The sequence below is a fragment of the Dasypus novemcinctus genome, chromosome 30 (assembly GCF_030445035.2).
Source record: "Dasypus novemcinctus isolate mDasNov1 chromosome 30, mDasNov1.1.hap2, whole genome shotgun sequence".
NCBI lineage: Eukaryota > Metazoa > Chordata > Mammalia > Cingulata > Dasypodidae > Dasypus > Dasypus novemcinctus.
In genome coordinates this window covers 39,226,821-39,291,263 of record NC_080702.1, presented here as the reverse complement: position 1 = coordinate 39,291,263, position 64,443 = coordinate 39,226,821, and the positions used below count along the sequence as shown (strand labels likewise).

The following is a 64,443-nucleotide window of genomic DNA, read 5'->3' as shown; positions in this document are numbered from 1 at the left end:
ATATGACAACATAGAGGAAACAAGGGAACATAAAGCTGAGTAATGCAAGTCAGACACAAAAGTTGAAACATTGTATGATTTTGATATTATGAACTGAGTCTAATGAGCAATCTCATGGAGTTAAAAGATAGAATATATGTCATTAGAAAATACAATGAGTTTATAGATTTGAGAGGTGAGTTTTAATATGTGCGGAATTGGTAAAAGTGTATTTGTAAACATTTGGAAATGCACAGAAATAGTGAAAGCACATCAGAGTGTTTGTAATTAGCAGCCCTAGTATATGAGTAAAGCAGTGATTGAAAGGGAAGTCCAAGGTCAATTATGTCACTAGAAGAAAAAAATATAACTTAGAACTTGATAGCATAGTGAACCCTCTTTTGAAAAATGAATATTGTTAATAGTGCTTATATATAAGAATGTTTTCTATGAAATGGAAAAATATATATGTTGATGTTATGAGATGTTTGTATCAGGATGATGTTGGGCAAAAATACAATCAAAACAAACTTTGGACAGTAGTGCATAATAATATATTTTATATTACTAATAATTAATGGTAAGTGAAAGAATGTAGGCAGCAATTACTACCTATTGTTAGATTTGGTCTATACAAAATGAAAATTCAAATAAATTCTAGTGACAAAAATAGAATAGCAATTATGTATTGCAAGGGATGGATAACGTGATTGAGAGGTGACTTACACGGGGTAGGATTTTGTGTTCTTTTGCTTGATTGCTTTCTGTTTTTTGTTGTTGTAGTTTATAGATATTTTCTTTTTGGAGAAATGAAAAATCACTAAAATTGATTGAAGTGATGAATGCACAACTCTGTAATTATACCAAAGTCCATTGTATATTTTAGAGGGATTTTATGTTTGATGGATATGTTTCATTAAAATTGATTTAGCAGAGCCATGTGTTAATTTTGTCCACTGCCAACCATTAGTTTTCCCAGATATTAGGAAATAATACCAGAGTTTTTATATAACCTACTGTGTTCTCTGTGAACTAGAAAAAGGCCAATACCTCCTTCATCACCTGACTCCAGAGCCATCCATTCCTTTGACTTGAAAACCAGAGTGGCATTTTGGGAATAATAATCGCTGTGAGCTAGTGTCTAATCTTGAAAAAAATGTGATCTGGCCATTATTCATTATTCACTTCACCTTTTTTGGCAAAGTTTGAATTCATCTTATTTTTTAATTTATCATGCCATATGATCAGGCTCTGATTTTGAGTCATTCTCACAGTGAACTATAATTTTCAGCGATTTTACTTAGGAAAATTTTGGACTTCAACCCTTTATGAACCCACTTCACTAATATAGAATCTTAAGGACTTCAGTGTTGACAGTCTGCTAGTACCTCACCTGGCATTTAAACACCTCTACACATCACATCAAGATCCTTATTATTATTTATTTTTCAGGTGATGAATTCCTTATGTCACATCATTCTAGGGATGAATTTAAAAGTTGAAAGGAAATTAGTAGCTATCAATATCTACATTTAAAAATAGGAAACACCAATCAGTAGTCTTTCTACAGATGTGGAGGAACTATAAAAAGAAGGGAATACAGAATTTAAAGCTTGTAAAAGAATGGAAATAAAAATTATTTGAGTGAAGACATATGACATAGAAAATGGAAAAAAAATTGAGAGATCAAATGAAATAAAAAGTTGCTTCTTGGGAGAGATCAATAAAATTTCAAAGCTTAAGATACATTGAAAAAGAAAAAAGGGAGGAGACAAATTAATAAAACCTAAATTGAAACTGAGGACATTGCTAGAAATTGCAGATATTAAAGGATTATAAGTGAATACTGTGAAAATGGTATGGAAACAATCTAGATAAGTTTGAAGAAATGTATAAATTTTTAGCAACATTCAAGTTTTATAAACATACTCAAAAAGATGTAGGTCTCCACAGATTTCTAACAAGTTAAGGGATTGCATCAGTAAGTAAAAACCTCCCATAAAAGTCCAGGATCAGTCAGCTTCAAAGATTAATTCTATCATATGTTCAAAGAAGAATTATTTCCAATAGTTCTCACATGCTTCTAAATTGAAGACAAGAGGTCCTTTCAAAATTCATTCTAGAAGGCTGAAGTTATTGTCAACCCAGAGCTACTTTAAGATCTAACAAGTAAAGAAAACCAAGGGACAATTTCACATTTGAATATAGATGCAAAACCCTCAACAAAGGCTAGCATATTAAATTCAACAGATGCGGGAAAACGGACTTTGGCCCAGTGGTTAGGGCGTCCATCTACCATATGGGAGGTCCGCGGTTCAAACCCCGGGCCTCCTTGACCCGTATGGAACTGGCCATGTGCAGTGCTGATGCACGCAAGGAGTGCCGTGCCACACAAGGGTGTCCCCCGCGTGGGGGAGCCCCACGAGCAAGGAGTGCGCCCGTGAGGAGAGCCGCCCAGCGTGAAAAGAAAGAGCAGCCTGCCCAGGAATGGCGCCGCCCACACTTCCCGTGCCGCTGACGACAACAGAAGCGGACAAAGAAACAAGACGCAGCAAATAGACACCAAGAACAGACAACCAGGGGAGGGGGGGGGGAATAAATAAATAAATCTTTAAAAAATAAATAAATAAATAAATTCAACATATGATAAAAAAGAGTTATCCTTCATGAGCATGTGGTATTTATTCCAGGTTTCACGGGCGCTTAACATGAGAAAATTATTCAGACTTGCAACTCCTACCCTCTAGTTTACTGGACTTACCCTGGGTAGCTAACAGGGAGGTGAAGAAAGTCAACCACCACACCAGGGAGACAAGAGTGCCTACAACTGCAAGCAGGAGAAGTGCTTCCATCATCCATGTGGAATCTAAGCCCCCTCTTGAAATAGAAGTGGAATGGACATAACCATCCCAGGGTCCACAGGATGGAGGAATAGAGTATGGGCTAGAGCGGACTTACTGATATTGTACTATGGAAATATTGTGATTAGTAATGGAAGAAAATTTAGCATTAATGTGGAGAAAGTGGCCACAGTAGCTGCTGAGGTTAGGGAGAGGAAGAAGAGATAAGATGTGATGCCATTTTCAGTACCTGGAGTTGTTCTGGGTGGTACTACATGGACAGCTGCTGGACACTGTATGTCTTTTCTTGGCCCACTGGGTGGACTGGGGGAGAGTGTAAACATGATATAAACCATTATCTATGTGGTGCAGCAGTGCTCCCAAATGTATTCACCAAATGCAATGAAGGTCCCACGATGATGAAAGAGGTTGCTGAAGTTGGTGGAGTGGGGTGAGGGAGCTGGGGTTATATGCAGTCTTGTATTTTTTAATGTAACATGTTAAAAAAAAATAAAGAAAGAAAAAATAGATCAAATCAACAGAGTGTGTGAAGTTTCAGAAAATGCATTTGACAGAATTCAATCCCCTTTCATTAAAAAAAACATCCAAAAAAATAAGAATAAAAATTCTTTTTCTATCTTTCTTTCTTTCTTCTCAAACACACACACACACAGATACACACACACACACACATTGGCAATGAAATACCCAATGCTGAAAAAGTAAACAAGAGTGAAATGGTCTGGAACAAGAAAGACGTCTGATTCGCTATGGTTATAGAGTATTGTACGGGAAGTCCTTTCTTCTTCTTTCACTGCAATTTTTGGAAGAGTATGGTCAACTACATCTATTATTTATTTTTGTCATTCAGCAAATATTTATTTATCAAATACCTCATGTTAGGCATTACAAATTATTTAGGAATAAAGAAATGAGTAGGACAATATTCCTCATTTCTAAGATATTACATGCAAAAATAAGTAGATGTGATGACATGCAATATGGCACTGACAACCTGGTGAAGTGGGTCTAAAACTGGGCTCATCTTGCAGAGGTTAGAGAAGGCTTCACAAAACAAGGGAGGTAATAACTTTACTGAGCCTTGATGGAGGAAGTGGAGTAGTTCCCATCTATGAAGGGGGTAGCACAACAAGAAGAGATGACAGGGACACAAATATGTGATTGATATAACCATAAGATATGGTGAGATTTAAAAATAGTTCTTTATATCTAATGAACAATGAAGGGAAAAACTTGGAATGTGGAAGATGAGGCTTACCAGCCTGGAATAAGCCAGATTACAGGCAGCCTTTGTTTTGTACACAAAATGGGTGTTTATTGGAAGTTATTGGACAGTCAGTGCTGGTTTTATAGAAGATGATGTTCATGAAAAGGCTTGCTCTTTGGAAAACTCATTATGGGTCAAAGTGACTCTTCCTGCTGCCAAAATCCTGGAGAGATGATGAGTGCTGGAAATAGTACAGTGGAACAAGGAAGGAGGTATGGGAAATTGAATCATAATGTATAAAACATTCACTATTAATACCAGACACAATGCTGGCCACTTAATATTCATGCTTTTATTTGCATCATTTCATTTTTATATGAAATTAGGTTTTACTATTCTGATTTAATGAATGAAGAATGGGACTTAATTTTGTCCAATGCATGTAATCACATTTGGAATGAAGCTCAGAATGTGTTGTTTCATAGACTTTTGCAGTTCACAATTCATTTTACTTCATTTTATGATTATGTTTGTTTTTCTTTTTTAAACACTTAGGTTACATAAATTTACATGAAAAATATAGGGGATTCAAATAGGCCCTGCTCCAAATCCCTCCCACAATTTCTCACATTAACAACATGCTTCATTTGTGTAGTACTTTGTTAAAATTGATGAACACATTTTGGAGCACTGCTACTAAGCATTAATAGGTGTATGTACAAGAGACCTAAATCTTTCAGTAGTCCATGTGTGAGTTGGGCCCTGAGCCTAAACAGAGGGACAACACCTACATGATGACAAGCAATGACCATCCCAAGGAAAAGAGCCCGCAACTTTGAGCAAGATATTCCCATTCATCTGCCCCATGAGATTTAACGCCACTCTAAATTAGGGCAGGGTGGGCATAACCATCCGATAACACTCAGGATTTCTGAGTGAGTGATGGACTAGAGTAGACCTTCTATTGTTCACTTATTGCCCTCCACAGTTCATGAAGTTTTTTCCCTTTATTATTATTATGTCAATTTTTGTTTGTTTTAGTATATTTTGAATTTTTAAATTTTATTGTGTAATATAAATAAAACATATAATTTCCACATTTCAATTTCAAATGTGCAATGCAGCAATGTTAATTATATTCATAAGTTTGTGGAATCATCACTACCAAATATTAATAAAGCTTTTCCATTTTTCACTTCATTTAACTAAGATAATTAATTTAAATAAACAATTTAATCACTGACATTGTTCTAAACCAGAGAAATTAGGCAAAGCAAAAATAAAGATAAACAAATTGGAAACGATGATATACACCTTTTCTTATTTGCAGATAATACAATCTTTTACAGTGAAAATCATGAAAACTCCACCATAACTACACAAAAGACAGGAATTTAGCAAAACGGTGTACTCCAATTTTGACACTTAAAAATAAGTATTGTTTTATAAACTAATAATCAAACACCTGAAAGGAAATAAAGGAAAGCCTTACATTTCCAACAGCAACTATAAGAATGAAATCTCTAGGAATAAATTTGAAGCAGATGTAAAGGACATTACACAAAAAACAAAACAAAACAAAATGTTGAAAGAGGTTAAAGAAGAACAAAATGCGTGGAAAGATATTCCATATTCTTGGAGTGGAAAACTAATTATTGTTAAATGGAAATTTTACTCCAATCTATTTCCAGATTCAACTCAATCCCAATTGAACTCTCAACAACTTTTGCAAAAGGATATCCCATTGTCATATTCCCATTTTTTTAAAAGATCATACACTCCAAACTGGATGGTATTGGCACCTTTTTTAAAATCCAACTGGCAATAGGTGCATGGCTTTATTTCTGAACTCTCATTAATCTATATATCTATCCTTCTGCCAGTTCTAAGTTGTTTTGAATAGTATAATTTCGTAAAATATTTTCAAATTAGGAATTGTGTGTCATCCAAGTTTATTATTCCTGTTTAAGATTGCTTTAGCAATTAGAGAATATTTGAATTCCATATGAAATTGAAGATCATCTTTCCATTTCTGAAAAATAATAAAAGTATTTATTGGGATTGATTTGAGTCAGTAGTTTCCTTTCACTGTACTGATGATTTTCCTATATTGCATCTTCTAAATGTAAGGCAGAATATGTCACACAATAATTTCCGTAAAAGAGAATAATAGTAGCTAACTGCTCTTTTAATGAGTCATATAAAGACTGTGGAAAATTTAATCTTGGATACAAAGGCTTGCCATGAATTACCTAGGTGAGAAGGGAAAAAAATACTTAATGGTGATGGGAAGCATATACAAAAAATCTTATTGGGAAATGTCTTGTGAATGGAAAACTTAAATAGGACCCATCAATTGGAAATGCAGTAATGAGGTGGGAGATGGATTTAATCAAGATTGCATTGATCGGCAGGGTCTTGATGATTATTAAATTTAACCAAGAGAAATAGGGAGGCACTGAAATTTATTTAGTAGGAGAACCATTTGATGTAATTCACATTTCAGAAAGATTATTCTAGATTTTGTGTGATGATGGAGAATAAACAAGAGTAGATTAAGTGGAACATAAAAAGAAGTCAGGCTATGGAAAGAAATGTATAAATGATTGCTGAATCAATAAGAAATTAGATGAGATGTTGTAGCAGAGAGAAGTCAGGTGTATGCGGTATTGAAGGCCAGCACATGAGAATTCTGTGAAGGAAGATTTATTACAACTGGCCAGACTTGGAGACTTGGTGGACTCTTGTCCTAATAAAAACTGAGACCTGAATAAGATTTGTGGGTCCCTTTTATATAGAGGATGTAGGTGTGGGGAGTCAAATGGTGCATATATGCAAATGCACTTTTTGTTAGTTTCTTCAAGTGTTTTATCTGAGTATAGGGTAGGTTATAGCCTCCAGGTGAGCTTGAATTAACACGTATCCCCCATATTCCAGGTAAGCTTTTAACATGAACCCCCCCCATTCCAGGTAAACTTTTAACATGAAACCCCCCCATTCCAGGTAAGCTTTTAACATGAACCCCCCAATTCCAGGTAAGCTTTTAACATGAACCCCCCAATTCCAGGTAAGCTTTTTACATGAACCCCCACATTCCAGGTAAGCTTTTAATATGAACCCCCCACATTCCAGGTAAGCTTTTAGCATGAACCTTCCACATCCCAGTGAAGATCTTAGCATGAACCCACCACATTCCAGGTAAGCTTTAATTAACACCTCCCTGAATATCCAAAACCTATGGAGTTTATACTTCTCAATTGGCTTTCCAGGGAACTAGGCATACTTGGATACAGAATAAGATTTAAATTATTCACAGGCTGTATTACTCCCCCATTTTGATTACTGCTTAAGTTTATTAAGCTTTGGCATCACTATTGTCAGAGTCTCTCTTGACCAACTGGTATGTATATAGAGCCATGAGATGGGCAGCTCTTCAAGTTTTTACTATATCATTTATTAGGGTGCATATTCTGCTTATGATGAAAGGAAAGATGCAAGAAAGGAAGGCAATTATTCCCAGTAGAAGCTCGGAATTGTTTGCAACTGACTGCCAGCTTCCAAAGGTATTACTTAAATTCCAGTCACTCCAGATCTGCACTGAAACATGCACAATTTTTTACCATTTTGCTTGTAATTTCATTCATAACTTTTCCAGTGCTGTCTAGTTCAAGGCAGCAGTTAGAGAGATTGAATTTTCCACAAACTCCCCCTTCAGCTGCCAGGAGATAGTCTAGGGTGAGACAATTTTGATAGATAGAGTTTCTGAATTTAATTTGCTGTTGGACTAGTAAGTTTAGAGCATTGGAAGTTTCATTAGTTATTATTTTTAACATGGCTTGTAAGCAGATGATTCAGTTTAGCAAATAGACAGGGGTTCAATATCCCCACATGCCATTCTCTGCCTAGCTTGCTGGCCCATAGTACTGGAATATACACTCAGGGGCCCATTATTCACCTCCCCAGTTAACAATAGCCCTTTTTTCTCTTATGTTTTGATATACTGACTGGTTTAGTTCTTTTCCTTCTGCTAAGGGAATGAGGAAAAACAAGGGTTTTATTGTACTGAATATACAAGTACCACATCTGTTTTGGGGAAGTTCTCAGAATGTGACTTTTCCAAAAATCCAATACAGACAAATTGAATAAGTAAAGGGGACCTTTGCAGTGGAGTTCCACACTGTGATTAATTTGGGGATAGTATAATTTATGAGAATGAGGTCAGATTAATTTTGTGTTCCCCAAGGCTCCATTGTATTGGTCTACTTTGGAATTTCCCCCGTACATGTTAGGTTTCCAACAGATATAGAGGAGTTTAGGCAAGTCCTTGAAGCACAATATTGTCCTTTGACAGAATTGCACAAGGGCCCAATACTGTCTCCAGGAATGGCCAGGAGAACAGTTTCCTTATATGGTTTGCTGTAATTGTATTCTCTAGTTTCCCAGGGCCATTTATCTCCCTTATTAGTACCTCCACATACATAATATGAGGAGACATTTAAGGCTGCCCTTACTATTTCAGATAGTTTTTGAAGAAGTTTCTTTTACTGCTTGTGGAATGGAAAAGGGCTTTTTCATTTCTTCATAGAAGGAGTGGAACACAGAGTGGGTTTTAATTATGAGTGGGTGTTCCCAATACCCAACCCAGTTATAGGCTCCGGGTCTATTTCTCTTCCATTAATGTGAAGGCCCATTTGGAATGCCTGAGTCTGCCAGGATTCAGGGTTAAGGATGGTGAGGTTTAAGGGGTTACACTGATCGTGTGGACAATTAGCTGGGGCCATGTCTTTGGTGAGGATGGCTGTCTTTTTTCTAGGTGGCCCAGGTGACAAAGGACCAGTAGGGTCAGTAGTATGCACCTATATATTTGCACCAGAAGACCCCTCTCAGCTATACTTTTCATTTCTGGAATATGCATATACTTATTGTAATGAGCATATTTCTGCTCCCAGCTGAACCCTCCACATTTGAGTTCCATGGTATCCTTGAGTTCGTAACTCGACATGCATCAAATAGGAGGGACATTCTTTGGTTCCTGCTAGTGACAAGGATGGAGTTAAGTAGCTCTCTGTTTTGATTACACACTCTTATTACCCATTTATGGGAGCCTGTTGCGAGCTTGGGGTCACAGCAGGTTTATTGGCAAGATATGTTACAGACACTACAGGAGATTTCCTGAAACTGGCAGAGGGTTAAAAGGTCCTTGCATGTGTAATGGGTATGATATATTAATGTAATATTGATATGGGACCCCATTCGCACTTCTTGGATATATGGCTTACACCCTGTGGTGCCTACCTGGGACCAGGGGAGGGTCAGGGCAAGGAGTAGGAAAATTAACCAAAGGGTCATTGTAACTGGGATTAAACTGGATTCTTATTCTTCAGCTATGTGTAGACCAACCAGATTCTGGGGTGTGATTGGAGAAGAGCTCAGTGTTCCATCCTCAACCTTCAGCCATATGTGTCCCAGTCAGTTTCCAGGGTGTGCCTGGAGCAGGTGTTAGTGTTCCATCCTCAATCTTCATCGGGTTGTGGACCAGTCAGATTCTGGGGTGTGACTGGAGCAGGGATTGGTGTTTTGTTCTTTCACAAGATGAGATTGGTTGAATTGTGGGTATCTGGAATACAGGTCCAGGACTCTGGGGCAGCTTGCTTGACCTGGCTATGGTGTATCCATGCGTGATTCCAGCTACCTTAAATGCACTGTGGGTGGATAAAATGACAAGATAGTGCCCTCACCATTGAGGGGTTAGTGGAGCTGATTTCCAGTCTTTAACCCAGAATGCATCTCCCAGCTTGTACAGGTGTATGGAGCTGCTTTAGCTAATGGGGGCCTTTTCTTGCACCCAGTGATGCAGGTTTTGTAGGGTTTATCCTAAACTGATCATTTTCTGAGCTATTGATAAGTTTTCTCTTTCTCTGAGAGCCCGTTTTATATTTTGGATTAATGGGCAGGGGGCTCCCAAAGAGGAATTCATAAGGGGTTAGGTTAGCTTTTGCCTTGGGCTGGCCTGAACTTGAAGGAGAGCACTCCATGGTACTTGCACCCATGTTAGCCCAGTTTCTTGGAAAATCTTGGCAATATAAGCATTTATTGTACAGTTCATTTGCTCTACTTTCCCTAAGTTGTGAGTACTGTAAGCAGTGTGCAGTTTCCATAGAATGTGCAGTGCTTTGGCAATCTTTTGAGTGATTTCAGAGATGAAGGCGGGTCTGTTGTTAGAGCCAGTTGAGAGGGTTAGCCCATATCAAGGAATGATTTCCTTGAGGATAACTTTGGCTACTTCTTCAGCTTTTTCTGTTTGAGTAGGGAAGGGTTCCACCCAGCCAGAGAAGGCAAAAACGAGGACTAGGAGATATTTATAGCTTCCAGATCATGGCATTTCAGTGAAATCAACTACTAGATCTTTGAGAGGCATAGTGCTGATTCTTTGGGCTACTGGGTCTCCTGTGAGTCCCTGGCAGGGGTTATTTTCTGCACATGTCATACACCACTGGCATACAGCATGGGTGTTGGTGGCTAGGTTTGGGATGTAGAAGAATCTTTCTAACAATTCTTTAAGATGGGTTTTTCCCAAGTGTTTTTTTTCATGGTAGTCTTGAACTACAGTCATGGTTAATATTTAGGCATGGCTATTCTGTGATTGGGCAATGTCCACCACCCATTTGTTCCTTCTGTCCCACTTTCAGAGAGTATTCACTCTCTCTCAGCTTGAGTTTATTGCAGTTCCTGGTGATTCAGAGGCTGCAGGACAAGAGCAAGCAGTGTATAATGGAGTTTCTGATAATTAAGAAGTTGAGGAATGAGGGCAGTGGCCAGGTTTTTGGAAGGGATCATCCTTCCCATGCCACTCTTTCTGTTTCACCATCTGCCCTCTGACTTCCTTGAACAAGGGGGCTTTGGCTTGTCTGGTGTCCCTTACAGTGCAGCACAGCCACTTTGATAGTTTCCAAACTGCTTCTAGTAGTTCCAGAATCTGTGTGCCATATTTAATGCTCTTTCCTCCTGAGTTAATGAGTCCTTATTGTTTATATCAGGCTCCATGTACAAGCAGAGTAAGGAAGGCATATTTGGAATCTGCATAGATGCTAACCTTGGCCACAGCCAGAAGTTGTATGGCTCAGGTAAGGGCAATTATTTTGTTTTTTTGTGCTGATGTGTTACCCGGGAGGAGCTGGGCCTCTACTGTGGTCTCAGCTGTTATTACAGCATATCCCGCTTGCTCATAACTGCCCAAATAAAGCTACTCCCATCCATGCAGAACTCCATGTTGGGATTTGGTAGTGGCAGGTCTTGGATGTCCAGCTGGCTGAAATGAACTTCTTGCAATGTTTGCAGAGAGTTTTCGATTGGAATTCCTGGATTGATGTGTAGACAGAATAGCAGGGTTCAAGGTTTTTACAAGTTCCATTTGGATGGATAGATTTTCACAAAATAGGGTTTGATATTTAATCACGCCACTGTTAGTCAGCCAGTGTGTTCCTTTGGCTTATAAGATTGTGATTACTGTATGTGGAACCTAAAAAAAAAAATTATAGATTGCCCAAGAGTTAATTTTATGACTTCTAGTGTTAGTATTGCTTCAGCTGCTTTAGCATCCAGGCATGAGGGTCATCTCTGGGGTACAGTGTCCAGTTGTTTGGATAGATAAGCTGCAGGTCTTTGCCAGGAACCCAAGTATTGAGTGAGTACTAGTGCAATACTTTGCTGATCATGAACATATATGTAGAAAGGTTTTCTGAGATCTGGAATTCCAAAGCTCGGTGCTTCCATCAAAGCTTGTTTAAGAGTATTGAAAACATCCTTCTGTGGGATTTCTGAGAGCGGGGGGTCATGATCTCCCCCCTTTGTGGCTTCCTATAAAGGGCATGTGAGGAACCCCAAATTGGGGGTCCAAATGTGGCAGAATCCAGCTTCTCCAAGGAATTCTTACAATTTTGGTGGGTGTTGGGTTCAGGGAAGCCACAGATTGATTCCCTTCTTTCAAGTCCCCATTCATGGAGCCCCTGCACTCTTTTATAACCTAGATATTTGACCTGAGGTAGGCAGATTTGGGCTTTTTTCTTGGACACCTGATAGGCCTTTTGTTGCAGAAGTTTTAAAAAGACATGGGTTCCACTAACACAGCCTTGGTAGTTGGCACTTCCAAGGATGAGGTCATCTACACATTGGAGGAGAAAACAGTTATGGCTTTCTGGTTTAAAGGATTTGAAATCACTGGCCAGCTTGTCCAAATTAGTGGGTGCATTTTTAAATCCCTGAGGGAGTTGTGTCCAACTTAGCTGCTGCTTTTCACTGGAGGTCAGATTGTCCCAGGTAAAGGTGAAAATCATTTGACTCTGGAGTACTATCTGAATGCAGAAGAAGGCATCTTCATGACCCAGTCATGAAAAGTAGATTACCAATGTGCATATCAAGCTGAGGAGTGTACAGATTACGGACTGCAAGATATAGAGTTATTACTGCTGAGCTGACTGTTCACAAGTCCTGGACTGGGCAGTAATCCCCATTAGCCTTTTTAACAGGGAAGAGTGGAGTATTCCATGGAGATTGGCATGGCTTTATATGCCTTCATTTAGCAATCTCTAAATATGTAGCCAGACTTTTTCTTGCCCTTCAGGTGAAACTGGATATTGCTTCAAGCTAACTTGGCCGGGTGTTAGCTTTGTTTCAATAATACTTGGAGGAATGTCATGTACCATCCAATTTGGGTTGCCCATCTGCCCATATTTTGGGCACATCTTTGAAGGGGAGCTGTGTGGCCACAGATTGGCAAGTTTCCCTGAGGCCAAACAGTCTCCATTCCTTCAGCAGAGAGAGGGTTAGCACTATTTTTGGAGGGTTTGGTGGCTCCTGTTACTGTGGATTGCCCCGTGGCATTCAAGATAATTTGAGCCTGTAGTTTAGACAGCAAGTCTCAATCCAGGAGGGGGCACTCCGGGAGATATAAGAATTCATGAATGACGTCCTAACGCCCAATGTTACAGGTCCTGGTGTGGAGAAATGGCCACTGGGGACTTTTACCAGTTGCCCCTACGATAGTGGCTTCTTTTTTTTATATTTTTGTAATGACTGGTTTGGTCATTACAGAGAGCTTAGCCCCAAGGTTGACTATCATATGTATGGAGAAACCCCCAATTTGGACTCCAACCATAGGCTCTTTGGGGCAGAGAAAATAGGAGCCTGGTTTGTCCTAATAATCACAATCAGAGTCTTCTATTCCTGCAAGTCCAATGAAGTGATTTGCAGGTCTTCCTACTGAATTTCTGCTAACTCAGTGTTTAGTTTGTGACACTCGACTAGCTCTCCTGGCTAATGTTTTGGTTGCTTTTTTTTCCAGCAATGGGGTAGAGTGGCCTGCTGGTACCTTCCTGCTTCAAGTATCCCTCCTCCCCACAATATGTACACTGATTTCACCCTAGGGGTGGGTCCGTCTCTCTTCTTGGGGCAGGGCTTTCCCAGTTTACTTCCCTTGACACAGGATTGCTTCTTTTAATGATTGTTGCTGGGAGAATGTCTACTTTTTTTAATCTTCTGGTTCCCTTCCCTCCTTATCTTTACATCGCGGTTGATGTAAACCTTGGTGGCTATTTCCAAGAACTGAGAAATATTCATTCCAGTGAAGCCATCAAACTTTTGTAGCTTTCTGAGATGTCAGCCTGTGATTTGGCAACAAATGCTGCATTGACCATTGTTTAGCTTTTGGGAGAATCTGGGTTAAAGCATGTGTATACACAAAATGCCTACCACAGTCTCTCATAGAATTGAGCCAGACTTTCATTGAGAGTTTGTAGGACTTGTGTGGTTTTTGCCATGTTTACTGCTTTTTGGCTCCCAGCTCTGAAACCTTCAACTATGGCCCTGTGGAAAGTTTCTAGTCAGTTGAACCCAGTCACATTACTGTGATCCCATTGGTGGTCCTTGTCTGGGAACTGCGTGTGGGCATTTTGGTCACTGCCCAAGGTTTCCCCAGGTGGGTGCTCTTTGAGGCAAGTTATAGCCCCTTGTGTGGCCCACATTCTTTCTTAAAAGTTATGTAAGGTCAAAACGAGTTGTTTACAAACAGCACTGGTGGTTTTGATGGACTGGAAGAGGTCAGCCCTGAACTGAGGCTTCTCCAAGTATGGTGGGGTATGGCTTTTCCAGTTAAATTAGTCAATTGTAGTCAAGGGCTATACACACATGTATGTTTTCCCCTTGAATCTGGCCATCTCCATCATAATAAATTTGAGCTTGGGCTTCACAGAGTAGGGATGCCCTTCTCCCTGCTCCCCCTGCCTCTGAGGCTCCCCATGATCTGAGTTTTGTTTTCAGGCATTCCTTCTTCACTGATGGTCAGCACTGGGCTGCTAGGGGCAAATGGCTGTGCTGCATTTCTCAGTGCACATGGTGACAAAGAGAGCTGAGGAGACGGTGTAGGTGGACTTCCTGGTGCAGATTGCAATAGAGGCAGCTGTGGGGATGGTGCAGGTGCAATCCCTGGTGTGGACGGTGATAAAGACAGCTGTGGGGATGGTGTGGGTGGTGCACTTCCCAGCACAGATAACAACAGGGGAGTGCTGCTTAGGGAAATTGGCTCATCACCATTCCTTAGCACGACCACTGTAGGAGCAATTGCATAGGGTGGTAGGAGGTAATTTTCATTTGGTCCTTCTAGAATGGGTGGGTTGCCACTGCATTTGGAGCTCACTTCCTCTGGACACTTTGTACAGTGCTTGTTTGGCCTGGTTCCTGGAACAGCTCTCCTGGGTTTTTGTATTAGGCAAATTCTGGTTTCTTTAGTTGTAACCATCCCTAATCAGGGTGGATTTTGACTTATAACATCTTGCAAGGCATCAATGTAGGGGAACAGGTCAAGGTGTCCTGGTTTTCTGGTTACTATGTTGTGGACTTTATGGATGATCTGGGGGTCAAAGGTGCCCTCCTGGGGCCAGCCCATGCCAAAAGTTGGCCATTCTAATTCAGAAAGAATTGTAAACTTCCCTGCCTGGAACTTCATGATAAATACATCTCTACAGAATGCTCAGGGAAAGTTTTTTAGCATACAACCTAATGTGGTCCTACTTTGTGTGTTTCCCATGTTTCCACCCTGTGCCAATGCTGCACAACACTCACTCAGCCTTAAGTTTCATCCATTTCCAACCACCTCCCTTGCAGGAGTTTATGACACCTCTTAGCCTTAGCAAATCGGTATAAACCTCCAACTCGGAAGAGGGTCCCTTTGCAGGGAGGCCATCCAAACCACCCTTGACCAGATAAGCTCACCAGAGAACCATGGATCAGGACTCTGTGATGGCCCTGCAGAAGTGTGTTTCTGCATCTCACTCAGTCTCCACAATCACACACACACACACCACTCCTTTTCTTTTCTCGGACCTAGAGAAGACAGCTTCTTCTCTTTTCCTCAGGAGTACTGTGGTCTCCTCTCAAGAGCTGATCAGGATCCCCTCCCATTTTTTTCAGAATTATGCTTTTCCTGTGCTTTGCCCCTGGGTGTCTTACATTTATGGCATGCAGCACTCATTGACTCATTCTCAGGGTCTCTTGAACCCTCCAGTGACTCTCGGTTCTGCAGGAGGGCTCTTGTGGAGTCCACGACCTCTTTCTAAACTAAAGGAGAGTCAGGGGCACCCTGGGCAAGGGTTCACCTGGGCCCTCCCAGACTCCCTAGAGATGTCCTGGAGGGGCAATCAACTGTTGCTGCCTCTGACCATCCCAGATGAGCCCCCAGAGATGTTGTAGCAGAGGGAAGTCAGATATACATGATATTGAAGTCCAGCACGTGATAATTCTGAGAAGAAAGATATATTACAACTTACCAAACTTGGAAGACTCTTGTTCTAATAAAAACTTAGACCTGACTAAGAATTTTGGGTCCTTTTTATACAGAGGTTGTAGGAGTGGGGAGTCAAATGGTGCTTATATGCAAAAGGTATGTTTGTTAGTTTCTTCAAGTGTTTTATCTGTGTATCAGATATGCTATATCCTCTAGGTGAACTTCAATTAACACATATTCTCCACATTCCAGGTAAGCTTTTAGCATGAATCCTCCACATTCCAGTTAATCTTTAAGTAACACCTCCCTGAATATCCAAAGCCTATAGAGTCTATTCTTCTCAGTTGACTTTCCAGGGAACTAGGCATACTTGGATATAGAATAAGTTTGAATTTATGCACAGGCCATATTAACGTGAGGTTGAGTGTGTAGGAAATGAAGCCCAGGGTTGGATCTAGATCTGGCTTAAGTACAAGGGGTAGTGACAACATTTCTATTAAGACTTGGGTTCCATGTGGGGGAAAAGAGGCACTAGGCTGGACCAGATCTTGAAGGTCTTTTAATGCTGGCCTAGGAGGCAATTATTATCTCTGGAAGTTTTTAAGTCATACCTTCATCTGGTAACCATATGTAGTTTAAAGCAGAATGATCACAGACCCTAGCAGAAAAGGTAAAAGGAAAGAGAATTGATCAGAATTATTGGAAGTCTTGTATAGAGGAAAACTGCCTGGTGTTTGGCAGCTACTTCAGGGTTTTATCTTAACTAGAAGGCAAAAACAAACTATATTGAAGCAGCATATGTGGGATCCAGTGGGGGGGTGAAAGGGAAAAGAATTAAGGTAAAGCAAAATAGGATGCTGAATTGACCCCCATTTCAAGGGCAAAAAGGATTATTGCCAGAAAAGTGACCAAGCTCGGGAATGTGTCACTTCTAACATTTAAGATGAACACCTTCACATGATTATTTTCTTATATAGTACCTTCATAAGTGTTTCTGGAAATTCAATAAATCCTGAATTCAATGCTAATATTTCTTCCTTGTTTTATTGTGTTATAATTTGGCACTTTGTCAGTAATCTGACCATTGTGGTTCCTGGAAAAACTAATAAATCCTTCATAGCCTGCAAATTCACCACAATGTATTTATGGGTGGCTTGATTTTTATTCACTCTACCTATCATATATTGGCTATCTTTTAAATGCAAAAAAAAACCTATCATATGTTTTGGAAATTTCTCTTACATTATTTCTTCAAATTTGGATTTTCAGTTATTCACGCTGCTTTTTCTGTCTCAAACATTTTTAGTGCTGGAATTACTCTAGAGAAACTCTGTCAGTCTTATTTTCTTAAAAATTTTCATCTCTTTCACACTTTATTTTGAGGTCTTGATAATTTCCACAGAATTATGTCTCAATTGTCAAACTTCTGATGAGAATGTTCAGCTCCGGTAAAGAATTTGCTCTTCATATTTTAATTTGATAATTTATTTTGACTAGTATATTCATTGTTTTCATGCTCTCTATTTTTCTTTATCATATCTGTTCATGATTTGTATATGCCTTTTTAAATTTATTTTTAATTGTATTTCTTGAATAAACATGCAACCCAAAAAATGTTGCCTTTCTACACATGCCTCTTCTGTCACTTTTATGTAACCTGTGGTTAGCACTAGGGTTGGTGTATACTCAGGAGACTTGAATCTCTGGACTGTCCATGTACAAGCTGGGCCCTGAGCCTCTGCAGTCTTGCAAATCCTACCCTCTGGTTCACTGGACTTACACAGGCCAGCTAACAGGGAGGTGAAGATGGTCAACCACCAAACCAGGGAACTGAGAGTGCTTACAACTGCCTGCAGGAAAAATGCATCCAACATCCATGTGGAATCTAAGCCCCCTCTTGATATAGATGTAGAGTGGACATCATCATCCCAGGGTCCACAGGATGGAGGAATATATATGGATTAGAGGAGACTTAATGATATTCTACTATGGAAATATTGTGACCAGTAATGGAAGAAATTATAGCACCAATCTGGGGAAAGAGGTCACTGTAGTTGCTGGGAGCACGTTGAGGGAAGAAATCATGTGATATGGGGACATTTTCAGGACTTGGAGTTACCATGAATGATGTTGCAGGAACAGCTGCTGGACATTATACATCCTGCTACAACACAGTGGATAGACTGTGGGAGAGTGTAAACTACGATGCGGACTGTTATCCACATGGCGTGGTGATGCTCCAGGGTGTTTTTGCAAATGCAATGAGTGTGCAGTGGTGGTTGAGGGGGGTTGTTGATGTCAAAGGTTTAGGGTGGGGGTGGGGGTATATGGGAACCACTTATATTTTTATGTAACATTAATAAATAAAAATAAATATAAAAGAGAAAGAAGTATATGAGGTGCCCATATAACACACACCCCACCTTACCCTACTCCCCCCACATCAACAATCTCTTTTATAATTGTGGCACATTCATTGCATTTGGTGAATACATTTCATAGCATTGCTGCATTGCATGGAAAGGAATTTACATTTCTGGTTTACACTCTCTCCCAGTCCAATTAGTGGGTTATGGCAGTATGCATAATGTCCAGCACCTGCCTATGCAATATCATTTAGGACAACTCCAAGAGCCATAAATGTCCCCAATCATATTTCAAAGAAGCAACGAATGTTATGTATAAAAAGAAACAAATCATATGAAACCTGAAATAAGAACAAGGCCTAGAACTGCAGGGTGCCTAAGAGTTACCTCTTGAGAGCCTCCATGTTGCTAAAATGTGGCCAGTCTCGAAGCCAAACTCAGCATGTAAAAGTGTTGCCTTCCTCCCGGGCATGGGACATGACTCCCAGGGATGAACCTCCCTGGCACCAAGGAATAACTACCAAGTACCAGCTGATGATGTAACTTGAAAATGATCTTAAATAAAGGGTCAACTCAGACCAGCAGAATATCTCAATCTGCATGTAATACCAGGAGTTAAAAGTGCTTTCTGACCTGAATAAAAGGGGGAAATGGAAAGGACAAATGAGTTTATATGGCTATGAGTCTCCAAAAAGAGCTGGGAGGTTATCAGATGGATTGCCCTTATGCAAACCTCAGCGCAGCCCCAGGGATAGATAAAGTATATTTGAGCTCAGCTATTGGTTTTTCTGAGGGCTGCAGAGACCCATAGGTTCTATGGGCATGGTAGATGGAATTCAGTGCCATGTCAGTTGGCCCTACTTTGGAGTTTGAGTTTCTGTGTCATGGAGCTGGACTCAGATGTGATCTTTGTTCACAAGCCTCTCCTGTTACTTTTATCGGATCTGTAGTTGGCTTGGGGTTTAGTGTATATCCAGGGGACCTGAATCTCTGGACTGACCATGTGATAGCCAGGCCCTGAGCCTCAACAGACTTGCAACTCCTACACTCTGGTTTATTGGACTTACCTCACTCAGCTAACATGGAGGTGAAGAAGGTCAACCACCACACCAGGGAGCCAAGAGTGCCTACACCTGAAAGCAGGAGAATTGTATCCAGCATCCATGTGGAATCTAAGCCCTCTCTTGATATAGATGTTGACTGGACATACCCATTCCATGACCACAGGGTGGAGGAATAGAGTAAGGATTAGAGTGGACTTACTGATATTCTATTCATGAACTATTATGATTAGTAATCGAAGAAAATGTGGCATTGGTGTGGAGAAAGTGGCCATGGTGGCTGCTGGGGGAAGGGAGTGCGAGGAAGAGATGCAATCTTGGGGGGTTTTCGGGACTTGGAGTTGTCCTGGGTCATGCTGCGGGGACAGTTACAAGACATTGTTTGTTCTCCCATGGCCCACTGGCTGGAATGTGGGAGATTGTGGGCTTTGGTGTGGACCATTGAACATGAGGTACAGTGGTGCTCAGAGATGTATTCACCAAGTGCGATGAATGTCTCATGATGATGGAGGAGGTTGTTGTTATGGGGGAGGAGTGGGGTGAGGGGGTTGGGGGGTATATGGGGACTTCATATTTTTTTAATGTAACATTAAACAAAGACAAGAAAAGAAAAAAAAGCACACATGTATATCACATGCTTCCTTGAGGATCTTACTTACATTTCATTTAAATTCATGTTTAAATTCACATTAGATATATTTTTCCTAAGTGAATCAATCTCCCATTTGTTGACTGCTGAACTAAGTTTATTACTAATAATTTTCCTCATGTGCACTGCAATATTAATATGCTATCTTAAGTAGTAAACATTTTTCTCTCTCCGTTCAGGATTCACTCCTGTGTGCGTCAATGAACTCTCATGAACATTTAACACAGAAGTAGGATTTCCATAAATATTCAATTATAGTTTTTAAAATTACAAGCTCAGTCCTCTGTGATCTGTTATGTTTTTAAATCAATTTTATTGTCACATATCAATAAAATATAAATTCATTGAAAGTGTACAATCAATGCTATTTGATGTAGTCACATATTTGAGCATTCATTACTTCATTCTTAGAGCATTCTCATTATTCCAATAATAAAAAATAAAAAAAATCATGACCTCTCAATCTCTCTATGCTTCCCATCATACACAACAGCTCTTCTTTTTTCTCTCTATTTTATTTGTATTTATGTTTTTCAAAACTGTCCTATAAACACAATAAACTGTTATCCTTTATGTATGTTTATATTTTGTTCTGTAAGTTCCCCCAGTGTCTTATTTTTTTCACTCTATTTTCAATGAACTTTTAGGTTACAGAAAAGTCTCTTTGAACGTATAGGAAATTCCCATTTCTTCCAATCCTTCCCTTTCTCATATTTTCCCTTATTAAGAACATCTTGTAACACTGATATAAAGAGAGTTGTCACCAGAGGTTCTGAAGGGAGGGAGAGGGAAGAATAGGTACAACATTGGTCATCTTGGGGACATTGGAATTGTTCTGCATGAATTTTCAATGAAAGATACAAGCCATTATAAATGACCAAACCCATAAAATTGCATGGTGCAAAGTGTGAGCCATAATGCTGACTATAGTCTATGGTTTATAGCAATTCTTCAATATACATTCACCAATTGACACAAGTGTTTCACACTAATGAAAGATGTTATTCATAGGGGAAAATATGAATGGGGGAGTTAGAAGAGCCATTGATATTCCCTATGTTTTTGCTCTAACATTTCTATAATCTAAAACTACCTTAAAAATAAAGTTAAAAAGCTCCAAGCTCACACTCTGAAAACTCTATTTATACCTGATTCAGAAGATTTCAAGGCTTTAATCTTCCTCTCAGATTCTAGAATTATCTCCTTTCTGAGCAAATGCATTGCTCAGTACCATGTCAAAAGTTGGAATCTCAATTCCTGACCCCACACTATTCCACATTAGCCTCCTTATCATATCTAGAACCAAGCAACAAATTCTTGGAAAAGTAGTATCATTGAAATTTCAGTCACAAAGTCAGGAATTAAGAAGAGAAAAATTCTATTACTTGGTACGTCTTCTTTAGTCCATCATGTATTGGAAAAGGAGATATTTTACCTCATTATCACCAGGGAAGTAAATGCGATATGATTGCATTTACATTTTGATACCTCTTTCTGCTAATTTTGAACCCATGGACCACAAACATCACATTAAGCTTTGGAAAAATATCCATCTCTATATATCCTCAAATATGAAAGGAACTTGCCAGCATCTATGACAGCTAAATAGCCACAGTGGAGCACAGTGATATGTGACCTTCACTCCTACCTGGAAGGGAAATAATAAGTTCTTGTTTTCTGTTTAGGTTGTCTGTTTCTGGGGTTACATGAGCTCTACTGTCCATAGCTTAAGGGATCATTAACTATCTCTAGTCAGAGAAGGAAAACTTGAGTGTGGTAGACCTTAAATATATGTGGCATTCCCACAACTTAGAACTACTTGCCTTTGAGCATTGATTCACTTGTAAGTGGATGTGCCCGCCTAATGGGCACATATTTAAATTCCCTTCAAAGTCAGTTGCCATACGTCCCCCCTCTTTTTTTAATACCAGGGTAATAGAAATCCATACTTGTTGCATGTGCCATAGATGTTCAATGTGGTAGAGAGTGTGGGGAGCTGTCCAGCTAATTTTCTCTGTCTTATGTTGAGAAAAGATAAGAATTTCCAGGATAAGGCCATGCTCCCACGAAAGTGCAAATATTAGAGGAAAGCAATCTGGAGGTGGAGGAATGGATCAGTATAACTTGTTGATCTATGGGTTTAAGATGGTTTATAAGGACTGAGGTGTAGATACATGTGTCAATTTCAGTAATTCATAATGCACATTTATTTCTACATTGTTCTTAAGTTATTGATTTGTAAGTTTTTTACTTTAGCATGATTGTTTCTTATCCAGGCACAGACACATTGACTTGTGGGTGACTCTGATCAAATGAAAGTCATGCAGACTTGGGTCTGCCATATTGTATATATTGTGTACTACAGTGGGACCTATGTGTTTTAGGATGCCCATCTCTATGGACTCTGGAGTCCATGATCCCAGAATGCTCTTCCGAATTCTTGACCAGCATAAGTCCTTCCTAACACAACATTCTTTTGATGCAATGGGCACTAGTTCATTGAATACACCTATTGTACTGACTAGGCTTAGGCTAAAACTTCCTGGAGAGAAGGAGGTCCCTGGAGCTTTATTATCCGTGGACTTGATGAAATCATAGCACCTATGGGTGAAGAGGATAATCCAAACATGTTTTCAACCATTGGTTTTCACCTGGGCACAGGACCTCAGATGCAGAGCCCAAGGGCAAAATATGTTCAATTCCCCCTATTGCCTTTGAGGATTTGGAAAAGCTTAGCAGAAAGAGGTCATTGAAGAAATTAGGTCCCCTTTCCAGGTCATAATATCCTTCACAAACACACATACACACACACAAACACACGCACACATATATAGGTATATTTACATATATATTTGTTTGTGGCCACAGGAACCATTTCAGCTGTCTGATGAATAATTTGCACACACTTAAAGATTTGGCTGTGATTCATGGAGACACTTCTGTGATGTACCCACTGATTTTTATTTTCCTGCTCCTTCAGCTTCCCCTCTCTGCGTGGCGATTAACTGATCCTAACTGCTTCCACAGAATGAAACCCAGTGTATTTAAGGATGGAGATCTGATTATAGGTGGCTTTTTCCCCCTTTATACATTTCTAACAAATGATGGGATCACCCAGCCTATGAAGGAAGTCTATTTACAGCAGTAAGTGCTTTTTCATTCATTTTCTGCATTATTATTAGGTTGAATGCTGCCTAGGCAATTTGCAGATGGCTCGATCAACATTCTTCACATTACCTGCCCTCCCATTCGCACCTGCTACCCACATCCCAGAATGTGAGTAATTTATTTTGTTTCTTCCCACTGCTATTTTTTCTTTCAAAGGGGAATGAGAATATTCTATTTTTCTTCCTCTTAGTTCCCATGTCTTTCCCTTTTCTGTGCTGGGATACAAGTGGGACAGTCCTCTCCAAAATGCTCCACTCTTCTTGCCTTTCCTCCTGACTCTGCTGCCACAAGCAGTGGATCAAGTAATATGTCTTAGAAAACCTGTCCTTTGGCATTAGAGTTTGGCTAAAAGGTTTCAGGTAAATGTCTGTTCCCCAAACAAGGGTTTGCTAATTATTCTTTCCCCATGGGGATAGTGGCTAATATTCTTACCAAGATGCCCAGGTATCTATATCCCCCATGCATGGTCAGACTTCTTACCGTAGGCAACTGGCTACTGTTTGAAATATTCTGTATCATCACCTCTCAGGCTTCATTCATGCCTCCTCGAACAGCCTGCCTGACCAGGTGTAAGAGATGAATCATTTGTGAGATATTTTCAACTCCAGCTTGATTCTGATTCATGTAGGCATTTAAACAACCTCCGTTTTTAGATTTCTGTGACTGCCAGTTCTATATCTGATGGTGTAATTAATGAATTGATGAAGTGACACTTCAAGGGATCATGTTTCAAAAAAATTGATTAAAAAAATTTCAGGAGATTCCAGCAGATAGCTTCTGCTCATGTGAGAAGAGGGGATTTCACTCAGTAAAATGATGTGTTAATGCTTTTCTGAATGTTCCTGAAGCATATAATTTGCAAGCAGTTCTGCAAAATTTTGACAGGTGATGGAAAGGTTAGAAATTTGGGACCTTTCTCCTTCGAAGGAGTTTGCAGCTAAATTTTCTGTCTTTCCATTTCTGGATATTTGTCTGCCTATCTCTTCCATTCTTTAATACTCCTCCAATGCTTCCCTGCTTATTTCCTCTCCACAATTTTCCAAAATATATTTGTCCCTTTGTCATCCATGACTGATGCGCACACCTCATTCTGAAGGATGCTGCTGGTTGCTGCCATTTAATTCAGGAGTAGAGCTTGGCTCATTCAGGGACATTTTGAGCTGAATTTCCTGGGGTAGAAGGCCAGATTTTCTCATCTGTCCCAACTTGCTTTAAGAACCCTATAAGGCTGAGGGAAAGAGTGGTGTAATGCCTGACAGAAGAGGAGGCACTAACTGCTTTTCTTCTTACACTCTGCTATCCACTCAAACCACCTCAGGGGTGGCAATTTGCCTTTCAGGGCTTTGGCCATTTTTCTATTCACATCTAGGGCTTTTCACTTTTTAAGAATATTGTTGTTAGTGGAATTAACAAGAACATTTTCATTAAAAATTCATTTCATCATTATGTTGTTGCTAGCTTTAAATATTTTTCCGTTAGATATCTTTAAATAAAAAAACAACATGAAATTTCAGTTAAAGTAAATTAGGTATATTTTCTTTTATTTTGAGTGCCTTTCTGGCCATGTCTCCCTAATCTGCAGGTTGATAAATAGATGTGCTTATTCTACTACTTGTGTTTCCTTTGAGAACTGAAAAGATTTTGCCTCAAGTATGTAGTAGATTACCTCATTTTATATTCCAAAATTATTTACTTTCACCACTAATGAAACAGTTCATTATTCCAAGACCAGCTTGATAATGCGTGAAACAGTCACTTAAACACAGATTGGTTCTCCATTTTCTGTTCTGTCCTGTTGATATATCCATATCTTCCAATGCCATTCCCATTCTGTTTAAAATACTGTGCCTAATTAAATATTGCAATTATTGGTTTTTCTGTTATATTCTCCCCTTAGTGTTCTCAATTATGTCAATAATTTCCTGAACTTACCATATTTCCAGAAACCTCAAGCTGTATTAACATTAACTTTTTAAATGTCTCAATGATTTTAAAAAATAGTATATAGTAACATATATACCACCCAGATTTTCCAAATGATATTCACATTATTGTGCTGCCATCACCAACATCCATTACCCAAATGTGTACATCATCTCTAAGAATATATCCATACCCACTAAAAAATAATTCTACCTTCTCCTTCACCTCCTCCTCTGTGCCCTGGTAACTGGTAATCTACTAATTGTGTTACCTTTTTTTTAAAAAATCAATTTTATTGATACATATTCATAAAGCATACAATTCATCAAAAGTGTACAATCAATGATATTTGGTATTATCACATATTTCTGCATTCATTACTTCAATCATTATTAGAAAACTTCATTAATTCAATAATAATACTACTAAACTTTTATAGAACATTTGTAGATTATTGATGTAGTTGTAATATTTTTGGGGATGTACGAGGGATTGAGTGTGGACATCTTACATGGGAAGCGTGTGCTCAACCACTGAATTAGACCCACTTCCCTGTTTGTTATGCATTTACATTCCTCCGTAGAGCTTTGTGGTCTTGTTCACACGTAACAGACAAATTGATTTATAGGTAAATTTACAGTGAATTTATTGTTAAAATATGTCTTAATAATATCAATTATTAATTATATTAATTATTACTTGTATTAAAATATATAAATGAAATTGCCCAATATTATAACATTATTAATATTAAGAATTTATTATTAGTCTATTACTATCATATCTATTTCCCATAAAGCTTAATAAATTATTGATATTATATTTAAACATTGTTAAGAGTTGTATATATTTGATTGACTACTTCCTTATCAATTACAAATATTTTTCACATTTTTTCTTGGGTTTCCTATGTGAACCATCTTGCTTCCAGCAAGATTGTGGTTTGCTTCTTTCTTTCCATTCTTTTTTGCCTGTTATTTTACTGCATTTTGTAATAGGCTAGCAATGCCAGTAAGGTACAAAGCAATCCTGGAATTAACAGACCTGATGCTCCCCTTGATTTTAAAGAGAATGCTTTTTGTTCAGGGATTCTTCAAGCACAGGACATACCGCAATACATGAAGCATATGACATTCTGCATCAGCAAACTTGGCTAATGGTTTTGGATCATTCAGATCATGAATGGGGAGAGTATTAGACGTGCAGATCAGCCCCTGTGTGGGGGTAATCCTTCCATGCCTGACCTTCAGCCACCTCCAATTTTGATTCACTATCTTTGCATTAAGGAAAGTCTAATTTCTCAGTTTATGTGCATTTTTGTTTTTGTGTTTAATCATATTAAGAAATTCTCTTCTCCTAAACAAATATATTCAGTTAGATGCTCAATGTTCTTTAATGCTTCATCTACTTATTTGAGTGTGTACTTTTTTGTCATTGCAGAAAAGTGAAGACTGATAAACTATTAACTAATTCGCTAATAGTATTTTTTATGATTATTCCGTATTATTTTCTGCTTGGTGTTTGTCATGGCTACGGTGCTCCTTCTTTTTCTATATTGTGGAAGAGATTCCTACTAGATAATTCATTTTTTTCCATAGGGACTATACCATCCTACTTCCTTGTAAAATGTGTTTATAAGACACATGTAAAGAAAAATGAAAACTTGAAAGCCAAAGTGTGTAGCTATAAAGATACCCTAGTTTACTAAAGTTAATAACCATAATTAACCAGAGGTAAGTATATTTATATATGGATGAGGATAAAATGCATCCTTAGGAATTGAGCAGTACATTTGTAATTAAAAAAAGTTCATATCTTCAAAAATGAATAGCAATTATTATAAATATATAAATATATAATATCCTCAAACAAATAAATAATGAAACAAGGTATAAACAAGGCAACATAGTGAGAAATTTCAATATTTCTCTCTAAAATGACAAGATATATCTACTAAACATAAATTATATTTGAAAAATTTGACAAGTTTGATTGATTGAGCACATGTGGAAACCTGTGTCCAACTGTTGAAATATACAGTAAGCGATAGCTATTAGTGTGTTAATCAAGCCTGTGAAAAAGGATGTTTGAAATGGATGCAGGAGACTTTTGTTCTTGGAAATTCAGTTGCCAGGTAAAAATATGAAAGAAATTTCATTTGTCCTGCAAAAGGAGTTATTAATAAAGGAAGTGGAACTGTGCACAAATCAACAATGAAGATGAAAAGAGTAAGGGTCATATGAAGGGAGTACAAAGGAAGATCTTGGATTAATTGTTAGTATTATTAGGAATGTAATATTTTGATTAAGAAATGGTTAAGAGACTTTCTAGGCACCATGACACCTTTCCCTTTAGTACACTACAGTGTTTCCAGTCCTGTTAGGTACAGGTAGGGATCACCTTGCACTTCATCAGTTTTCTTCTCCCAAATATTCCTGCCTTGCATGATTCTTCCTATTCTGTGCTCTGACATTCTTCCCAGTATGTCACCGTTGGAAGAGGGCATGTCCACAACTTGATGGGGTAGAACCTAAGGCTAATTGATTATCAGTCTTCTTGTGGACACTTCTCACCAAACAGATGTTACGCCCCTCTGCCTCTCTCATCCAATTCTGCTTATGCTGTGGAACTGAACTTTTGAAGAGATATACCCTTCAGTTGGAATTACTCTAAACTCATAACAATAATCCTGCTATTATATAAACCATTTAATAATGTGATAATGTGAAAAAATAATTCTTGTTTCCTGATATAAAGAATAAATTAAAAATTCTTTATGAATTTTTTCACTCATTACACTTTCTTTTGTATATAGTATCATCTTCCTCCAACGATTCAAAATTCAGTCATAGCCTTCAAATGTCTTTTAGCCCTTTTAGGATTAGCTGATTTCCAAGGCTTCAGAAGAACTAATCTAGAATGAGTCCATTTGTGCGTTCATCCTTAATTTGGTCATTTTATTGACTTTGAATAGAATCATGATTTGAGTCTTCTGCCTAAATATAACTTTGCATTCCATACAGGTTTCAGACCAAGAACTACCAGTATGTTCTGGCCTTGGTTTTTGCTATTGAAGAGATCAACAGGAACCCCCATCTTTTGCCCAACATTACTTTGGGATTTGATCTGTACAATTCACTACACAGTGAACAGAGGACGTTGGAGAATCCCATTATTTGGCAATCAGGGCTGGGCAAGGACATTCCTAATTACACCTGTAGGAAAGAGAGCAAGTCTGTAGCAGCCCTGACAGGAACAACATGGGCAGTTTCTGCCCAGATTGGGACACTGCTGGAACTCTACAAAATTCCACAGGTGAGCCTCAATAGATGGGAGGGAAGATAAATTAATTTTTCCTTTGCTAATTTCAGGGACCTTAAAAGAAAAGGTCAAATGAAGAAATTGTGTTTACTCATATCTCAAAGGGTACAGCCAGTACACAGTGACATGGTGGGATGTTCACATGTCATTTTCTAGAACATATGTGAAACCAAGTGAGTAAGAACCAAAGGAGTTTCCTAGACTGTTGAGACTGATCAAGTAGTTTCCAATATGCTCTCAGGGATTGGGAGATTATTAGAAAGTAAGAAGAGCAAATCTTTCCTTTTTACTTTTTAAAACATTTTTTAATGAACGAGTGAGTAGGATTTACAACTCTTCTGAGGCTCTAGGCCCAGCTGCAATATGGTCATTCTTGACGTTCAAGTCTCCTGGATATGCACCAACCCCAGTGCCAACCACAGGTCCAGTAATAGTGACAGAAGAGGCATGTGTAGAAAGGTCACATCTGAGTCCACCTCTATCACATTGAGGAACACAAATTCCAAAATAGGGTCCACTGACAAGGCACTGAACTCCAGAGTCAGCTGTCATGATTGTAGACCTGTGTGTCTCTGTAGCCCTCAGGAGCACCAGTACCTGGAGTAGTATCTACTTCCCAGGTCAGCTAACAGGGCGGTTGAAGATGGTCAACCACCACAACTAGGAATTGAGAGTGCCTACAACTCAAAGTAGGAGAATCACATCCATCAACCATGTGGGATCTGAGTGCCCTCTTGATATAGAGGTGGAGTGGATTTCACCAATCTAGGGTCCACAGGATGGAGAGGTAAAATATGGATTAGAGTGAAATTACTGGTATTCTACTAAAGAAATATTCTTACTAGTGATGGAAGAAACTGTAGCATTGATCTGGAAAAAGTGGGCACTATAGTTGCTGAGGTCAGGGAGAGTGGAAGAGAGATGGGATGTAGGGGCATTTTGGGGACTTGGAGTTGCCCAAAATTATATTGCAGGGACAGATGCTGGACATTAATATCCTGCCATAACCACTGAATGTACTGGTGGGAGAGTGTAAACTAAAATGTAGACTCTAATCCACATGGTGCAGCAGTACTCCAAAATGTATTCACCAAATGCAGTGAATGTGCTACACTGATGAAAGAGGTTGTTGACGTAGGAGGAATGGTGGATTGGGGTGTTGGGTATGTGGGACTCTCATATTTTTTAAGGTAACATTCTATGTGATCTATGTATCTTAAAAACAAAAGACAATTTAATAAAAAAATAAAATAAAAAAATAATACATTGTTTAATATTCATCAGGGCTGATTTTGTGCTTCTGACCAATCTTCTTTCTCATACCGGCTCTTTCACGCCTACCTTTAGCTTGCTTTTGGCCTCTATGACCCACAACTGAGTGATGATGGCAAGCGGTCATCTCTTTATCAGATGGCCCCCAAGGACACAACTCTGGCCCTTGCAATGGTCTCAGTGATGCTCCATTTCAGCTGGAACTGGGTGGGACTAGTCATCTCAGAAGACAAGAGAGGTGTGAAGTTTCTTTGGGACTTGAGGGCAGAGATGGACAAAAATGGAGTCTGTGCAGCCTTCTTGGAAATGATCCCTGTCACTGAGAGGACAATTAGCTCAAAAGACTGGCAATATCATTTACGCATCAGAGAATCATCAGTGAATGTGACTGTCATTTACGGTGATTCCGACTCCCTAATGGGATTGAGCTTTTGGAGATGGAGACTCTTAGTTTTAGGGAAAGTTTGGGTTACAACCTCACAGTGGGATTTTACCACCAGTGAGAGAAACTTTTTACTTGACTCACTCCATGGGGCTCTCATTTTTTCACACCACCTTGCTGATATGCCTGGTTTCAAAACTTTCATCCAGACAGTTAAACCTTCAAAATACCCAGAAGACTTTTACCTCACTAAATTGTGGTATGTCTCTTTTAATTGCTTGGTTTCTGAATCTGACTGTAACACTCTGGAGAATTGTCCTCCCAATGCCTCCTTGGAGTTGTTGCCTTGGTGGCTATTTGACAACGACATGAATGAAGGAAGTTATAATGTTTATAATGCAGTGTATGCTGTGGCTCAGAGCCTTCATGAAATTCTTCTTCAACGAGTAGAAATACAGTCAGTGGAAAATGAAGATGGACTGGTGGTTTACCCTTGGCAGGTAATACCTCTTCCATTGAACAGCATGTGTATTTCACTACATGTCATAATCATAAATTTCTTGGAATGCAGCATATGCTCAAGTCAGGAAGTTTAGGGTTGTTTCTAGATAAGTGCAAGAGATGACTTGCTTGTTCACTGTCTAGGAGGTAAATCTAGCCCTATGCAGAAATGGTAATGAACAGGAAGGTGCCAATGGCAGGGAGGGAAGGAGTTATTAGTCAATGGCAATGCTTCTTGTTACTAAGGCCCTCAACATTCTGCCCACTTAAAGTTTTAATATAAAATACCTAGACCACTTCCATTGAACAATTGCATGACAGCAGGGACAAACTAGTTTTTGAATTAGCTTTAGGCACTTTGTTAGATACTGTATATAAATTATATCATTTAATTCTGCAAGCTCTTCAGATATTGATGGCCTTGCTTGGGGAGAATTCAGTTAGCAATTGAGAGTGTTTAGATTTGATTCTTCTAATAATGTTTGTCTGTATCCCACACTCACAGATTGTTTTCATCTCGTTGTATTTGGAGTTTTCCCCTGAAACTTAATATTTTATGCTATGACATTTTAGTCCTCCTTAAGGTTTCTTTTTTTTTACTTAATTGAATGTTAATAATAAAATTGCCTTAGGAAGCAGGGATTACAGAGGATCAGGGATATTCTGACCTTGGTGATCTGTCCTTGATCAGAGGACACACTTCCTCACAGGCGTGTCTCTTTTAGCTGCACCCATTTCTGAAGAACATCAAATTTAACAATCCTGCTGGTGACCCAGTGTATTTTGATGATGAAAGGAAATTGGAAGCCAGTTATGACATTCTCAACTTTTGGAATTTTCCAGAAGGTTTTGGATTTAAAGTTAAAGTAGGACATTTTGACTCAGCTGTGCCACGAGATCAACAATTGTCTATATCTGAGGAGGTGATAGAATGGGCCACAGGATTTTCAGAGGTGGGTAGGAACCAATTACCATGCATAGTATTACAACAAAATATCAAAATTCTTGTCATGGAGATTATAATAGGCAAGTTTCTCTAAGGAAACAGAATCAACAGGAGATATCTGTGAATAGTATGAGATTCAGTAAAAATTCTCTCATGTGCCATGGGGATAGCCAAGTCCAGATTCTGCAGGCAGGCTGAAAACAGGGGCTCCAATGAAGGTACCATGAAGGCCCTTGATCAGTTCCCAGGAGATGTTGCCTGTCCAAACAGGAGCTGGGAAATTCTCTCCAAATCTTGAAATCAATTCCTGTTTTAAGGTAGTCTGATTGTAAAAAACCTTATTCATTGTTGACAGAAATCTCCCTGGTGGATTTTACATGTAATCAGCCTCATTTATGCAGTTTATTACATGATGATTAACATCCATAAATATCCTTTATAACAATTAGCCCAGAGTTTACTTGACCAAACAGTGACCGTGTTAATACATTAACCTAACCAACACAGAGGCTTTATACGCTCCTTCCAGCTAAGTACATGACCAGATTATTAGTTTAACCACTTACCATTCCACGTGATAAATTTTCTCACCTACTATCAAAGCATGGAAAAAGAAAACATTTATTTAAAGATACATATCTAAGTTATTATATTTCATATCATGTAATAAACCTGATATCTTATCAATTAATTTGACTTAGGTATTTGAAATTTAAATTTGTTGGTGCTCCAATACTTCAACCTTCTAAATACTGGTGAATTATATGTTCACTGTTAAGAGCATGTATCTGATTTCTTCCCAGACTCCCAAATCTGTATGCAGAGAGAAGTGATCTCCTGGATTCAGGAAATCCTTTCAGGAGGGAAAGGCTGCCTGTTTTTTTCTTTGCACCCCCTGCCCAGAGAATGAGATTTCCAATGAGACAGGTAAGTTTATACCCACAAAAAGTCCCCAAATCTCCTTTATATCCCCAATTCATACAAGGTATTAGAAAGAATCTGGAGGACAACTACAGAGACAAAATTCTTCCTTCCTTTGTATAGTAATTTCATTTTTACAATAAAAAATATTTCCCTTTGAAAATATTTCCCAATTCTCTGCCCAGAACTAGCTTATTTGAGTCATTGTTCAGACACATGTAAGGCCAAATAGTCTCTAGGAATCCCTTTTGTTGATGCCACCAAATTAATACACCTTTCCTCCCTCTCTTGGAATTTAGTACATGGTGTTACAAGTATCTGATTTCCATATTGAGTGAAAGCTTGTTTAGATTATATTTAAGTAATGTGTTTAGACCTTCCTCAGTTTCTGTGCCTAAAACTGTTCATGACACAGAGCAGCTGCTCAGAATGTTTGGGAATGATTTTAGAAATATTTATTTCTATTGTGTACAAAATGAGGATGATCTAATGTACCCTTAATGAGGAGTTTTAGTTTCCACTCTCCTCAAGTTCCCAGGTAATTGGGGAGAAAAACATAGACTTTTTTGGTCCATGCTTAAAGCACACAGTGAATGTTTGAACAGGAACCTATTGACCCGTACCTGCATTGAGAGGACGGGTCTCATGGGTTCTTCAGAGAGGTAGGAACTTAGTATTATATAAAATGAGTGAAGGGAGGAATAAAATCTTGGCCAAATTATTATAAATGAAGAAAAGGAAACCACCACTGCATATAATATTCAGAGATTCAGAGTACCCGAAAAGAGTTTCAATGTGACAGGATCACACAGAATATTGAGGATGGGGTTTGAGATATGATGTAGAATAGTCTTTATTATTCTTTTCGTAATATAATTAACGTCTTGAAATTATTCATATTCATGATATTAAGTTATAGAATCACTTCTATGGTGGTAAATTTCTAAGTTTCTTTTGGTGATTAGTATGCAATTTAATTCCCTGAAATGGTTACTGTTGTTTCAGCTTTTTGAAACATGTTGTTCTAATGATATAACCTGGATTTAGTCAACTTGGGAAAATGATTCATGTACACATTGGTTATAAGCAAGTTTGAGTAAATGCTCCATGTGCACATGTAAAAGAATAGTATATCTACAAAGTCAATTCCCACACATTTGGAGATTAAGAAATACACTATTAAATAACCCATGGTTTAAAGTAAATAGTATGATGGGATTTATGAAATGTTTAAAATTGAAATTGCCACATTTCATGTCTTATATGATAAGGCTAAAGGTATCCTCAGAGAATGATGTTTAATGTTAAATTTTATATACCTATGTATGTATTATTAGTATGCATATTTAAATGTAAAAAAATCTGATGTTTAAGTATCACGAGCTAAAATAATAACATTAGAGTAAACATAAAGATAGTGGAAGACTGAAAATAATAAGTATAAAAAGAAAATGTAATAAAAGACAAATATGAAAGAATAAAACTCAAAGCTAAATCTAATGAAAGACAAATTGTTAGATAATGATAAATTGATAGATAATGATAAAAAAGTTGCATAATAAATAGTGAAAAGACTTAAAAGTGGGATGTATGTACAGAAATATTAAATCATAAAGGATAGTAAAAATAACTTCATTTCAATATATTTGAAAATTTAAATGAAATTCTCAAATTTCCCCAAAAATAAAGGTTAAGTGTCCCAAGAAAAATGGAAAATCTGAAAATATTCGTATCTACTTAGGATATTAAACCATAGTTTAAAATGACATATCTACTAAAAAAATTGGGGGACCAATGACTTCACTGAAAAATGCATCCAAACTTTCAAGGAAAAAAGAATCCTTATCTACTCAAACTTTTCCAGATATTAGGAAAATGTGGAAAAATGCACATTTAATTATACTAGAAGAGCTTAACATTGGTACCAAAATCTGATAACATTGCTGTAAGAAATAAAATATTTAGGTCAATTTTTCTCTTGACACTAAACTCACATTTGCCGTTAAGAAAAGCTGCAATCCAAATCCAGCTATATAACATAAAGAACTTATTGTGATGAAGTTTATTTTATGCAAAATAAATCGGTACATGAGCACCTCGAAAAGGAGAAACCATCATTTCAAAAAAATTTCAGGAAAACATTGAATAAAAGTGAGCATCCATTCAATATTTAAAAATAAATAGCAAAACCATTGTTTACCAAATTAGAAATAGAAAGGAACAACTTAAGTTGGATAAAATCTGTAAAATAGATCTAGCCAGTGAGAAATCATTCCTAGCATATATAGAGTGCTTTTACTAAAGCACAAGAGAGACAGAAAATATAGCAATAAAAAGGGCATGGCTTGAGCACAAGCTCTTTCCTCAAAAACATCTTGAAATGTCCAATGAACATATGAGCTCGTGTTCAGATTAATTACTCTCCAAGAAATTCCAAACAAAAGTCATAGTGAAAAAGCTCCAAGCATCCCCCATAATAGCAAAAATTAAACAACATCCACATCAAGGGTCTAAGAGAACATGGTAGAACTGGAAAGAATGTTGATTGCTGGAGTTTAAACTAGTGTAACTAGTTGGAAAAGTGGATGGCATTATTTACAAAGATGAATGTTTAAGTAGCTTATGGCCCAGTAATGGAACATCATATTTGTACTGGATGTCTAAAGATGCCCTTATGAGTATATGTTATCCACCAGTGTACAAGTTTTAAGAAGAACTGAACGAAAACTCAACATTGAATGAAAAGAGCAACTCCTATCCAATTGAAGGTCTGAATGTCGAAAGAAGGTCAGAGCTCTAAGAGAAAGTTTGAGGGAAGAAAAATAAACAGATTATAACACACACTTTCTTGAAGTCAATGCAAGTTGACAAAAATGGATAAAATTACCCAATGTGTTTCTTTTAGGGACTTATAAATAAGTTAAAATTACTGAACATGAGCTGATGACACATTGCTTTTCTCACCAGATATGGATGAGTGTGTGAAGTGTGCAGGTCATGAGCATGCAAACAGTGAGAGAAATCACTGCCTCCAAAAAGCTGTGACCTTCCTGGCTTATGGAGACCCTTTGGGGAAGGCTCTGGTCTGCACTTCTCTTTTCTTCTCATTCCTCACTGCTGTTATTCTTGGGGTCTTTGTGAAGCACAGAGACTCTCCTATAGTCAAGGCCAATAACAGGATCCTCAGCTACATCCTGCTCATCTCCCTCAAGCTCTGCTTCCTCTGCTCCTTACTCTTCATTGGTTGCCCAAACACAGCCATCTGCATCCTCCAACAAATCACATTTGGAATTGTGTTTACTGTGGCTGTGTCCACTGTTTTGACCAAAACAATCACTGTGGTTCTGGCATTCAAAGTCACTGCTCCAGGGAGAAGAATGAGGCAGTGGCTGGTTTCAGGGGCACCTAACGTTGTTATTCCCATTTGCTCCCTGATCCAGATGACACTCTGTGGCATCTGGCTGGGAACCTCTCCCCCATTTGTTGATAAAGATGCACACTCTGAGCCTGGTTATATCATCATCGAGTGCAATAAGGGCTCACCCACTGCCTTCTACTGTGTCCTGGGATACCTGGGCTGCCTGGCTTTTGTGAGCTTCATTGTAGCTTTCCTGGCCAGGAACCTGCCTGACACCTTTAATGAAGCCAAGTTCTTGACCTTCAGCATGTTGGTGTTCTGCAGTGTTTGGGTCACTTTCCTCCCTGTCTACCACAGCACCAAGGGGAAGGTCATGGCAGCTGTGGAGATCTTCTCCATCTTGGCCTCCAGTGCTGGATTACTAGGCTGCATCTTTGCCCCAAAGTGCTATATTATTTTCTTAAGGCCAGATAGGAACACTCACCATGGGTTATGGAATAAAACACATTCTGGGGGAAATAAGTCTTCTTAAGTTTTATCTCATTTGGTTCCTAAAACAAATAGGGGGACTGATGAAAATCTATTCCATGCTTGCATTCAGGTATTAGATAAAAATATAATGTAATTTATCCTCAATTAACACATGAATTTCCTACATTCTCTCAAAGTGTTCAGGAACACCTCTTTCAGCCATCTACATTTTTAACTTTAAATTATATTTTTGTTTCCTCATATCAAATACACTCATGAAGATGGGTACTTTGCATTCATTTTGCGTGTAATTACTTAATTTACACATATTCTCCCACTTTGTTTTGCACTTCTGTTTTCCTAATTTCCCTTATAAACACTATCAACATTTCCTTTCTTTCATCTCTTTATGGTAGTCTTAGTGATCCAATACCATTTATGGACTATTCCTTATTATCTCCCAGTTTTCCATGACCAGATTTTAAGAATAATAGATTCTTATATATAAACAACTCATTTTTCTGAACTTCCTAATGTATTTATTTGACTTTTCCCCTCTTGAACAAATACCACAATATTTTACTATGCTCAGTATGATTACCACTTGTATTTTATAATTGATAGTACATTTCCTTCATAATTACTGCACCATTTCTGGATTTGTTGGAGAGAATAACCTCAATATGTCTAAGCGACTCAAAAGCGTGTCTGGCAGAAATGCTGATTGTAGGGAGGAATGATCTAAAAAAAATGGGATTTGTGTTCTCCTTTCTAGCTTCTGTAGATTCCAGGTTTGATCGTATAGAGAATGCAGAAAGCTTTATGGGCTGAGCATTAGGTTCTGAAATGCAGTGTGTTTAATGGTTTACTCTGATTTCAAGAAATAATCATGGCATATTATTCCATTTTATTAGTTGTAAAACTTATGATTCACTTTGCAATTCAGAATCTTACTTAAATTAGAGGTCCTAATTGAGAACATATTTTAGAGATGATTTCTAAGAATATTTGACATTTTTTTCTGAGAAAATAACATATTCTTCTTTTCCAATTATTGAGAATTGAATTACTTACTAGTATCAATTAACTCAGAATCAAATTTTATTCTCAGCCTTAGCAAGTAGATCAAAGGATTTGAATCATTTTCCACCCCATTGTGTTGAATATCTCTTTCTCTTTTATTAGCCAAGTATGTAAATATTGAGGAAAGAAATTGAGAGAGAAGGAGGAAAGAGAAAGTCAGAAAGAAAGTGAGAAAAGAAGGGAGAGAGGGAGGGTGGGAGGGAGGGAGGAAGGAAGGAGGGAAGGAAGGAAGAAAGGAAGGAAGGAGGGAAGTAAGGAAGGAAGGAGGGAAGGAAGGAGGGAAGGAAGGAAGGAAGGAGGGAAGGAATGAATGAGGGAAGGAAGGAAGGAAGGAAGGAAGGAAGGAAGGAAGGAAGGAAGGAAGGAAGAAAAGAGGTAATGTAGGGTAAGAACTCTTGTAAATAAAATCAAATTCATTTTTGGAGATGCAACTTTCTGCCCAATGGAAATACAGTGGTAATGATGATGTTCAAGATCCTTTCTTCTTACTCACATTGTTCATTTTCAAATAGCCTTTTTCAAGATCTATATCTCTGAGATTTCACATAAATGTAATGGGCCTGTTTTATAAGCCTAGACCCTATTTGGTCTTTGAAAATTCTCTTAATCTCCTAAACTTCAATATAATACCACCTGTCATGCTTATCTAATATAAAGTGCTATGTGGATCCAACAAATTGATGACTGCCTTTTGAAGTGAGGTTCTTTGAAAAAGTCTTATGGATTAATTTTTAAAATTTACATAAATACTGCTTTATGAGAAAAAATGCAACTGGAAGAGGAAGGACAAGCACTAAAATTAATTAAGTACTGTGCTGTATACTTTCTGTTTGCCCATCTGCATCCATTCTCCAGCCTTCTCCTCCAGGAAATCATGATGGAAAAAACAACTCCTTAAGTAAGGAGGAATGGTGTTGGTACCTAAGACTGTTTTTGTTTATTTTCTTTCATTTGACCTTTGGAAATGGCTTGTCAGAAGCTATATTAAAATACTATTAGATTTGGGTTGGAAATATATTTAAGTTATTGATTAATTTTGGGAAAGCTCATATATTTGCAACTGGCAAGTTTTCTCTCTCAGGGTTTGGCTATCTCTTTCCATTCTCTCCTCTACTCATCACCATTCATTGATAATTTAGGTATATATGTGTATTTTGTATATATATATTAATACATATAAGGGTAATAAATTCTCCTTTTTGTTGTACGTAATATGAAGGTCTTTTTTATCTCTGCTACATTTTCAAAGGTTATTCATATTGTATACAAAAAGCATTATTTCTCTTACTTCTTGGTTCACATATTTCTTTAGGCAAATTCTCCTTTCCTTTTCTTTCCAATTCTTTATCTCTATTATTCCTTTATTTGTTTAATATGATGTGTAGTCTTAGAGTTGCTCATGGAACTCCATCTATTTCTCATGTCTTAAGTGGAAAATTTGTCAAAGATTTCATGATCACCTACGGTGACTATGGCAAATTGTTTTATCATAACCATTTAAGATAAAAAAAACTATTTCTTTCATTCTAGATTGTTCAGACGTTTATAATGATTTGGACAATATATTTTTGACTTTCCTCACAGTGTATATTTTTTCCTTTACCTGTTAACTTAAAAAATTTCATTAATAAGACTTAATATGAATTGTTGAGAAAAACTTTAATGGGCCATTCTGTGATGTTCTTCTATTAGACTGGAGTAAATTTGCATGAAGTGTTATTGTATTTGTTTAAATTTACATTAGCCTATAATTTTTCTTTCTAGTGTTATCCTTATTGGATTTTTAAGCATACAAATGAGAATAAAAATGTTTGTTAAATGAATGGATGGAAGAAATGACTGGATAGAGGGATGGATGAATGGAGAGAGAGAGTCAAAGGGAAAAAGTTGGAATGATTTGATGGATGAATGAATGGAGGAAAAGATGGAAAGAGAGAGGAATGGACAAAGGACTACATAGAGGAATAGAAGGAGATTAGTACAACTGATAAATAGAGAAACTGAATGAAGGTAGAGTGAGATGATAACACTGAACGGGTGAGCAAATAGAGGATGAAGATACAGAATATCTAAAATAAAATCAGTCTAACTGTTGACTGTCTTTATAAAGATAGACCCTGTGATGCTCTTATGCATGCTGTCATAATTATATAAGGTCACTGCATAACTTGGATCTCTTTTGGTTTCAAACAATAGAAAACAGAACTTAAATTTGCTTTAGCAGAAGAATGAAGTTGATTGCATATATAAATTATATCTTCTCCATCAATCTTGAAATGTACTTACTCCCATTGCTAAAATTGGGTCACATGCTCATTTTTGACCCATGGACTGCTCTAGGTAGAAAGGAATATTCTAATAGTTTAAGACAAAAGAGCTGATGCCAGGTGTGTAGGTCAGTTTGATAGCACCCAATCACCTATTTTCTGCACAATGAGAAAGGAACAATTCCCTCAAAATCTGTGGTTTTAGAATTGGAATAAGACTCACCTAGATATTGGGAGCTAGTCAACGATTTTTAAAAGCATATACATTATTTCATTTTAAAATTCCAACCATGGTGTTAATACCAATATGTTAATTGTACTGAAATGTTGTTAAAGAGCATGTCTGCATGTATCATATTATATCACACCCACAAATTAAATAACGTCTGTTTTATTAAGAACAAATCCTTATGGCAATAAGAGCTAAAAACAAAGCAAAGAGCACTGTATAAAATAAAGTGTCCACAGTCTAGGAGAAAATATTCTTAATACATATACCTGGAAAACTCCCTGATGCATTAATATATGCTGAATACCTCCAAACAGCCCACATCAGAAATGGACAAAACTTGAAAAAAATTTGCAATTTATCATATAAAATGACCAACAGTACTTATAAATTAGCTTAATGTATTAAAAGCCTTGATGACCACAATATATTCTAACCCACTAGAATGGCTAAAAGTGAAATCTTTTCCTTTTCAAAATGAAGAAAAGAACCAGGTGATGACAATAAACAGCTTATAATTTTTAGACTGATCTATTACTTCTTTTTTCAAATGAATTGGCTATTTTATCCATCTCCATATGTGTGCTTCTGGGAAGAGAATAAAGAGAATTAAAAATGAAAGAGTAGAATGATATCTGAAATCATCTGGTAAACTTCTAAGATTCTCAGGAATTATTGAGTCCAGGGAATATTTTAGTATATTTCCTCCTATATTTTATGTATTTAATTTACTTCCAGCAAGTATCAGGAACACTGGTCTGAATCTGAGCAAAAGGATGCTGTAATCTGTACCCTTTGTCTTACAGATGAGGTAACTGGTCCCCAAATCACAGCAAATTAGTTGTGGGAACAGTAAGCAATATCTACTCTTAAGTGAAATTTATTTATTAATCCCTTCATTTTTCCTTCATCATCATCATCAGTAAGAAGAGGTGGTTCAAAAGGTCTTATCACTTTCTTCATGTACTATTTTGCCTATACCAAAATGATAAGCTATATTCTTTTGAGCACTCTTGTACAACGTGTGCCACAATGTGCAAAATGTTTTCTATGGGGGGAAAAATACAGAACTTTAAAAAAAAATAGGGCTTTTATTAAAGTCACAAATCATAAGCAAATATGTTCAAGGTCACCGTAATTTTAGAGCAAAGCCTCCTGTCTGACACCTTTGGGGAACTTGTGAACCACTTATCAAAGGTATTCATCTCTGTTTCTATAACTGCAGGATTTGGACTCAGATAGAAACTAATAATCCCAGAAATGAAAAATCATTCCTAGTATAGATAGTGCATGGATAAGCACTCCAACACTCCTAGCACTGGAGGTTCTCACAGTTGAGATATAGACTAAGCTAATAAATAAACATTAATTATTTTCTGCACCAAGAACCAGAGCAAGATCCCATCACTACAAGTAGGGTGATCAACTGCAGGCAGAAATCAGTAGCTCATCAACCCAGCATGGACTGGGTGAGTAAGTTGTCTTTCCACATGAGTGTGGGTGGTGGAGGTGGCCAGTGTAAAGATCTCAGATTTATTCATTTTAGGTATCATCTTAATCCACTTTTGCACACCTCTCTCACCTGAAACATTTTTAAATGAATACATTTGCTTAGTAAAAATTACTAAAATGGAAGTTGCGATCAGATTTCTTTTGAGTCTAATTTAAGTGAACATGATTATATTCCCAATACAGTATTATTGAATCATAAGGCATCACTCTCAAAAGTGAAATTATGAGTATAAATCCCCAAATCTTCAGAGGAAATGTTTTCTGCACACATGGCCTGGTGAATAATAGACATCAATATATTAGTTGAATAAATTTGTAATGTGTAATAATTTTGTTATGTATTCATTTCGAGTGCATACATTCCTTCATTTACTCAACATATATGATATTAGTATCTTTAAAGTATTGTGTCTTGTGTATATACATAAGTGAACACAATAGATCCTCAAGCTGTCCTCATGTATGTAGTTGAAAAGATGATGTATGGCATTGGACTGTGAAGGGAAATTGAGGGTGCAATGAGAGAATGGAGGGGAATGTATACACCTAGTTACAGCAAATAAAGGAAAAAGACAAACAAGAGAAGGTACCTGGAGAATGAGCTGGAGTAGGGCAGAAACTGGCACTTAGGAGTAGGCAGGGGAAAGGGGAAGACACGTAGAAAAGATAATTATAAACATCAGGATATCCTAAGCATAGGCCATGAGATTGTCATGTACAGGATGAAAATAAAATCGCTGGAAATTAATGAGGAGGGAGAAGAGGTGAGTTGAGATAGCCCCTGGTCAGATTGTACTGATGGTGTAGTTCATTTAAGGCTTTGATCTTTATGCTAAGAACAAGGAAGGCCATTGGAAAATTGACAAGAGGAGTGGGAGCTGTTTGTTAAAAAGGCTGTCATTTTGGTAGCAAATAATGATTTAGAGTATACTTAACAACAGTGAATTATATAGGTAAAAGGCAAAACTTTAGGTTGCATAGGCTATTCGAAAAAAAAAAGTAAAAGTTTTTATGATAAAACATGGAACACAGTGAGCCTTTTTGTAGACAAAAGACTACAATTAATAGTGCAAGTATAAGAATGTTCTTTCATGAATTATAACTAATATATGGCATGTTTAATAAAAGGAAATTATAGGCTGCTAATAATAATAACCATGGGAAATATTTCACAGGCATGTTTTATTGGGTGGTTTTTTTTTTTAAGATTTATTTATTTATCTCCCCTCCACCCCCACCCCAGTTGTCTGTTCTCTGTGTCTATTTGCTACGCCTTCTTTGCCCACTTTTGTTGTTGTCAATGGCAAGGGAATCTGTGTTTCTTTTTGTTGCATCATCTTGTTGTGTCAGCTTTCTGCATGTGCGGCACCATTCCTGGGCAGGCTGCACTTTCTTTCACGCTGGGTGGCTCTCCTTAGAGGGCGCACTCCTTGAGCGTGGTGCTCCCCTATGCAGGGACACCCTGCGTGGCATGGCACTCCTTGTTCATATCAGCACTGCACATGGGCCAGCTCCACACGGGTCAAGGAGGCCCGCGGTTTGAACCATGGACCTCCCATGTGGTAGACGGATGTCCTAACCACTGGGCCAAGTCTGCCTCCCTATTGGGTGTTTTAAACGAAGTAATTCATGTCATTTTTTTTAGGTGTCTAGAACATAGACTCCCTCATTACTACTGTTAAAATACAGGACATTATAAAACGGTGCTATCTTCAGTTGTAATCAATGTTTCACACCAATGGGAGAGACTGGAGGTGGGTTGCTGTAGGGAAGTCCTATATTTTCTGCATGAATGCTCTGAAAAATCACAATTTATTTATGAATTATTAAAAATCATCTTATATATTCCCCAAATGAAATGGATCTGCCACAATGATGAAGAAGGTTGTTGATATGGGAGGATTGGTGGTGATGAGGTGTGGGGTACGTGGGAACCTCTTACATTTTTTTTTTTTTTTAATTTTTTATTTTTTATTGACTTTGTAATAATATTACATTAAAAATATATATGTGAGGTCCCATTCAACCCCACCCCCCCACCCCCCCTCTCCCCCCCCCCAACAACACTCGTTCCCATCATCATGACACATCCATTGGATTTGGTAAGTACATCTTTGGGCACCTCTGCACCTCATATACATTGGTTCACATCATGGCCCATACTCTCCTCTATTCCATCATGTAGGCCCTGTGAGGATTTACAATGTCCGGTGATTACCTCTGAAGCACCATCCAGGGCAGTTCCATGTCCCGAAGACGCCTCCACCTCTCATCTCTTCCTGCCTTTCCCCATACCCTTTGTCCATTATGTCCACTTTTCCCAATCCAATGCCACCTCTTCTATGTGGACACTGGATTGGTTGTGTCCATTGCACCTTTATGTTGTAACTTTTTTTGTGGTATATGTATTTTCAAAAAATACAATAAAAATACATGCATTTGCAAAATTTATCTTATTTGTTATATTTGGATTTTCATAGAATGTGAAGTCATATAATGCAGGGTTAGATATAAAATATCTCTTGAAATAAACCCTTGGTAACTCTTTAAAATTTTGTTAAAATATGGCAATATGAAATGTTATTATTTACAAGCAGCACCGTATACCATTTTGCCAGACTTTTACATACATATTCAAGGAGTGAGTAGAAAATACTGCATCCAATTTTTCTAGATTCTTAATGCAGATTTAAATGAGAAACCAGAAAACTAAAAATGGTAAAACTAAACAAGAATTAAGGTTTCTGAATAAATTACATAAACAAACAAGTATATTTTGAGGAACGGTATGGTCAAAAGCATTTAATAGTGGCTGCAAATGTGTGAAAAGCCCAGAGCAAGGCTTTAAAAAAATACAAGGCCAGGAAAGGAAGTAGGGTCAAAAGTGCACCTTCATGTAAAATAATTTTCATAGGTTTGATTGAATTGCTTACACTTTTATGTTTCCATTGTATGATTATATAAATATTTTCATTCTGTTATATTACTAGGAAGTCATATAGCTTAAATATTATTAAAAATTTGCTTTTTTTGGTTAAAAATTCATGAAATTAAGTTTTATTCAAGAAAAACCTACTCTGCCCTCCTCATAAGGGATGGAGAGGAAAAATACAAAGAAGACCTTTTTATATAAATAGCTGATGAAAAATGCAAAGAGATACAAATTATATGCATTAGTGATATTCCAAGAATGTAAATTCTTGACATTTAAATTACATATTTAAATGCCAGAAGGAAGCTTGGAGCTGGCAGAAGAAAGCATCACAGAACTTAAAGATATTTAAAATGAGATAATCTGAGAAGTACAAAGACATGAGAATTATTAAAAACTAAAATAACCTGACATCTCAGGGGCACTGTCAAGCATACTTATATTCAAAATGTGGGAATCCCAGAAGGAAAAGAGAGGATATTCAAAGAAATATGGACACAGAACTTCCTAAATTTAGCAAAAGCCCAGAGAACATCAAATAGGATAAATATGAATAAGAATACACCCCTTCATAGAGTGATCATGAAATCAAATGCTTAGGACAAGGAGAGAGTACTGAAAGCTGCAAGAAAAAAAACAACATCTCATGTCCAAGGAAGTCCCAATTAGATGGAATGCCAATTTCTCATCAGAAACCTTGGAGGCAAGAATGGGGCAACCTGAAATAAGTAATGTGTTTAAAGAAAAAAAACTGCTAGCCAAGGATTTTATCACTAGATAAAAAGTCCCTTACATCACACTTTCTACAAAAATCAGTCACAAATGCATCAAAGACCTAAATATAAGAGCTATACTTATCAAAATTCTAGAAGAAGAAATGGGGAAATATCTTCAAGTCCTTATGTTAGGCAATGATTTCTTATACTTTCCACCCAAAGCACAAGGAACAAAAGAAAAAATATATATCAGGACCACATCAAAATTTAAAAAGAAAATAACATTTGTGCTTCAAAGTATTTTTATCATGTAAATCAAATGACAACTTATGCATTGGATGAAAATATTTAGAAACCACATATCCAAAAAGGGCTTAATAGCCAGAATATATAAAGAAATCCCTCAACTTACCAACCAAAAGTTCAATTAAAAATGGGGCCACACAACTCTCCAAAGAATATACACAAAGGTCCAGAAAGCACCTGAAAAGATGCTCAATGTCATTAGTTGATCACAAATTCACATCTATTGGAAGGGCTGATTTGGGGCAAAAAACACAGAATGTAACAAGTGTTGGAGAGGATGTGAAGAAATAGGAATATTCAATCATTGCTGGTGGGAATGTAAGATGGGGCAGCTGTTGTGGAAGACAGACTTTGGATGTCCTTGCAATCCCACTACTCTGCATATACTTAAAATAATAAGAAAAAAAAGGCACTTGAAGAGATGTTTACACACTGCTGCAAGCTGTTGGCAGTGGGGTGGTATAGTTTTTTACCCAATTCTTCTGGCTTAGTTTTTCAGCTTGAGAAAAAATGAATGTGAGATAAAGAGTATGGAGGTAATATTTTAATTTGAGGGAAACATGACATTCTGAAAGAGGATTTTATGTCTGCTTATTAAATATATGTTTGTGTCTCACTTTCTTTATCAAGAACTCAACTCTGCTGTTAAGGCAGAAGTGGAAATCTTGCGTCTCAAAGGTTCTAATTGAACTTTACTGAATCATGGTTTATATATGTTGGTAGAAAGTATGCAGAGATAGGCCCAATTTTCAAAAATTCCCAGAATTCATTTTTTTCAATAAGACTCTAGCTCTCCTACTTTTGTATCTAAGCTTGACTCAGATAAATTAACATTTATTTTAGCAAAGAGAATGTATGGTGAGTATCAGCAAGCTTCAAGACACCTTGAAGTGTTTCTACTGCTCTTTCTGGAACCCTGATATTGTATTTGAACAATTCCAGGCAGGTGATGATACAAGTGCAGTAATAGCTCACTGATATCATCAGAAGAATCAGCAGCTTCTTATTTCTAGGATTTCTTCAGATATTTGAAAACAGCCTTCATGATCACACTGCTTTTACAGGTGATTTAAAGGAAGTGTATGAAAAATTGATTATTTCTGAGTCTCCATTATGGGTAAGCAGTAGTTCTTGGATGGACATGTAGGTTTGTTTTTGAATAAATTGTGCCATGACTCAGGATATACCATTCCTAGGAAAAAATCAGCAGGATTCTAAACTCTTTTTTAAGTCATCCTTTTGCCATGAAATTTGAAAGTTCTTGTAAAAATTAAGTCTAGAAATTTAATCATAGCATCAGTATACAAGTTACCCACTAACAGTACCTTCAATGTTTAAGAAATTTAGAAAAAAAAAGGCAGTCATTTTTTACAGGAATAGAGTCTTATTTATTTTCCATTAACATAATACAGAACACGCAACTCATTCCTGTACTCCATTGCATAAAATAACTTGCAAATGGAAATCATTAGTGTAAAATATAAGATGTCAAAAGCAACTATTTTCTTTAGTAATAAAATGAATGACTTCACCTTTTCCTTCAACATATTTATTAGGGTTATATGTGACACTTCTTATGTAGGTCTTAGTATCAGAAAGTTTAAAGAATCATGATTTCTATCTCTGAGTGTTTGAGCCCTGAAATCACAGCATTTCTTCAATCCAGGACCAAGAAAAAGTTTTGGCATTCCGCTCAGAAGTAATTTCAAAGCCCCTTTATGTCTTTATTCATAAGACTGTAGATGAAGGTGTTCAACATGGGTGTGAACACAGCATACATCACTGAGCCTGCTGCACTTGCATGTGCTTTATGCAGCACAAAAGCACTAAGATACGCTCCTAGATCATACAGTAAAATAAGGGGAAAATTCTTAGATGAGATGCACAGGTGGAAAATGTTTATATTTCTGCAGAAATGATGAGATTACACATATGAAGGGAACAATCTTAGAATAGGAGTAAATGATGCCAATCAATGGTCCTCCACCCAGCAGCCCAGCTGCAAAAAACATCACTACATCATTGATGAAGGTCTCAGATCAGGCAAGTTAGGTCATCTGATTATATACTCAGAAAAAGTGGTGGATTTCCAAGTGTTTACAAAATGATAGTCACAAGACTATTAAGCTTTCTATCAAGAAATGCAGGCACTCACTATCCAAGAACCCAGAATAAGGAGGATACAGAGCTGGGTTTGAGTGATGACCATGTATTGCAGGGGTTGACAGATGGCCTTGAAGCTTTCACAGGCCATTGTATTAATAAGCATATTGTCCAACCCTCCACAGAAAATGAACAAGTATATCTTGGTGAGCAACTTTCATAGGTTATCACACTTCTGTGCTTCTTGATACTCAGCAGCATCTTCGTGGTGGTAGAAGAATAAAACAAATGCCAGAAAAAGTCAGGTTAGAGAGGAAGAAGTACATGGGTGTGCAGAGGTGGGAGACTTTGACAGTGGCCAGGACGATGAACACATGCCCAAAGATAGTGGCAACAAACATGGACAAGAAGAGGCCAAAGACAAAGTCAAAGGACTGGAATTCTGGTTACTCTGAGAATCCCAAAGAAGAAATTCTAGAATTCGTGTTACATTTCCTGTCTCCATCTGCTTGGTGTGACTATCCAGAAATAGAGAAAGGACATGACTAACATTTTTTTTAAAATGTGAGGGGACTGGGGGGTGGGGGTGGGGTACATAGGAATCTCATGCTTTTTAATGTATCATTTTTTGTGATCTATGTATCTTCAAAAAATACAATTAAAATAAATGAATTAATGAAAAAAAAGACTAACATATTCATAATTCATATTTTGTAGAGAAGTAATTAATTTCTAGATTTTGTTTATGAAACTGATCCCCTTTTAGAGTATCCCATGAGCACTATTTAACTAAATATCCCTGACCCACTTTCAGTTAATTTCCCAGTTCTACATTGTATGGATTTTAAGTGAAATTCATCCATTCATTGGAGGAATCCATATTGGGTTCTGCATTGGTGCCCTTTCACTGTCTAGCAAAGGGTATAGACTATAAAAACAAAAGTGTCTACAATCTTTTTTTGGGTAAAGAATATAAGGAAATAAAAAAAAATCATGGCATTCCTCATTGTTAAAACTGCTGCAAGGAAAAGACAGAAGGAAAAAAAAGAAAGTAGTGAAGTCATGTTATTTATCACAAGATGTTCAGGCAAAATCATCATACAAAGCCTTAATTTTACAGAGACTTCATATAAAAGAAAGTGTGATCACTGGTTGCTAGGGGCATATGGAGGGGCAGAAGGGTTGAATCAGTAAGGCACAGGGAAATTTTTAGAGCAATGAAACTATTCTACATTATGCTGTAATTGTAGGCACATGACATGCATTTGTCAAAACCCATTGAAATTGACAACAAAAAGAGGGAACATTAATGTATGAAAATAAAAATTAATTTACAAGATATGCAGTGTTCTAAAATGATTTGACTCTCTGAAAATGCATGAAATGTCCTCACTGAAGGTAATGGGGGGACATTTACTGAAATAACAATATTGGATATGAACCGAGTCTGTAAAATGAAGTCAGTGGACACTGTACATAAATACAGTACTCTAGTTGATACAGTTGTCTCCCATTTCAGTATGAGTTAAGAATTCTTTTACTCCTATACATTTATACTGTTATCATTCAATGAAGTCAATGGAGGGAAGATGGGGGAATATGATTCTCCCTGTGTTGTGGAAGTTTACAAATAAACAAGGGCAGGACACTGGACTGTTTTAATAGTTTACAGTTAGACACATTGGTATTAACTTATATGGAGGTGAAATTAGATACAGAAGTTTGCATGTAGACATATTTACAGGTATGTGCATATATACATGGCAGTGAACACAAATGCATTTGCTTACAATTTCCATGGAAAGGGCCCAGTAGAAAGACATATATATATATATATATGACTATCTGTCTTACTCATTACTTTATTCCTAAAATAATATTTTGTGACTACCATGAGGTATTTGATGACTAAATATTGGTTAATGACTGAAATAAAAAAATGAATGAATGTGGTTAAACAGATGCTTCCAAGAGCTTTAGACAAAGAAGAAGTAGTCAAGTGAGGGAAAATGCTGCCAAGAGAGGAAAGCCCCATGAATGAGAGCTAACACCAGAGAAGTCACATTGGAGAATGAAGACAGTTTGTTGTATCTGTTATCTCCCTCCACATCAGGCTGTTTAAAATAGCAGGACATTGTATTTTAAATTTTCTTTATGTGCATAACCTTTTGGTGTCCCTAAAGATTCTACCATTAAGAGGGGACCCTGGAGTTTGAATACATGCCCCCCAGCACCTGTGAAGATTCTGTGACTCACCCAGAAATTATCAAGGCAGGATCTAGTCCAGCAATGCAGATTGTTCCTTGAATGATGGATGGAAATGAATGTTCTCCTTCCAGGAAGAAAAGTGAGTCTGAACCACCCACAAGGTCTATAGAAGACAAAATTGCCTTTCTCTGCACCAGAGATTACTAAAATAAATTTGAAACAGTGCAAGGGAACAACTGAGTTTCCATGCCTTGAGGGATTCCATTCCCATAAGCATCATTAATCTGTGCTCTTTTGTCTCTCTTACCACTGACACATTCTTCTCTACAAAGAAAGAAAAACTCAATGAATACTTGTGCTGATTTTGACCCTTGAGAGACAGCTTTGGAGCTCCATGTTCATCTCTTATCCCAGTGAACTCCTTCCTTCCTAGGAGGTCACCTCTCTTTAGATGTGAGTCTAATATTGCAAAAGGTTTCCCAAAATGATTTCCCAATCACTCATTCTGGGAGATATTCAGAGTACTCTAAAATATCTTACCTCCAAACTCTGTCCTCTGGAGTTGGCTCTCATATATGGGGCTTTCATCTCTCTACAGAATTACTTCTTGTCTCACTGCATTTCTCCCTCATATTGACCAATATTTGTTTAGTTCACTTAAACATTTGTTTCCTCAGTCATTCAACAGGTATTTATGCAGCAATACTGTATGGTAAACACTAAAATATGTGCTGTAAATGTGAATGTGTGTCAGCTATTTTGCTTCCTCTCAAATGTCTCACAGACATTGTGTTGTGGAATTTAAGAGAAGTTCAATTATTTGATATAGAGAGGCCAGGACTCAGGAATGATTTTGAGAAGGAAAAATGGTTTATTGATGGCTGGCTGGACTCAGGAACTTCTGTTTGAATCCCGAGCCCCGAACAAGCTTTTCAAATGTCTTTTATACAGAGAGGAAAGGCCAAATGGTCCCTTTGTTTCAGTTCTCAATAGGCTTCAATTAGCATATATCTTCCACCTCTTAGGTAAGCTTTTAGCATGGACTCCAGATATTCTAGATAAGCTTTTAGCATATTTACTTTTTGCATTTCCCCTAAATACTTAAAGTTTATAGCCCTTGCATTGTTAAACATTTCCTGGGACTGGAGCCTGTTGCCATTTTCCCTAAGGGCAGGACTGCAGCCTCTTACCGTTCCACACTCACAAGTCAAACAGCTTAGCTATCTCTGAAGAGACAAAGAACCTTCCACCCATATCCCACATCATTCCTCCCCTTTTGCCAAAGTTTAACTTGCTAAGCTTTGGCATAATTATTGTTGGAGCTATGAGGTGGATGGCTGTTTGTTGTTTTGATTGATTATTTATCAGTCTTTAGTACAGCATCCATGACTGTTTTTAGAAGGTTAGAACTTTTCATTCTGGACAGCAGAATCTTGGACAGGGGCCTTCTGCAGTTATTCTGCTGCCACTGGCACTCACGTGGATTTCCACTCAGGTTCCAGATCCATCTATTAATTTTATTATACCCTTGAAGAGTGTACACCTTTAATTTAAAAGGGGTGCTGAAGGGAGATGGATCTCTTTTCTGTAACCGCTTCCTGCTGGCCATGGGCTGTAGTCATTGCCTAATAAGGTGTAAAACTCTTAATTTATTCTAACTGGAGGAAGATGGATCTGGCCTTCTGTACGAAGTTGGATGAAGTTTTCATATGGTTAATAAGATGTTCACTCTGAAAGAAACAAACTTAATTAAAAATTTGGAATACCTGTTTTTAAAAGAGGACACATTGGATTACAGGGGTAGACAAGATTAGGTGCCTATAAAGATGTCATTCCTTAAAAGCTGGTGGGAACAGCATATATATATTCTTTTTTAAGTTATTCATCTTTAGAGAGAAATTGCAACAGACACTTAGCTTTGTCTGAAGACACATTCCAAGCTGTTCAATGATTGACACTCATTCACTCTGTCAGATGCTCCTGGTGAACTGGCACTCCTTGGGCAACTGGCTTCACTCAGGATTAGAATGCTAATTTGGAAATACTCTTAGTTTTCACCTGTGGGAGTGATCAGAACTACAGAATAAAGATTTTTACACCTTGGTTTTCATTGTACAATTTCTAGCAATTTTGACTTGTTCAATAGGTGACTCACCATCAGCAAGCAAGCCTCACTTTTGCTACACAGCAGAGTAGAGCAGAATATAGAAGTTGACTGAGACTGGCTGAGACTGCCACCTTATTCTATAGACATGTTATTGACTGTTTAGAAAATGATTTTACCAGGAATTTAACATGTCTAATATACTTCTGCACTTGATCCAAAATAGAAAAGATAACATTACAATTATTAGGCATATATTTAGTACAGGATAAAAGTACAGCACTTAATATTAACTAATGTATTACTTAATGCATAAGAATTCAAAGTCGCAATTATTAGTTTTGAGTTTCAGGTTTGTAATACCTTACATGTTATCTCTCCATGAGAGCAGGCCATAATGCCAATTGTGTTTAGGTTTCACTTACAGTATCCTGGTATCATGGCTTCACTTAGCATGTTCTTCAACGCAGTGAGCAAGTTGCTGCATCCTTCATCTTAGAGAGATTTTCCAGGATTCCACTAGCCTGGTGCATAGTGCTCTCTGGCACTATGGAACAGTGCCAGTCTGGAGGCGATATCCATTGTACACTTGGCTGTACCGAGTCATTATTGGCTGCTGCAGGAGCTTGAAACTGCAATATAGTTTCCATCGACTTCAGGAGCAGAACCAGAGACTGATATAGCACATATTTTAATTGAGGGGTCAGTGACCAGCCTAGCCAATAACTCACATGGAGAGGCCACCTGTAATGTATTCAAGGCCTGGTTTGAATGCACGAGAGTTTGACAATGTTAAAGTTTATTCCTTGTTTTATATATATTTTAAACAACTTAATGCAATACATATATCAAATGACTATTTACTTACACAATTTTACTATGAAGATAACAGTAGGTACTTTACTTTAGTAATAGAGGAAAATATTATTTTTCATTGTTAGAATGAAAACAGAATATTTCCAATAGAATCAAGACAACTTTTTATTACCATTTACTTAAATGTGTATTTTGCGGTGGCCTTCAGACAGGTTTATTATCATGAAGTTATTTCTGCTACCCATACCAATCTAAGTTTTTTTAGTTAACAATGACTTCTACAACTAGAACTATTTAAACATTTTCAGTTTGGAAGATGTTTTACAAACTCTTTATAATGGACTATAACCACATTGACTAGCCACCTCAAGTTTAAATAAACTTACTAAATTACAATTAGCAATGAAAAAATTTACTCTTTATTTAAGAGAGCATATCTACAATCTTTTTCCTTTAGCCTAATTTCACCAATGTGAACTTACAATTTTCATTACTGTAAAGATTTTGTACATATAATGTTAATTTAGTTTATAAATTAACTATGAGAGATTACACTCAAGTTAAATAAAATTGAAACCATAATAGTTTATGCAAGGAATGTTCTTTTTCCCTTACAGGAAGCTAAAAACTTCTTTTCTTTGTTTAAGTTATGAAAATTAATAATTTAAAAGCATACTGACTACCAGGTTTTAAAACACATGCATACTGACTACCAGGTTTTAAAACACATTACACAATTACTTAATATTTTTAAATCATAACCCAGGAAAGATCTCTCCATAGTTTTTATGGACTTTTCTTTACTTACTGAAATTTGTTAATAGAGCCACTAATTACCTTTATTTCGTTGGAAAGAAATCTTCTGGAAGAAATTAAGGCTCACCAGAATGTGGAGAAGAAAATAATTTATTCTCAATCTTGCAAGAAGGGGCGCAGAGCCAGATATGGCTGGTGCCCCGAACAAAGAAAAATGACACAATTTATACCCCTAAGCCTAGCATGCAAGCTCTTCCTCTGTTTTTCCATAGATGGATACTTCAGAAGTTACAGCTTATCTCAACCCAGACATTGAAGGACAAATACTACATGACCTCAATGATATGAAATAAACAAGCTGCCCTAGATAGCAAGAGACTGAACGATAGGCTTACAGGAAATCGGAGGGTGGAGGAAGGATATAAGCCGATGTCTGCAGGGGTGGAATTTAAGACGAGATGGTGGTAAGTATGAACACAAAGAAGAGATAAAAGGGGGGCAAGGGGTTGCCTTTGCTTGGGGCTTTGCGGGTTTGAGGGTGGCTGGGGAGGGACGGATGGGTAACGTTGCCTAAAAGTGGGGGGAGGGAGGGGTAGCATACGAACACAGGAGAGGGTCAGGTGTTGGTGGAGAGTAAAATGCCGAGAAAATCATATCAAAATATAATAAAGAGGGTTACCTGTTTAGAATGCTCGGAGGGGAGGGTCTGATGCAGGACGAACTCCTGGGGAATATCTAAATGCTCATTCTGCCAGAGTGGGTGACACCATGGGGTAGAAACCCAAGTAGTGAGAGTGGGGGTGGACCCACATCCTGGGGAGGACTAATGCCATCAAATACAGGGAACTGTATCCCTCGAGAGAAAGGGTGGCTCCCAGGGCATTGGGGCAGTTGAGTAAGTTAGGACCTGAACACTATTCTATCTATCTCTGGAAGTGGCTCCTCAGGAAACGGAGGTTGGCTATCACTGAGTACACCAAGGTGGAAGGGAAAATGGACGTTAAATGTGTGGAACCAAAGTAAATGGGGGGTAAGAGAGGAGTTTCTTGAGAGTACACAAGGATGGATATAAAACATGTAATATTACACTATAACATATAGGAGATAACAGACTGATAATGTAAACCATAATGTAAAACATAGGATAACTAAAAATGTAAAGAACTGTGTATCCTAAAGTATGCACCACAATGTAAGCACAGATGTCACCTTGTTAGAAAGCTAATGTCTCAGACTCTGTACATCACTTTAAGTAAATATGATATGAATAGCGCGTAAGAGTATCACTGTGGAAGGGAAAAGGTTTTCTGGTGGATGTGTGGGAGTGCTGTATATTATATATATACATTGCTGTGGTCTAGGACTCCTGTGAAGAAAAGCTGAATAATTAGGGGGGGGGGGAAGAAAAAGATAGGATGTGGAATTTTTTCAAGTCAACATTCTTTATCTAAGTTCTTTATCTAACTTTATCCAAGTTCTTTATCTATCCTTTAAGCTCATCGCTATATGCCATTCCCTAGTAAGGGACCATGAAATTATATTGGGCTTCAAATTTCAGGGAGTTCTGGATCACAGAGTGTTTCAACAATGGCAATGGAGGGATACTGGTATGGGGTACCAATGACAGGTGATATATGGCTGACAGGGAGCTGTAAAGAACTTATGTCCAGGGTGCATGGTAATGTTTGGATATACTCATAGTGGCAACAATTAAAAACCACAGTAGGGGGGGTACTGGGTTCCTGGCCAGTGGTGCTCTGTCGTGGTCCCTAGGGGAGCAGCGACAGTCTCCCAGGTACAGTGGCGGGGACCGGGAGGGAGTGAGGGTTCAACAGTGAGCCCCTGATGCTAATGACTATGCTTGTGAGCTGATAAACCCAAAATAAGAACAAGGCCTAGAACAACTTTGTGCCTGGGAATTTCCTCCTGTCAGCCTTCATGTTACTCAAATGTGGCCAGTCTCGAAGCCAAACTCAGCATGTAAATGCAATGCCTTCCACCCAGCGTGGGACATGACACCCGGGGATGAGCCTCCCTGGCAACGAGGGACCACTATCAACTACCAACTGATGATGCAACTGGAAAATGACCTTATACGGAAGGTTCAATGCGGATCAGCAGAATATCCATGTCTACATAAAATACCATGACTTTAAAATGCTGTTTGACCTAAAGTAAGGGGGAAATGGAAAGGAGAAATGAGTTTATATGGCTACGAGTTTCTAAAAAAGAGTCTGGAGGCTGGCAGAAGGTTTGCCCTCATGCACAACTGAGCGGAGTCAGAGAGACAGATAAAGCAGATACAACCCCCAGATATTGGTTCCTTTGAGGGCTAAAGAGACCCACGGAAGTTATGGTCATGGCCGATGGGGTTAACTACCAGGTCAGATGGCCCCTCTTTGGAAATGGTGTTTATGTGTGATGAATCTGGACTCAGATGGGATCTCCCTTCATAAGACTTTCATGCCAATGTGCTGGAGGTGCAGTTAATGTTGGGGTTTAAGATATATTTAGGGGATTTGAATCTCTGGACTGACAATGTGATAGCCAGATCCTGAGCCTCAACAGACTCCAGCACCTACAATCTGATTTATTGGACTTATCACACTCAGCTAAGATGGAGTTGAAGAAGGACAACCACCACACCATGGAGCCTAGAGTGATTACAACTGAAAATGGGAGGATTGCATCCAGCATCCAGGTGGAATCTGACCCTCCTCTTGACATAGAGGTGCAATGGACACAACCAATCCAATGTCCACATAGAAGAGGTGGCATGGGAATGGGAAAAGTGGACATAGTGGACGAAGGGTATGGGGAAAGGCAGGAAGAGATGAGAGGTGGAGGCGTCTTTGGGACATTGAGCGGCCCTGGATGGTACTTCAGAGGCAATCACCGGACATTGTAAATCCTCACAGGGCCCACTGGATGGAATGGAGGAGATTATGGGCTATGATGTGAACCTATGTATATGAGGTGCAGAGGTGCCCAAAGATGTACTTACAAAATCCAATGGATGTGTCATGATGATGGGAACGAGTGTTGTTGGGGGGGGGGGAGAGGGGGGGTGGGGGGATGGGGTTGAATGAGACCTCACATATATATTTTTAATGTAATATTATTACAAAGTCAATAAAAAATAAAAAAATTAAAAAAAAAAAGAAGTTACAGCTTATCTGAGATTTAACTTTCCCACGCAAAAGTTTGATTTAACTGCTTCTTCTATCACATTCCAACCATTTTAGTTTTTACCTGCTCCCCCCTTTGTCAAATAAGGAATAGAATTTAGTGCTGAAATGGCACCGAATTAGTTAGCTCCTTCTTGGGCCTCCTTCCACTGCCCTTAGGACTGGCATAAACTGGTCGCCTCCACTGCTGTCCAACCCGGGAGTGGGAGACTGAGGCTGCAGGCCGCCAGGTTACATCAACATTTTTCTTATGTGAAAATTAACCTAATCTTTGTGTTTTTTTTTTTTTGCATTTTATGGCTGACAAAGGTTTAAACTGGGAAATTACCAGGCAAACTGATTCTTAATTCCCTAGCCTAGTAGGTAGGTTTAATCTGCTACACCTAGTCTTGTCTTTAAAGCTCTTGCAAAGGAGGCCCTTTCCCAATTGTTTTTATAATCAGATTTCTATGACTTTTTCATTCTGCTTAGTTTAATTTGGGCTTTAAGAATATTTATAAATATAACTGCATATTTAATTTTTAACAATTTGAATAGACTTTTTTTTAAGAATTTTTATTTGTTAATTTGATATTATCCTGATGTATGAAGACATACATTGAGCATTTTTTTTAAATGGGCAGACACAAAGAGTTAGACACAAACACAACTCACTGATATTACTTATAATTTGCATAATTTTATATACTGTTTAGCTTAATTAATTAGGGGTCCAGAAATACATATTACTTATATAACTGCATATTTAACCTCAACAATTTGAGCAAATAGGCAGATATAAATAGTTTGAGACAAAAACATAACTTTAATTACTTTGAACTTCTAATCTTTACAAAACAAGTGTGACTGCAAACATTTCAAAGACTTTTGAAACTCTTCTTAATTTGCACTATGACCATGCAGTTTACCACAAGAATTTTCTTTCTTACTTAATGGATTGTAATAACCAACATGTTCTCAATGCCTTAGCACCATTTTGTTTTAGAACTTTATATTTTACTTTGAAATTAGCAGAATTTTGGATAAGCAACAAGATTAATTTTATATATATTTACTGAGGCTATTTGAAGCCTCAGGGAGACAGACTGCTTTCTCTCATGAATTGCCACTCTTAGGAACACTGACTGTTAAGGCAGGAGACTTCTCCCCCTCCACCCCCCTTTTTGATTTTGGAGATAATAAAACTCCAGTGGCCATTTAACCTTATTCTATCAGGCAGCAATTTATTTAGTTTACACTTGAATTCATGAGAGAAAGGGTTACTAATACCAGGAGAGGAGACAGTGATGTCCCAGCTCTTCTCAATTATGAAATAACCATAGGCAAAGGCAAAGGGTGAGGTTAGGCTTGAAGTAACCATAAACAAAGGAAAGGTTAGTGTAGAATTTACACTTAAATAATAGTTTCAGGCTAAATTCACCCAGCTATAATCTCAGTTATTGTCTTTCCACTGTTTTATAATATAAATGCATTTATAAATGATTTTAACTCTTAGTTACAGTTTTTATTAATTTTTTTAAAACCTATTAATTTTATAACACCTTTAAATACCTTTCATTCAACTTATAACATATTAAATGAACTTAACCATTACTTTAATTTTTCCTTTAAAGTAAAAGAATAAATCTCTTGCAGTTAGTATGAAATAAAAGGCTACTTTTCAGGATTTGATTTCTAGAACATAAAATGTTCTTTTAAAAGAGGTAAGACTCTTCTTCAAACACTGAGGAAATGATGAGGTTAAAGCACAAGAAGCTATTGATAAAAGATATTCTTTGTATATTGATTTTATTCAATTTTAATCATAAAAATTTTCCTTCCACAAACCTTCTACACTTTCAGTATTCATTCAGGTTCTGTCCCACACTCTACTCTTTCCAATAATCAATTATTTTATCTTAGGACAAAATCATCTTCTGTTTCCTTAACAATAAAAACACACTCCATATATCCCACATACTAAGTTACCAGGCAAACTTCTTACAACATATAATTGCCATTAATACTAAACAAGTTTGTTAAAATAATGAACTTTTCTTCACTTTAAATACTTAGTAGCATGTAATACCAGAAACAGTTTTTTGGAAGCAAGTTGGCAGGGGAGACTGGCTGCCGAATATGTTTGTTATAAAATTGCCTTTTATTATTATTATTATTAATTCAGTTTGTTAAATAATGACCTTCTGAAATTAGCCATTTAAATACCTTAATTTAAACAATGCTTTGTAAAACTTTTATAATTATTTATACCCTTAAGACAAATTTTACCTTCACAGAACACATTCTCTTACTTAAAGTTACTACAATACCTTCTAAGAACCTGAGCAGAATGCAAAGGTATTTTGGCTTTGACACCCTAAGGAGGGAACTTTACCGCATTTATTCTGATTCTGCTTTTCACCCTCTTCACTTCCCCCCCTTCCAGGCAGTCAGGGGCACAACAAACAGGAATGCGGCTTATGAATAGAAGGGTGGACTCACTGGAAAGGGGCAAGCCACTCCCCCCTTTCCAGCTTTCAGCCAAAACGGGCAGACAGAACTTACTCAAATTTGGCAACTCTCCCAGGAACCCAGCCACCTGACTGGGACATTCCCAACAAACTTGGGTGCTTGGCGCGGACACAGATGGCCTCCAAGCCCCGGCAAAGGGCCACACCAGAGACAAGACAGCAGAGCATGCACAAACATCTGGACTCCGCAAATATCCAGACTCTTCAATTTGCCCCATAATCATTTCACTCCTTTGCCAATGGCAAGGGAGGGCTCCAGCTCAGCTGTAATTCTACTTTACATAAAGACACAACTCCAACACTAGCAATGAGCTGACACAGACAGAAGCACAAAGGTCACTAATCTGACCCACAAGTTTATATATATTTTCACCATGGCTGCCCCCACAGCCATCACAAACCTCAGAACACTTAACATTTGGTATAAAGCAAATTCATTCACAATTTAGCACCATAACAAAAGATTCCAGCTAGACTTTTCCACTGTTTAAACTTTACACGCTGACCAAGCTCCACCAGAAAAGCCAATCCATTTTCCTGTAACCAAGTTTTGTTTTTCTTAATCTAGACCAATTTCCAGGACATTAGGACTTGAACCTATAAATAGCCCTTTTTACTAAAATCAAGACTCCACTCCTTTAGTGGATATAAGACTAGACAAAACCAAAACACCAGGGCTTTTTCCCGGTTTTTCTCCTTTTCCGAAGCCTAGAGAGAATGGCTTCCCCCCAATTTTCTGGGGCTACTAGGGTTCTCTCGGGAGGTGATCAGCCTCCCCTTCCTAGCAATTAAAGCTAGGGCCTTCCAGACTGTGCTCACCCGGGGAGTCTTACCTTCTTCCATGTTCGGAGTTCTTTTTCTTTCCCAGAATCTTTCTCTTCAGACCTTTCATTGCCCTCCATTTTTGTGAGGAAGATTCTGGTGGAGCCCACATCTTTTCTGGATTAAATTTAATCCAGGGGTGCCCAGATTTGGGGTTCACCCAAGTCCTCCCGGCTTCCTTGGTGATTTGGAAGGGGCAGCAAAATGCTACCGTCTCTGGCCTTCGTTTGTTATCCCACCAGAGTCACCAAAAATGTTGTAGAATTTGAGAGAGGCTCAATTATTTGTTTATAGAGAGGCCAGGACTCAGGAATGATTTTGAGATGGAAAAATGGTTTATTGACGGCCGGCCAGACTCGGGAGCTTTCAGTTTGAATCCCAAGCCCTGAACAAGATTTTCAAATGTCTTTTATACCTCGAGGAAAGGCCAAATGGTCGCTTTGTTTCAGTTCTCAATAGGCTTCAATTAGTATATATATCTTCCACATCTTAGGTAAGCTTTTAGCATGGACTCCAGACATTCTAGATAAGCCTTTAGCATATTTGGTTTGCATTTCCCCTGAATACTTAAAGTTTATAGCCCTTGCATTGTTAAACTGTTTCCTGCTCCCCAAGGGCAGGACTGCAGCCTTTCATCATCCCACACCCACAAGTCACAGATAGTTTAGATTATCTCTGAAGAGACAAACAGCCTGCCTCCCATAGCCCACATCAGTTTACCCTCTCTCCCATTCAGTTCTGTTAGGTTATGGCAAAATATATTATGACCTGTGTCTGTCATTGTAAAGTAATTCAGGAAAATTCCAGAAGTCACAAAAATTCCCCCTTGTTACACCTGTTTTTCCCTCTCCTTGCCCTCAGAAACGCCAGTGGCTACTGCATCCATGTCATTGGTATTCCTTCCATTCTCTCTCTTAGCATACTTTTCTCCCTCTTTCTGGCTAGTGGTCCTATACTCCAGGGAAGGGAAACTAGCAGGTATGGTCCCTATTAACTAGTACTTAAGGCAAGAGCCTCTTACTAACTAATTGCAGAAAAGGGGCATATTTATGGAGCCAGTAACTTCAGGGGAGTCTGCCTGAGAGTACAGTATTCCTGATGATAACAGAAGTATCAACTTTCTAAGATGGCTTATTTCTTCAGTGTTTTCTATACTTCCAATTATTTGAAAAGCATAACTCTAACTTCCTCAATATGACGAGTATGCAGGCTAACTATATTTTTTTTCTCAAAATTAAAAAAAAAATTTCTATTTTTTAGGAGATTTCTCCTTAAGGAAAATAAATCATACAGGTGGAGATTTCTGCTTGAAGAAAATAAGCCACACAGGTAAACTTTTTGGTAAATGAACTGATTACAAAATGACATTCATGTAGGATAGGAATCGGGGAAATTATCATCAAATTTTGGGAGTGGGAACATCAATGACACTATTTCCAGGGGATAAATATAAACCTCTGGTGCATGTGTAACTTGGAAAACCATGATTCATAATATATTTTCACATGGGAAAAAATCTCTTGTTTATTTGATTAAATAAAAATAAACTGCATAGGAACAATTTGCAAGTCCAAAGAGACATCCACATTATATTAAAGCCTCTGTGGCAGGTAAAACATCTCCTTGCCAACTTCTCCTGCCTGCTCTGTGGAACACAGTGATTCATTCAGAAGCCTGTTTTGATGTGGGGGCATTTTCAGGACTGGGAGCTGTCCTGGGTGGTGCTGCAGAGATATTTACCAGGCATTGTATGTCTTCCCATGGCTCACTGGGTGGACTGGGGAAGACTGTAAACTATAATGTGGACCATTGACCATGTGATGCAACAGAGCTCAGAGATGTATTCAACAAGTGCAATCAATGTCCCGTGATGATGGAGGAGGTTGTTGTTATGGGAGGGGTGGGGTGAGGGGGATGTGGGGTATATGGGGACCTCATATTTTTTTAATGTAATATTAAAAAAATAAAAACAAAAAAAAGAAGCCTGTTTACAAGCACAGGAGTTTTTTTTTTTTTTTTTAACACATTTCCATTCGTTCTTCACCTGCTTGCAGCCTGTCAAATCTGCAGGCTGCGGTGTAAAATATAAGGCTTCAAAGTAAAAGCGAAAAGGAAGTAAAAGGAAAGCTCACTCATCCCCCCAAAAATCTACTTTTTCCTAAAGGTGATGGAAATACTTTCTTCACTACCCTCACTTATCAACCAAATTGTTGGGACCCATATTGCATCTGCATTACCTGTTTTAAAAAGGGTAGGAGAGAGCTAACACCCCAGATGGCCTTATACCATGGTTTCAGTGCCCAGAGGAGTCATTCTGGTGGTGCATATTCATCACATTATACCTGCCTTGGACATATTAAAAGCCAAAATGTTTAACTTAATCATTCCATATTGTTTGCAGTAACCTCTAAAGACAGTGCCTAAGAAAGATTTTGAAGGACTGGTTTATGTGAAAATTTATTTTCCTGGTAACCATAATTCAAGGAATGTGGAGTGAGATGGGTCTTTTATTTGCACTGGAGATACTTCCAGACAGAATGATAAGCTGAAGATTTTTAATTCTCAGATTATGATGCAATCAAACCACGGAAATTTTATGAGCCTGCATGAATGAAATATCCTTCTATGAATATTGCAGTTTTGATGTGGATATGACTTAAAAGCAGAGCCTGAACCTGTGGGCTAATAAATTACAAACAAAAAGACTGAATTCAAAGGTTTCCCAAGTGAATACAATTATTTTTTCCCAAAACATTGCTCCCAGCTCAGAACAATCATAAATCCCAAACGGCATTCTGATTTGCCAGTTGTAGTGACAGTCCTTGGATGAAGAAATGGATGAAGCATTCACCTTAGTCTGTCTCACAAAGAACAAAGTAGGTCTACATAAAAACCTACAATTATGGCCTACTATCTGGGTTAAATAGTTAAGAAGACATAGTTGTAAATGGGGAAAGCATGCATATTGCCTTTTATGATCTATAAATGTGTACTGTTATTATAGGAAGTACCAAGAGAAATTTCCTGGAAATTTCCTTTACCTATGAAAAAAATTTTTAAACGGCAATGTTAAATTCCTGGAAGAATCACAGAAATTATTGAGACCATCAATTTTTGAAGAATCAGGGATTGTTACGTCGAGAACAATTTCACTTATCGTATCATTGGATATGAGCAGGAGAAAGGACCAAATTGGAGTTGAAATGTGATTATTGTAAACCAAATCAGATGATGTCTCCATTTCAGGATGTGACATCTTTCTGGAGTGAATGAATGAAAACTCCGGAAGCTGCTCCCCAGCCTGTGGAGTGAGATTATTTTTCACAAAAATCATACAATACAATGAGTTGCTTTCATCTGGCAGTGACTGCAGTACACCTTCATCCCTCCAGAACCTGCAATAATTATATATGTATGGAAGTACCTTTCCTAAATATTTTACTGCTGAATGTCCAAACAGTAGTTTCTGCCTTCAATACTGATTCCAGGGAAAACAATGAGAGATCTCAGGATGCTAAATAATTCTGAATAAACAGGTCTCCTTGATATGTAAAAATTTTAAAAAATTGAATTCTGAAAATTGAATAACAAATTATCTCTCTAGTCACTTACAAAGTTTCTATATTTATATCTCCCAGTGTTTAATCACTGTGTTATGAACATTTTTCTAAACTTGACACAAAGGGTTCTTTTACAGAGAGAATGCTTCTCAGTTTTTTTAAGCCCTGCTTTATGTCCTTGTTTCTAAGACTGTAGATAAAAGTGTTCAGCATGGGAGTGACCACCATGTACATCACTGAGGCTACTGCAATTGCCCTTAAGTTTTGGGTAGCAGCAGAGCTAAGATATACTCCAAGCCCTGTGCTATAAAACAAGGTCACTACTGAGAGGTGAGACCCACAAGTTGATAAAGCTTTATACTTGCCCTCCATTATTGAAATTCTCAAAATGGAGGATGCAATCTTAGAATAAGAGAAAAGGATTCCAATGAAGGGAATAACACTGAGAAGTCCAGTTTCAAAATACAGCACTAGTTCATTGAGGAAAGTGTCAGAACAAGCCAGTTGGATCACCTGGTTAAGTTCACAGAAAAACTGCGGCATTTCCAACTCTGTACAAAAAGACAATCGCAAAACCATTAAGTCATGCAAAAGGGAGACACAAACACTCAATAACCAGGATGTCAGCAGCAGGAGGCCACAGACCTGGGGTTTCATGATGACTGTACTGCAGAGGGTGACAGATGGCCACAAAGCGGTCGTAAGCCATTGCAGTCAAGAGGGAGATTTCTAATTGCCCAAAAAGTATGAAAAAAAAACATCTGGCTGAGGCAGTTTTCATAAGTTATAGTCTTGGTCTTTGTCTGGATGTTCAGCAGCATCTTTGGGACAGTGGTGGAGGTGAAACAGATATCTTTAAAAGACAAGTTGGAGAGGAAGAAGTACATGGGTGTGTGAAGGTGGGAGTCAGTGATGATGGACAAGATGATGAGCAGGTTCCCAAATACGATGACCAGGTACATGGACAGGAACAGTCCAAAGATGAGAAGTTGCAATTCAGTATCCTCTGAGAGACCAAGGAGGACAAATTCTAAAACATTTGTTTGGTTTTCCATGTACCTGATGAAAGTACTAGAAAAGAGACCAGAACAATGAGAATATGGCCACAAACAATGACACACAAATTATCATAAATTCTATGGCTCGTATATACATTAAATTCACGATTT

At 37.8% G+C, this 64,443-nt stretch overlaps 1 protein-coding gene and 1 pseudogene across 1 annotated transcript; one reads left to right on the top strand and one right to left on the bottom strand.

Moving 5' to 3' along the window:
* The first annotated feature begins 27,326 nt into the window (after window positions 1–27,326).
* On the top strand, window positions 27,327–47,859 carry LOC101429454 (vomeronasal type-2 receptor 116-like). Its single transcript, XM_071212794.1, has 7 exons — window positions 27,327–27,373; window positions 28,014–28,305; window positions 29,659–30,465; window positions 31,192–31,423; window positions 35,301–36,000; window positions 40,480–40,552; window positions 47,566–47,859. The coding sequence occupies exons 1-7, from the start codon at window positions 27,327–27,329 to the stop codon at window positions 47,857–47,859; spliced, it is 2,445 nt and encodes an 814-aa protein (XP_071068895.1).
* A 15,508-nt stretch (window positions 47,860–63,367) lies between these two features.
* On the bottom strand, window positions 63,368–64,329 carry LOC139437898 (olfactory receptor 7A17-like; annotated as a pseudogene).
* Window positions 64,330–64,443: the final 114 nt, after the last annotated feature.

Excerpts from the sequence above, each read along its gene's own strand:
- LOC101429454 (XM_071212794.1), top strand. The coding sequence starts at position 27,327 with ATGACACCTTTCCCTTTAGTACACTACAGTGTTTCCAGTCCTGTTAG. Across the intron at positions 31,424-35,300 it reads CACAGGATTTTCAGAGGTGG|ATATGGATGAGTGTGTGAAG; the intron begins GTAGGAACCAAT and ends TTTTCTCACCAG. Across the intron at positions 40,553-47,565 it reads CCCTTTGTCTTACAGATGAG|CAGCATCTTCGTGGTGGTAG; the intron begins GTAACTGGTCCC and ends CTTGATACTCAG.